Genomic DNA, 71,610 nt, shown 5'->3' with positions numbered 1-71,610 from the left:
ATGACTTCGTGGTGACATTTCGGCTAAAATCTTGGAGTAAAAGCTCCTCTTCACGGGTAAGTTTCTTTCCCACGGCCATTGTCGACGTTGCAAGGAAGATCGTATGTTTCCGGTGATGATCGTTTGTTTCCGTCGGGTTTTCAGTAGCGTCGCCTATCGGGGAAACGACCGGTTTGCGCTAAGATTTTCTCGGAGCGCCCCTATTCTCATCTCAAATTCAAATCTAATTAATTCTCATTACATTAGAAATGTCACGCAATGTTCTAAAGTTGTTAAATGACAATGAATACAGCTGCAAAACTAATGAAAGGAGGAAGAATAATTATAGAATCATCAGAAATCTGATGACAGCCGTGAGTCAGGAATATTTAATCGATTCCAAGTGCAATAACTCAGTCTAAATGAGTGCCCGGGCAATTCAATTTAATTTTATTTATCTGTAGTACAAAGTCTAGTAATGTATTCGTGTAAGCTGAGTCGATGATGCACAATTTATTGCAAGATGCAAGATTTTCAGAAATAATGATTTTTATTTGCACTTTAATCAGCACAAAACTTAAAAACATTAGTTTTAGAAATTTTCAGTTTTAATTCATGATTCCAGAAAGATGCCAAATTCATCAAAATCCACGAAAAGCATTGCAGCCGGAAACTGACATATGAGGGGTTAAGTATAGAATAATATTTTCAGAATGTTTTAAGGTGACTGCATCATCGGGCAACCTTAATTATGACAGCCTGGTGGATATCAGTATAATCTAAATCTGTTTCTTGTAACTGTTTCTATGTTATATTATCCATTAGTTTGTATCACTTCTGATTACTTGATAAGTCTCTTAATTTACTTATTTCATAATTCCTGTTGTAACTTATATTACAGTCTAATTCAAAATGTAGTTTTCTCATTTGAGTTTTTTTTTCATTGCAGTAATGGTCGACTATATTATAACCAAGATTGCTCATGTTATACGCTGTAAGCAAGTTTTAAGTGGGCTTGAATTTATTCTTAAAGACTCAAGATTGATCCATTTTCAATAAGCTAACCTGCATTTGAATTATTAGGAGCTTTTTTACTAGATGAATATTTAACGGGACTTTCGTAATATTTTTTTGTTATATAGGAATCAGAATGAAGCTCGATTATTATACGAACGTCCAATGTGTGATGTTAAAGAAAAAGTTATCGAAAGCCTTATATGTGAAGTAAATATGGTAAGCAAAACATCGAGAATTGAAAAAAAAACCTGCTTTAAAATTGGAAAAATTTTAGAGTAAAAGTTCAAGCATGGGGAATGGACATCCTGAGGTTATCTAATTAATTGATTTGGATGATCAGTTCGTTTTACTATAGGTGGTAGTTTTATCTTTTCAAATTAGGAAAATCCACACGAATTAAGAGACACCAGAAGATCGTCTAGACCTTGCCAATACGCTTTAAAAGCTAACAATCGACTTGTAAGATATGACGTAGACAGTGGTTTACTATTAGAATCGGTATTCCTGGCTCCTTTATCCAGATGTAAATTTTTGTACGTGTTTCTTACTAACAATGGCAAAACCTGCATTGAAATGATTATAATAATAATGTAATATTATTTGATAATTACGTTTTAGACATATAGCTTGGGCTAAGGAAGGCTATCAACTGGAATTACGCTCAAAACAATCTAATCAATACCAGCAACGAGAGGTACAGTTACTTGATATTTGTATGTCTGTAGAAAAAGTGGACTCGAGTGGTCTTAAATCTAAGATTTGTTTCCAAGCTAGGTCCTATATTTGATAAAACATTTTTGTCCTGATTATATATTTTCACTGAATAAAATTATTATTCTTTCAGTCTGGTGTAGCAGGGAATGTTGTACAAACAATCGCTATATTGTCTGTTTATCCGTTAGAATTTGTGGCTATGATGGAAATCACCAAAGAGGCAAGCATAGACCTTAAACGAAGAAAGAACTAGTATTCTGTTTTACTCTGCTTAAAGATTAGATGTTGAATAATGGCAGTAGACTGTCTCAGGGTGGCCACTTTTATTTGACTCACTTTTCCCCTGACTACCCGTATTCCCTGACATGTACGTTGTTTTCCCAGACTCGATCTGCTAAGAATCCAATCAATTAACACAGTCAAATAGGTAAGACATAGACTGAAACTGTTTGATTTAACGCGCGATCTAGCTGTCTCCCTGACTTTTCCCTGATTTTTAGAGTGAATTTTTCCAGGAAAGTGGCCACTCTGTGTCTAACTCAGTAAAGTCAGAGTACACAGTATTTATCATTTGAGGTTTAATGATTTCTCGTTTTATTTCAGGTGTTTGGTCCGACTGTAACTGATGTTATAGTTAGTGTTGGTTTATTGATTACCATGCATCACGGCGGAGTTGTTCGTTTTCATAGTTTCGAAAGATTGATGTCCGAGGTCAGTGGAGCTGACTTTGGTTTAGATGGTGCGTAGTACAACGAAATTCAATCTAAATTTTATTTGATTACAGAATTTACTTTTCAGGGCGAAGCTGGGAGAGTACGTTGAGGGCCATGGTATCGTAGGTGATACGTCTTGCGGATTACCGATTAATCTGAAACTTACAGGTGAGCAGTCTTTACAAATACTGATTTTACAGTAGATCTTCCCTGCTCTATACTGATTACGGTTTGCCTTGGTGGATGTCTTTATTCTAATAACGATTACAGCTTGAAAAGCATTTGATTGACATTCTTACTTATTGTTTAGGCTAATTTGCGAGATTTGACAGGAAGGTCACTTACCTGGAAATCAGGGTAAAGTCAGGCAATTTTGCGAAGAATCAGAGAAAAGTCGGGAAAATTTGTTGAGAGTTCTATCTAGATCACGCATACAATCAAACAATTTCCATCATGTCTGACGTATTTAAAAGTGTTAATTGATTGGATTCTTGACAGGGAAAACAATATTCTACAAATTTCTTTGCAGAGCGTCCTCCAATACTATTAGAAGTAAAGTGTGCTCTTCACAATGTCCAGTTTGGTGGCATTCCCTGGCATTATATTATTACTCCACATGGAAAGGAAGGCATACATCACGTGCATGCACTGGAAAATGGTTACCTGGTATAGACCCTGTCCGAATTTCTATTTCGTTGATCGAAAACTGAAGATTATTAGTTCGAAAGTATTATCTCTCTTCTTATTGTAGGCTCATGGAGGTGTATTAGATATGGATGACGTGTCCATTGAGCCAGAATCAGCTACGTTTCACTTGGATGGATCTGAAAAAATTCTGCATCTCGGACCTAAACAAGTCAGGTAGGTACAACATCATAAAACTGATATTGCCTTAAGGCATGTTGTACTGAATTTGAATGCTGAATTTTTGTTTGGAGGGTGTTGAAAATTGGTGATAAGAATCCAGTGACTGGTCAGCATCAAATCAAGGAATATTGCACTCTGAAACCTACGATTCTAGCTCAATCTGAAAGTGCTCCACCCTCTATTACTGTATGTATACAAACTGCTGATATAATCTAAAGTTTCTTATTTTCATGAATTATGAATTCTGTCTTACCCATATTGTAGGTGACATCATCTGGAAGATGTATTAAAAGAAGATTTCAACCAGATCAATTTAATGAAACCACTAATGAGGTATGTGCTCTTGCAATATCAATACCTTATTCACTCTTAAGTCCAGTTGTATTCTATAATGATTAACAACATTGATTGCAGGTTTATATAAACAGTATAGATTATGAGCCTTGTTTAGAAGTGATATCGCTGATATACGTGGACCGAACTGAAGAAACAGGCACTAAAGGCAGAATAGACATGTTCGACAATATGACTGGACAGTTTCTAAAAACAGTTCAACTACAACATCCATGGAAAGAGGTACAACTGCACATCCTCTCTTTCAGGGTCTCTACAACTCCTTGATTCCTAAAAAAAATCCTTCATAACAAAAAAATGTTTTAAAGGTGCTTGAAATCCTTTCATTTGAACAAATTCCAAAAACTCCTTCAATTTTGAGAAATAGGCAATTAGAAATTTTTGTCTAATTTGTAGTTGGACAGTAAACTACGCCTAAATGGGTCAGGAGCGGGATATTTTTAACCTAATTAGGCAGTAACCAAATAGTAGTTTATAGGATAAAAATTTGCTTACAAAACCACGGAATGATAATGGATTTAGAGATAAACAGTTCCGATGATTCAAGCTCTTGTATCCAGGAATGATTGATCTGTAGGAACTGTCTGTTTTGTCCAATCAGTTCAGAGTTCACATTTGAGTAAAAAGTTCTATTGTGTCACGCTCGACTGGCAGTGTAGAGTTGCATCCAAATTTTCCAGGCTTTTAGAATTTATTTCTTTCATTGCAGCTTTACGGGCATACAGTACTGATAGATATGGATACAATAATCGATATAGTGAAAGGACCGATGTCGAAATTTAGTTGTTATGTGTATAGACTCGATCGTAGATTGGATACCACTGGTGCTGTTAAAAAAACTACCAAGAAGAAAAAGAGAAGTAAATGAACAAACTTTACGTCTGTACACAAGTAATTGTATATAGGACGAGAAAACTTTGCTAAATTTCAAACAAAATTGTGACCACAATATCAGCATCTATGCAGAGGGTTAGTTATCGCAATTATGTCCATGATTAATGAAAATATGAAATTTTATACTGCATTGCATTTTTCTTGCGTAATTTTTTCTTCCAAAGGATTTCAGCAAACTACATCAGTAGCCAGGTAGTTCTCTCCTCCAAGAGGAAATGTCAAATTATTGAAAGAAACTTTTGTGTAAATATTATGAAATACATTTATTCTAAAAAAAATGGAATGAATTTTGATGAACATGAATTATTAAACATAAGATTTTAAAACACCAACTTTATGAATATGTACAATATATATCTAATAACATAACAAATGTTTAAATAACAATTTATTGAACAAGTCATTGAACAATTTGAAAAAAAAACAACAAATATTTACATTATTCACAAATAGAACAAATTTCAATGATATGTACAAGTGAATGAATGAATGTTTATCTAAACTCAGTAAATAGGCAAAACTACAATATACATGTATTTACAGAATCCAGGAAAGGAAACCTATGAAATAATAGTGGATATGTACAATGTCAAACCCCACAATGTAAAAAGAAAACAAAAAGTTTTAAAATCAATGAAAATTCGTCGAGAACCCTGAATTATCATTTTTTTATTAAAAACTGAAAATTGTGAGTTCTTAATGAATTTGTCAATGTTTTAAAATTGTTTGGTTGTTTATCATTGTGGTTTGATCCATAGTAAATTTCTACCTCTTCAACCTACACTACTGTAGTGAAGTACACCGTTTAAGTATTGCTCTTTATCAAGAGCTTCCCTTTGCACAACAAACTTCACTTCATACCTAACAAATATAAATCTTAATTGAATAACTAAAATAGAGTGAATTCTATTACGTCTAGAATTAATAAAACAAAAGCAATGTTTTAACAACCGGTAAGTATTGCATTGCGCAAACTTATCTAATCTTTTATTGCACAAATTTAACTTTTCTTAACAAGAGCTTAAAGCCTAGGTCAGGCCGACTTACGAACCAATCAGATTGTCGTAAGAACAGCAGTAGTACACACATGGCCGCTGATTGGTCGACTACAACTCGATCAGCACTATCGATCATGTGGCCGAACAAAATACTCGCCATTGATTGGCTGCGACATCAGTCATAAGAAATAGAACTTGTTCTATCCTTATGATTCAGCTGTGATCAATCCATTGCAGTTGTTACTCATTTCAGGTTCCCGATTAAAAAATCGCAAACCTGACTGCTTTACGATGTGATAATCCGATTGGATCTTGGTCGACCTGAATTAGGCTGTTGTAGAAAACAAACTCGACATTAACAATTAGAATGATTAAATTTAAGTCATTAACAGATTCAGAAGAAACAACATCAACAATTGAATACAGTTGTGTATCTGATTACACATTCATATTGCACTATCCCGACTTAATTAAACATCAGTTTAATCAAACAACCATGGATTTCCATGAATTAACAACGTGAATTTCGTCACTAACAATTTAAAGAAACACTAACAATTTAATACGTTTGTGTATTATTATTATTACTACACGCGTTTATATTGCACTATCCCGACAATTAACTCAAACTCTCATCAACTCAAACAACCATGGACGTCACAAATGAGAATATCCATAACATATTATCCTATACATACTTAACCAAGAATCACCTAACACATACAAACACATTAAATCCCATTTACACACAAAAATCACTTGCAACACAACCAAACACACATTTTATCAATCATGTTATTGCACATGTAATTTCCAATTCAAACTCATTCGATATATTGCACAAGTTCTAGCATTAAAAACGCCCGGCCTGCTTTCAACAAGTTGAAACCTCAACTCGTTTCTTTAACTAACAACAACAATAAATGAGCGGTAATCATTAACAAATTTAAATACACTAAACAATAAGAAAACATTGTGTGACGTCGAAATCCAACATCTCTAGACAATTCATGTACACACTTTCTGTGTATGAGATGAACTAGAATTAACAAAACCAGGGTGACCACTTATCCAGTACTTGGAAATCAGGGGAAAGTCAAGGAGTTTTCTTTTCTTTAAAAAGGTCAGGGAATAGTCGAGGAATTTTGTTCAATAAGGGCTGAAAAGTCAGGGAAATGTGTTGAGATTGCTGGATTGCGTGTAAAATCAAGCAGTTTTCATCTATGTTTTACATATTTTACTGAGTTAATTGATTGGATTCTTAGCAGATCCATTCAGGGTAAACACGCATGTTAGGGAGTAGTTGGGGAAAAGCAAATCAAGTAAAAGTGGCCACCCTGGAAACAATCACTAATAAGTTGAAAACAGTTCATGATAATTTGACTCGTTCAAATTAATCGGAAATGAATTTTGGAGTCGAAATAAAGCCGTCTGCTCAACATTTCTACTCTTCGCCGATCTCAAACGGATCTGACTCATTACCATCTGTTATTTGAGCGTGTTTTATTGATAACTGAGACGCTATCTCGTTCAACTCATCGTCCATACAATCATCATCGTATCGAACATCATTCGACGAGCGACGTTTCTGCTGCTGAGCGCACGGAATAACGAACGCGGAATCCGTCGTCTCGTTCTCGTCGACGTTTATTTCGAAGTTCGAAGTCGATTCGGCCTGACTGAAATTCTCCGAAACGTCTCGATTATTATTATTATTATTATTCTGATCGCTGGACGGTCGTCCGATGTCGGATTGTTGCGTATCTAACTCCATAGTAAATACCGATGTATCTGCGAGATACGAGTCTCGGTGTCTCCCTGATTGTGAACTGTTTGCACTGTCCTGCTGTTTTACTGATGATTGTGAACTGTTTGCAGCGTCCTGCTGTTTTACTGATGATTGTGAACTGTTTGCACTGTCCTGCTGTTTTACTGATGATTGTGAACTGTTTGCACTGTCCTGCTGTTTTACTGCTGATTGTGAACTGTTCGCGTCGTTCTGCTGCGATTTATCGACGGAACTTTCATCGACGATCAACTTTCGTTTGACTTTCGAATCCGCGCTCGTAACGTCGAAAAAGTTTCGAATGTCGCAATCGGATGATTTACGTTTCTTCGGTTTGGTATTTTCCTTGTTGTTATCTTTGCTATCGGGAGTAACCGTATCTAGTTTAAAGTTCGGCGCGAGAAACTTCGATTTACTGGATTTCATTTGCCTCGGTTTCACCGCTGATTTTTGTGAATTTTCAGATGTTTCTTCAGGAAGATTGTCTTTGCAAACTGGTTCAGATATTTTTGCGAGCACCGGTGACTTTAGAACCTGCACTGGCGAATCATTCTTAGTCGAAACTTTTTTCCATTTCGGCATTTTAGGAACTGCGAAGGTCGGTTTTTTAACATTGCTAATTTCTACTTTGGTCTTCTTTTTCGGTCTTTTACCCTCGTCCGAATCAATTTTACGCGATGAATTCACTTTACTTCGACGTTTCGTTTTTAGTTTGATTCGATCGCGGCGCTCGGATAAACTCTGTCCGGTGTATTTCTTCTCTGGTTGTTGCCCGCCCTCTTCATCATCAGTCGATGCTCCCGCGTCATCTGATGGCGATCGACTCGTTTTCGATTGCTTTTTTCGTTTTTTCTGCTTTTTAGGAGATTCGCTCATTTCGAAATCTTCATCGCCGTCGCCTGAAAATAAAACTGTAATATATTTTCTACAAATCTATTTGGTCCAGAATAATTTATCTATAGAATTATCTAGCTAAATTCATCTACCCTGGTATGCAAGAAACATGGTTCCCACAGTTATATGAATTCAAAATTCCCAAGTATTTCATGGGAGATTTTTCAATTTTCCCAAATGGAAATGAACAGACATATCATGCTACAGTCAACATTTTACTGGTGACTGGCTGATAAAGGTGATTTTCAAGGGAAATCGCTGAAGAAAGTCGCCCTTGGCAAATGCAATCCATGAAATGTAACGAATTTCCCAAATATTTCCCTGATTTGAGGAAAATTTCTCAAATATTTCCAAACCGGGAATTATTATTTCCAAATTCCCAAGTTTTTCCCAGTTTCCCTGTTCTGCGGGAAATTATTGAGGAACTATCCATAAAAGAATCAGTCTTTCACGGTCATTGCAGTCTTGATCACAATAGTGACATCATCCGACAAAGGATTCCCTCCAATGATCGAGAAGGCAATGACCGTCGAAAGACTTTAATCTAAGTCTCTAATACATGTATATCCAGAGTAAATTCGGTAAAATGATTTTACTATATAATACAGTTTTCCAGCAACAACCTACCGCCGCTTTCCTCAGTCGAGCTATCACGATTATCAAGCAACTCTTCTTCCATCGTGTCCAGAATCTCAACTGTTTGCGACAAAAATTTCTCGGCGTCGGTTAAAATTCGAGTAACATCGCTTTTCTTCTCGGGTAACCGGACGTTGCCTCTATCCGTGATTTCCTCCGTCCCCCAGTGACCTTTGTATCTGTTTGCGAATCCGTATTTCTTAAGGCGTTCCTGTGTGAGAGAAATCGATAATTTAAATCTAATCAGTTTTGATTTTGAGTTTAAAAACAGTTAGGAAATTTCAAAAAAATGTTTTTGAGATGTTCTTATAGCAAATCAAAGAGTAAAGGACATCACTAACCATTATTGTCATTTCTATGGCGTTTTTAGCATTTCTGATGGCGTTATCCAAGTCCTTCTTGTATTTTCCGCGATTATATCTCACCTATAAAACAGCAAAACTAAACGTTTTTACCTGACTTTTTGTAACTTTGAAATAAACTACTTAACTAAAGATTTACGTATCAAACAAATAAATAAGAGTGACAATCATCCCTATTTTAAGATCAAGAAATTTTATTGAAAAAGTACTGTGAGGTTAGTACTCACAGCAGCAGTTGTTTCTGGGGACATGTCGTTGAAACTTTTAAGTCTATGTTCTCTGACCCAAGTACGAGAAACTTTATCGTCGAAATACACAACGTGATAGTAATTCTACAAGTGAAGATTACATAATCATGTTTTAAGAACGTCAATATTACAGAATTTGACAGGGTGCCGCCATTTTCTGCCCATTTACAAATCCTGCAAGTTTTCCATTACACAAAATTCCCAGAGTGAATCAGAGAAATATTTAGGCTTAATATGTTACAATTTAGTCATTTTTCATTGAATCATGTAGTTATAAAGAAACACTAGTCAAAATTTTTGGTAAGATTTGTGAAAATTCGAGATTTTTCAGTCAGACCCCGTTATTTTGCCAGGTCGGTGGTTAAGTCACCCTGTGGAAGGTATATTCCTACTAGTACTGTATTGATGATGAGGGTATTTAAGAAGTGATCTTACCGGAACATAACTTTCATCGTCGCTCGGTACTTCAAAATATGTGTCAATATTCGGATCTATTTCGACCATTCCGGGCCACCTAACATACAAAACAAATAAATTCAACAGAAATTCCATCAATCTCGTCTCAGAGCATTTTATTCGTAGTTTGACGTCTTATTTTTCAATACAGGATGAGGGCATTGGCGACGGAACCCTCACTGTATGTGAAAACCAGATCCACTATGAACGGTTGGAAAATTGCTATAAAACAACCCTGCTTACCAAGGATATCCGTCCATCTTCGCCCAAACGATTGAACCTTCGGTGTATTTGTTATAAACGAAGTTGTCTCCGTCGTCGTCTTCGTGCCATTCCTGTTCGGGTCGTTTACACAAATTATAACGTTTATCTTCGTTCATATTACACGTCCATTTCTCCGGCACGCTCGTCGGGTCGTGAACGTCTTTCAAGTGACGCCATTTCATGCAGTCGACGTTTCCGCATTGAACCCACGTTCCTTATTGGAAATAAAGAGAAATCAGACTTCATTTATCAATTCATCGATACCCCTTGCTTGTCAGGGTTTGATTGTCTCCTGCTGAAGACAACACAAACCCAAGATCTGCAAGATTGGTCTATTGCATTGCCCAAGAGTTCTTGAGCGGCCAGTTTGCTTCTAAGCGGCCAGTTTGCTTCTAAGCGGCCATTAGTCTAACGTATTAAGCCAATCAAATGCCTTGTTTTTTACCGGCAGATTCGCTTTACATCTGATTGGCTAGATACATAGACTAGTGGCGACTCAAGAACTCTTGACCAATGAAGTTAATGCGAACAGGGTTTGTGTTGGCCATGAGCTTTGACGGGAGGCAATCAAACCCTGGCAAGTGAGGATGGTGCAATGACCATCATTAGTCATTACTCACTGTTCCTGTCTATCTTAGCTAAAAATGGTAACTGAGTATCAAGTAAGGATTGTATTGCATACCGTTCATTTCAATCTTTCTTTCTAACATTTTTTTTTTCATCGATATCTTTTTGTTTTTCGGCGGAGGTTTCGATTTTCCATCACCGACCGATGAAGATCCATTCCTGGAAAATGGTCGGAATTCTGAAAAAGAAATCTCCATTCCTTTAATATACAAGGAGGAAATGCTCATTGCGTTTGAAAAAAAATTTTTTTTTACCCGTCAGTCTTTTCATTTTTTTTTCTCGTTCCATGTCTCCAGAACCTCCTGATGATAATTTAGATCCGGAATCTCTATTTTTGTTTAAACTCAAAGCGACGTGTTTGGTAACAGTAGATTTCTGAAGTCTCTTCTGTTTAGCCGATGAATTCTTTCTGCTGCTGTCGCTACAATCATCGAATTCCTCTTTATTCACTTCTGACCCTTCATCACAACTACCAATCATATAATAAAAACTCAAATAAACACTCTTATCTCTGTTCTCAGTGATAAACATGAACATTTACCAAATAATTCTTTAATAAGTTTACCAAGCTGAATGCAAGTGCATTTGTTGTTTCTCTGATCCACCCTTTGGATTCCCTTTGGCTGGAAGGGACCGACAGCCGAAACATAATGGTTTCAATAGGATATCAAATCCCACAATTGCTGAAAGACTAAAAAGTCTATTTAAGATACTAGAATTATTTTGGGTGGTTACTACCACCCTTCTTCAATCTATTAGTCCAAAATGAAGACAGAATTTTATTTCTAAAACAAAATTCTGTCTCCATTTTAGACTGAAGAAGGAACCCCCCGAAAAATATTTCTACAAGTATTTAAAAACTTTTTAGTCTTTCAAAAATTATTGGATTTTTCATTGATTATTTCATCACGGATGTTGCGATCTTATCGATTCATTTTGGTCTCTATCATAAATTTTCTGCGTGTTAAATTTTGTTAATTGACGATACTCTTTCGAAATTAATGACCGAGATACCGAGTAATTTTACTCACCAAATCTGTGAATTATCTTTTTGTGATACACCGTATATTTTGCTCCTACCGAAAACTGGACTATGCATCTTGGAATCAGTTTCAACGTCACATTCTTCGTCGCTGTTCTTGTCACCTTTTAAATTCGTTTGACTCCCTCCGATTCGATCATTTTCAGCATTTTCTTCGACTAGTTTTTCGACTGCAAGAATATGCAAAAGTTTGTGTTTGAAATTTCAACAAATACGGACATTTAGCATATAGATACTAGCGTCTAGAGATGCCAGAATAATTAGAAAAGTTTTTAGTTAGTTTAGGAGTCTGTGCAATAGCGTAACAATGTTACTACTCAGCGGCAACATCAGTGATGCGTTAAATCTGAACAGTTTGAGCGAGTGAAAATCCTGATGAAAATTAAATAAGAAAGGTTTTTAAGAAATTACCATCGGCATCTTCCAACCCGTCGAAGTCGTCCGTACTAAGAATCGTTGGTTTTACAGAAGTTAGTTGTTCGACGATTAATGGTTCATCAAAGTCAAGCTGCTGCTCGGTGATTTTTCTGGGTGCAGTTGAAAATGTATCCTCAACTTCTTCACCATACGTAGAAACATCTCCGATTCGATCTAGGGTTACATTCAACAGTTATGACAACAACAGTTTAGAGAACTTATTCAATTATAAAAAAATTTCTCTTTTCATAAGTTTTAATTTTTTCCTATGGGCTCTGCTGTTGTATGCCTAAACTGCTTGCAAGAATAGATATGCCCTTTGTGTCAGACAGAAATATTGTTGAAATGCCAGAGAATCTTGACAGGCTCAGTGCCTTCTAAATTGACCTCAATTTTTTGTGAAAGGCTGACAGGCCCAAAAGTTCTAGTGCCTGTCATGGGACGGGAGTCAACAAAATTATTTTGGCGCCTGATATGAGAATCATATGATGAATTTAATCAGAAATACCCGTATGATTTTCCAGCCATTTGTCAACATTTTGAACAGCAGACGCAAACAACTCCTCCATATCAATACTAGATTGATTAATCTTCTGCTTAGTCGAAATTAATGATGACTTTTCTTTGGTTGTCTTTTTTTCTTTCTTCTTTGTTACTGCTTTGATGTTCTTGGTTTGTTTTGTCTAAGAAAATGTATTACAGAAAGGATGTATACATTTTTGCCAAAAGGGTCCTTCTCCAAAATTGCCCCACATTTCGTATGGCCCTGGGGGGTTTGGGTCTTCTCATCTGAGGGCTGAAATATGTGATTATTGGCTCTAGGGAAAGAAAAATTATCATAAATGGGCTATTAAAATTAACCATTTCTTTGAGTATAACTTACTGCAGGCAAGACATCATTAAACACGTCATCTGTGCTCAAATCTTTGATCACATCATTTAGGATTGCGCCCAGATGCTCCGATGATATATCGTCTTTTGGATTGTTTGCCACTGGAGGCTGGATCACTGTTGGTGATGGCTTCTGCTGCTGGCTAGCTGCTGCATTTAAAAGCCACTTTTTAATTCAACTATTAAAAACACCCTGCCTTTAGTTCTGTTCCAGTGGCATCAAGTACATTATTATACAAAAAGAAAGATCAAAAGAACAGTTGATTTGATTCAAGCAAAATTTTTTTGTTTCAAATGCCAGAACTAAATGACTATTTTCAAGTTCACAAAAATGAACCAAAAACTTACTGAAAGATGGTGCTTTGAATTTCTTCGACATTTTTTCAAAATGTGGTTATCATCAGATTTTTTATAAGAGCCAAAAACGTCAACAATCGATGACTGCACAAGTCTAAAAAATAACAGGCGTAAAATGTTTAATAAGGCCGAGAAAAAACTTTAATTTATTTAAGCCTGAATAATGTTGGTTATATTCTCTTACATTTTGGAGACAAATTAAAGGTGAGATAATAAAGTCTAATCGAGATGAACGCGGATTCTGTTCCCTGTTGCAGTCGCATCAAACGGCGGCAAACACTAGGCCAAACTGACACGCGATCGACGCGCGCGCGCGCTTCACTCAACCGACGCGCCGCACGGTGGAACAGAGTGTGATGGTGTGACAATTTTTAAATTTCGCGCCTTGTGAATATGTCTTCCACTGATTCTTCTCTTTAGACCTATTTCGTTTCATAGGCAAATCAGATCATTTAGATCTTCATTTTAAGTTTTGTTTTTTTGGTTGTTGTTGTAGAAATTGTAATGCTACCTAAACGAAGATAAATGTGGACTAATTAATTCAGTTCAACCAAAAAAGTGAGACATCGGATTTGTTTGTATTGGGGGCATGTGGAAAATATAAGTTCTTGTTTGCTGATAACTGTTTGACAACACCCGATGATAATCAAAACACACAGCGATGATAGGAGAACTTATTCATTTGAAATACAATGTTTCAAGATTTTAATAAAAAGCCTCACTATTGAAAGTTTCTCTATTTCTTCGATATTAGTTTTTGAGACGATCCCTCAGAATGAAAGGTTCTAGCGCAAACCACCATCATTGCCCATAATGCAACGCGCCGCGCTTGCGCACATCCAGCGCCCAGTGCTCTGAATTGTGAAATCTGGAGAAAGAACGGGAAGAAAACTCGCCCCTCGACTGACATCCAGAGAGGTTCATTCGACATTTCATCGACCTAGGACTAGAATATCTTCACATATATTCATCCACGGGACGAATACCGAACGACGCGTCTGATTTAAGGAGAAATCTGGCCCGAACAGCGACTGTGTAGGGCTGTTTTGGAGCGAGCGAATAAATTATGCAAATGAAGCGGAAGCGCTGTCCAGGTGGCGCTGAACTGACCGGAACCACGTGTGAGTCTGCAGAATCAAAACATTGAAACGTTGTTGATGCATGATTGACGTTCATTCGACGTTGGATGGTTAGTAGAAGCGGCATGAATTAGCCCTACCTAATCTTGGACCCATTTCAGTTGGGTTTGTTGTTGTTTTATCTGTGAGATATTGAATCCGAAAAACTAGTTAGTGGTCAATTAACTTAACAAAATTTTTTGTTGTAAATTTATTGTGTGACTTTTTTGTGATCATTCAAATTTTGAAAATAACGAATAGTTTGAAGTATGAGCGTTGTGGATGTGAAGACGCCGCCACAGTTTTCTCATGCCGGTGAATTTCCACACTACGTCGGAGCCGCCGCGACCCCGGCTGAGAATCTGATGGCCGTATCGACGTCGGCGTCGTCCAAAGATGGAAAGCACGCCGAATTTAAACAACGGTTCGACAACAATCGAGATAGATTCGAAAAGGGAGGCGGAAACCCGCGCGGACGAAAAAGGTTTAATTCGGTGTTCGGCGGCGCGCAGAGAGGAGGCTTCGGGCGACGGCGCAGTCGACACAACAGCGAGAAAATCGTTCTTCCGACGAAGTTTTTGCTCGGCGGCAACATCAGCGATCCGTTGAATCTGAATAGTTTAACGAGCGAAGATCCGAATGAAAAAACTCCGGTGTCGTCTCCGCTGCCGACGCCGATGCATCGGCGCGAACAGGAAATCGACGTCATTATTCCGCCGAATATCACCGATCCGTTGAATTTGAATTCGGGCGAAGATCTCGACTTCGCGTCGCCAAAGACTCACAAGCGAAAACGCAATAAACATAAACGCCGTAGCGCTGACGGTTGCATTGCGACCGTCGCGAGTTTACCGACGGAGAATCCGGCGTTGAAGATCGATACGGAATCGTCGGACGTTACGCGCCCGATTTCGATAGACATCAATTCGGAAAAAGCGTCTGAAAAGATTACGAAACCGGCCGCGGCGCACAAATCGAAAGTCGACGATAAAATCGTCTCTCCGGTCATACCGCAAATATCTCCGAAAAGTCGTAAACGAAAACGTCAAACTAGCGACAGCCGCCCGGAACCGAGCGCGAATTTATCGATCAGTCTGTTGAAAGACGGTAACGACGCGTCATCGGCGACGAAGAACGCGGTCGTCGCGGACGAAATCGTTTCACCGGTCGAATGTACGAGTAAATTCAAACGGCAGCAGAGCGTCATTAATACGGCCGCCGGGGGAAAACCGTCGCAGAAACAACGCGCGAACGCGCCGAAAAAGAAATTCATCTACGGCAATTACAATCGATATTACGGCTATCGTAATCCGAACATGGACGAAGATTACCGGTTGAAGTGTTTGAAGAAGGAATGGATTACCGGTAAAGACGTTCTCGATATCGGGTGCAATGTCGGACACGTTACGTTGGCGATCGCGCGTCAGTTCACGCCGCGTAAAATCGTCGGTTTAGACATCGATCCGAATCTGATCGCGGCGGCGCGGAAAAATATCCGCCATTATCTGTCGTCGGAATTGGCTGGTAAAGGTAAATTCCCAGACGCGATGTCGTCGACGTACGGGCCGATCGTTTCGAAGAAGTTGCCGGAAAGCGATGTAGATAAAAAGCTGTTGAATAACATTCGATTTGCGCAGGTAAGAAATAAACTGAACAAAATGTATCTGTATTCATTGGAAAAAAATAAATGTGGGCCCCGGAAACAGGGTGGCCGCTGTCAGACCTGGATTGAAAAACTCAGAAAAAAAGAAAGAAAAGATTCAGAAGAATCTAGAAAATGATCAGGCATTTCACAAATTTTGCAAAAATAGGAAACTCAAGTAATTTGTATATGCTATTGACCACACATTTCTTTATCAATACGTGATTCAGTGAATGAAATGTAACATTTTAAGCCTAGATATTTCTCACATTTTAAGTCTAGAAATTTCTCATATATTCATGCTTGGAATTCTATGAGATCACATGGAAAAAATCAGGGAAAACTGGGGATTTTTTATTGGGCGTAAAGTGGCCACCCTGTGAAAACAAGAACCTTGAAGAAATCGAACGAATAAGGGTAGGACTTTGAAAAGTTGATTCTAAAAAAGAACAGTTCAACTGTATTTTTCACCCTTATAATCGACATTGAACTTGTTTCAGAAGTTGTATCGGAACATCTTAGTTATGGAAATGAGGATGCTTTAAATGACTTGCCCGTGGAGTTATCGTCTTATCTCTGAAACCAGTGGGGGACGATCTGTATCATTTCCAAGTCTGCATCTCATTTTCGTAGCGATTCTTCTTTTTCCTGATAAGGTAGGCCTACATAATGTTTGAAATGCAGGCCACATCCTTCTGTTGTCCGACGTGTTGTTATATGTATGTACTGTTGCGCTACGTATGCGGGTTAAAATGTTGTTTCTTCGGCGATAAACTATTGAAAATTACCAACGATTAATCAAACCGTTCATCGGCTATCATTTCTAGGCAAACTATGTGCCGGAATCGGATGAGCTCTTAGAATTGGTAAAAGAAGAATACGATGTGATACTTGCGTTCAGTTTGACCAAGTGGATGCACCTACATAACGGCGACGCCGGTTTAAAACGTGCCTTCAAACGAATGTTCAAACAACTTCGGCCCGGCGGTATTCTCTTATTGGAGCCTCAATCGTGGTCTTCATACAAAAAGAAGAAGAATTTAACTGTAAGTAATTAATATAATTATTTTCGAATCGTCGAGAGATTTTTTAGAAGAAATGAAGTCGGACTGATGAATCTTCTTTCTTTTTTTTTAGGAGAGTATATCGAAAGTTTTCAAGAGTATAAGCTTTTATCCGGATCAGTTTTCAAAGTATTTGCTGTCTACCGAGGTTGGGTTCTCAACCTGTCAGGTGCTCGATGTGCCATTCAATAAATCAAAAGGTACGTATATTGTGATTGTGAAATAGTCCCAAACGTTTATTGAGCTTTGAATCGACTATATCATTTATATAAGTCGAAAATAGTGCATTTAATAATGTTCATGTGTTCATGCAGGTTAAGATAAGTTATTTTTTTCTTTGAGTGAGTGATTCATAGTTCTCGCAATCCCAATTCATATCTCTATTTATACATATATTATTATAGGAACAGGGCGATTTTTTTGTCCTTGGTTTTCTTTGTTGATTTAAGTTTTCAAGCAGTAATTTTGGATTGAATGGCCGAAATATATATTGGTATTGGTAATTGGCCTATTGAATTACAGGAAAGTGTCTTATAGGCGCAGGAGGATTCATTAAAATTTTGCCAATTTCGTGTGCATTTAGAATGTAAGACAAAGCGATCATCTATTCTATTCCCTTGGAACTTGAGACAAGTTTGATTCAGATTTTAGCGAGTACTCCCGAATAATCCCTCGAAGTCTGCCTTTGCATTATTGATGTTTTCTTCTGCTTGGCTCCGCGATAAAACACAAACCCGTTCGTATGCTGGTATTTTTGTGCGCATTCTGTTAAAAGCTAGTAAAATATATTTGTATCGTGTTACAGGATTCCGAAGACCGTTGCAGATGTACAGGAAGCTTGCTAAAGAACCGAGTGCCGCATCCGATGTCGAACACGAACCGGTGTCAGTTCCTGAACCCATGCAAGAAAATCCGACAACCACAGAATTAAGTGCCAACTGCGACAATAGAAGAGGGTGTAGTACAAGTAATGAAAGTACTGTAGATAATATGAATGTCGAGACAAGTGAAGTGAGCGTTTCGAAATGTTCAGGAAATGGAACACCGGTCGTCAGTGAACCGTTAACTGATAATACGCATTGCGGTGATTCGGACGTTTTGCGCGAAACATCGACTGACATGAATGTCGATATCGAAGACGCTGATAACGACGCAAAAGCATTAGTGACAGATACGACGAAATCGGTGTAAAAATTCACAATCGTGGCGTTTAAAAATGAAATTACCATCATCTCCGTGGTGCTAATCATCGGACTGTGTCCATAGACACATCGACTATTGTTGTATTCAGATGACCATACATCTTATTAATTACATTCAATCATACCGCGCTCATACGTTACACCATCACTTATTCTTGTAATACAATAATGATATAATGGCAGCTACTTGTGTGTGCTTTTTTGCGGATTCCTCACTTTTATTGTCTTCAGGTTTGACCCATGTATGTAGCGGCAATTGGCTTAGAAAGTCGAGATGTCCCAATTCTTGCAAATGAAGGTAGTTAGCTTTTAAAAACAGTTGGCATTCCATTCGGTTATATCTCTAACGCGTAGGGATCATCCATTTATTGTACAATAGTAATATAAAAAATCTGTTCACGTATTTTTGGAAATATGCACAAGAGAAGGAAAAATTCTTGGAAATGTTGCGTCATGTATGTAATAAATGGATGACTCCAGAGTTGAATAATAACTTATCCTGTGTCAGTTCAGAATGCATGTGCTTTTTAAGGAATGCTCATCACATCTGCAGCTTAAGTAATCCCATCTGCAAGTCATTATCAAGTACAGTCTTAACTCGTTCCTGGAAGTTAAATATTGATTTTTATCCTCATGTCAGATCAGAACTCGTACCTATATGTGCTTTTTAAGGAATCTATGGCTTGTCTCATATCTGCAAGTCATTATTAAGTGCAGTCAAATTCTTGGTATCATTATCGGTGCCTTTCGATTTGTTGACTACCAAATGATTACTTACCATTTAGTTAAATTGAAATGGAATATTGGAACTTGAGTCAAATTGGAACTAAGAATTGTGATGACTTCATCGAGTTGACTGTAATTTAAAAAGGCATGAGATTGTTATATACTAATTGATGGTTGAAATGAGCCTTCCTCTTAGATATGTATGTTAAATTGTGCAACCCAGATTAGAATGCTTTATGAGTCCCTACTTTCAAAACAGGTACATTTTCTATTCACTTGTTCCGTAATTTTCCTGGCATTGTTGATGAATAGGTCAGTGCGTTTGTTTATAACTACAGTGGAACCTCGTTACAACGAACTTCTTGAGGCCTGAAAATATGTTCGTTATATCCAGTTTGAAAGTGATTGAAATTTTGCTATTGGGAACAAAATTCTAGGTTTGCAATAACTGATAAATCAATGAATACAAGGGCGTTAAAACGAGGTTCCCCCTGTTAAGTTAACCAGAAAACTATCCAGTAGTTTGAATTCAGTCTATTTCATAGTCTTTCAGGTTGAATTAAGCGTAATCAATCAAAACTATCAATTTTTTTGACTTAACACTGGACATAAAAAGTGTTACTGCCCGATTACCTCAAAACATTCAGAAATCCCATTTTTGAAAAATGGTAATTAGATTAGATTGATTCCTAAAAGTATTTGTTATATGCGGCTCATGTATATATGTTGATAAGTATTTAAGTGTAATGCATTTTAAAATGCGCATTTATGAAATTATCTATATTGAAGATGTATATGTAATTTGTTGCAAGTATTATCGCTTTGTTATTATGGAGCATTTTCTGTTTTCTGGGTTGCAGATTATTTTCTTATGAAAAACCATCATTGGCAGTGGAATAGAATAAAGAAACAATTATATAGTTTCAACTAATTGACATTTCTTCCTGTTATGAAATTTTTGTCGGACTACAAAAAAATGAGTTCAGCCTAGTAGAATGGTATAATGAGATCGTCTGGTATTCGCGTGATATGTCGAAACTTTTAACAAGTTATCAAGGCCCCACCTGATCCATGAACAAAGAGGCATGGTCTTATTGATTAAATTAAGACCAAAATAAAGTGATACCTAGTTTCTCATTTCGTGGGTCACCTGTGTAAACGGCAATAAAATTTGTGATCAGATCATTTCTGTAGCTGCCGGGTCTGTTATGGTTAGCTTGATCATGATTTAAAAAAGGGTAGATAGGCGGGTGGGCGGGTCAACTTTTAAGCCCAGTAGAAATGGGAAAAGTAGGACCAAACCTCTCCCTGATCATGAATGACGGCGAAACACGTGGATTGACAATTCTCGGAGCCATCCCATGCCCGCGCCGGCAAACTTCCTGGAAATATTATGCTAATGAGTTAACGTGACGATAAATGAATTGAGTTTGACCAATCAGCGGTGACATTGATGACGTAGTCGGGGATGATAATAAACATGGAAGCGCTGTGCTAGTTTGACATTTCCTGAAAACACAGCTGCTAAAATGTGGATTTATGCATCAAAAACAAGGTATATCGTACAGTAATTCAGTTCATTCATAGCTCTATGCACGTATTTCACTTGTTAGAATGTAGTTCATCCTTATATATGTTTTCGAGACTCGGTAAAACTAGAAACACAAGAAGTAAATGTCTTTTTGGTGAAAAGTAGTCTGTTCATTTTCCTCTTTCTGTCTTATATAGGCCTACGTCACTCACTCATTCATATCGTTATCGTATGTGATAGTGGTGTAATATCCTCGTGATTTTGAAATGCTAGAGGCTAGGATTTTTACATCATTACTGAAAAACATAAAACATTTGAGACAAGACTCAAGCAGAAAGAAACAGTCTGGAGCCAAGAAGGCCAAAAAGGGCCAGGGGGTGAGCCTGGCTTAGACTGTAATTTGTAGATGTACCCAGCCAGAGCCAGGTCCCATCCATTTTCAGCCCTATAATTCCCCAAGGCAAAATAGGGCGTGCAAATGTGTGGTTCCATTCCAAACCCCAAATATTCATCCCGACACAGTCACATACACAGTCTAGTTTCAAACCTCAACTTAGGCCTACCCCGCAGTAGGTTTAGTGATTTGTGAGCGGTGGTTGTTGTGGTGACATCAGACATGTCAAGGTATAAGTTTAATCGAAGGATATTTTGCCGACTCAGCTTAAGGCCTATCCTATTAATGTTTTCATGCGGATAATTCATTGCGATTGGCTACTTCAGTTGGCTAATTCCACACATGCAGACTCGATTGATGATTCGAGGAAAGCGAACAAAATTCAGTATTTGAACCCAGGCTGGCGTATTGCTAGTGCAGCATCTTCTCATTAGACCACGGAACCTTGTTGTTTTACGTTTATCATAGAACTCGATGCGTTTTTAATAACGTTGTTTTGCAGCGTCGGCATCGTGTCCACTTACATTAATTTACCACTAAATTTGACTATAAGAGTGAAATTAGAAATTTTAGAGTGAGAACAAAAACTAATAAACAAAGATTTTCTCCTAAAGATTTTTTGCTAGTAAAAATACGTTAGATTTATAGTAGTATGTGAATCGCAGATCTGAAGCATGCTCATTCAGTTTTGTGAAATGCTGAATATGTTCTTTTTGTTAGTTGAATGAATGAATAGTGAATCCTGGCGACGATTTTCAATCTTGTAGATACACCTAGGTTGTTTGGAAATTGGAAAAAGAGGTTTTTTCTTTAGCTGAAATATTCATTCAGTTTTTATGCACACGGTTTGAACGTATCAAGTTTTATGGAAAAAATAGTTTGAACTCATACAAAAAACTGTTATTCGAAAATTGGAAAAGATGCTTTTCCATTAGCTGTAATATTCATTCAGTTTTTATGCACACCGTTTGAACGTAGGGCTATCAAGTTTTTTATTTTAATGAAAAAAGGTGGTGTTTGAATTCACACAAAAAACAATTATTATCATTCGAGTGGGAGTTAAACATGAATAAACTGAAAATCAAATTTTCCCCGATGTCAAATCAGCCATTGTTCAAACATTCAACGTTTGATTCGATGCGATCGCCGCAGCCACCGCGATACGAACGACTACGATAACCATCCCTCGAGTCGCGACAAACGATCAATATCGACGGAAGGCAGTGACGTCGTTAGTCGACGAAACGCGGCATAATTTATTCCCGATAGTACACGAAGCACGTCTGAATCGCGCTCGACTCGTCGCCGCCGCTGTTGTCATCGTCGATCACGAGTAGAAAAAAAAAACAAAGCCGGAACGCTGAAAAAATCTCGAGTGGTCTAGACTTTACGATAGATAGCTTTATCGAATTATATATTTATTTTTTACGGAGTGATACAAACTGGAATTAATCTCTCGCTGATCCGGCGTACGCGCGTACAGTTGTTTCGCCTCGGTCTGACTTTTTTAATTTATGGAATTTTCTTCTATCTTTCTTCTTCTCCGTATATTTGAAAGTACATCAGCGTCGACGGGTTTGTGCTGCTGAGTTGAAACAAACAGACGCATACAGCATTTAACAGTACCGGGATTATCATATGATATTTTGGGTATTATTTTCCAAATTTTAAATATGAAGTATTTGGATAATTGTGGATTACGATTCGATCTGCTTCGAGAGAGGTAAAGGAGTTGTTTTATCTTATTTTCAAGAATTTGTTTTGAAATTTAGGCTTAGTATGTAATGTTTAGATAGGTTCATGCAGCCTTATTTAACGGACTTTATCTCCCCTTATTGTTGACTCCTGTTATTGTCTTTGTTGATGGAAGAAAATTCTTATTCAAGATGTCTGACTGCAGTGGACATAGTGGTGATAGAAATAGTAATCATACTGAAAACAGTCAGGGTCCCGCCAACTCCTTGTTTCCTTCTAAATGAAAAATGCTTTTTAAGGTGCTTGAACCTTGCTTGCTCCTTTAACTTGAGCAAAATGCCCAAAACTCCTTTAAAACTCCTTCAATTTTGAGGGAGGCAATTAGAAATCTTTGTCTATTTTGTAGTTGTATAGTAGACTATGCCTAAATCTATACAGTTGGGACCAAGATTTTTGTTACCGAATTAGAAGCTGAGTTTTGGTAGTGTATAGGATGAAAATTTGCAACCACCAAATTTTAATGGTTTAATGGTTTAACAAGATAAACAGTACCGATTTAGGAGGACTCTACAGTAATTGGGATATGAAAGTGATGCAGAGGCTCCTTATATCCAGGAATGGTTGGTAGGGACCCTGACAGTATTCTCTTCTTCAACGAATTAAACAATACGTCACATTATTTATTTCAGGTGATAGACTACCAACACGATAACTTTGTTTATTGAAAAATACTGACAATCAAGGTAAGAATACTACTATATTCAGTTAATATAACATATGTCACTTGGCTTCGATTATCACCTGGCGCAGGTTGTAGAGTACTTTTTTCTCGAACTGTCACGGAATTCGATCTATTAGTCTATGAAACAGTTGTGTAACTGTTACTGGTAGCACGGATGTATGTAATATAAAAGATTGTGTTTACCGAAATTACCTAGTGCACATCTGTATTGTATATATATATAGGCGTAATCATATATGAAATATGTATAGGCTACATTGATAAATGCAACGCAGGGAATCAAAGTAATTGCACAATGAAATATTCATGAACTAATGGAGAATGTGATAGAGATATTTGTGATTTCCTCCGATGATAAAGTTTGAATTCTTAGTTCTCTGGCTTCGGTGACACCCTTATTTCCGTACTGACCGTGTACTTCCATACTGACCGCGTACGTCTGTCCGCATATGTCTGTATGTGTGTCTGTCTATCTGTCTTTCAGCTACTTAGCTGTGTTAATATTGGGTTGATCTTGATGAAACTTGGGTACAATATTAGTATCAGGGGTCTAGTTCTGAATTGCTAAGAATGCACCCAACGTGCCACCTAGTGGCAGAACCAGAATCTATGAACAGGGTTGAAATTTGAAAAGTTTTCTTGACAAAATTTAACTATTGGCCCTAGGTACAACATATACAAAATTCTATGGATAATAATGTATGGTAATTTCGGAGTTCAATCCTGAGCCCGAGAACCGTTGTTGCCTATGGCTTGTCTGTTTATTTTTCAATCGAAATTTGATTTTTCAGCTACGACCATGTCTTCGGTAAAGGTTGCCGTAAGGGTTCGACCCTTCAACAATCGTGAAATGGCTCGGGAATGCGAAGGAATAATCAGCATGTCAGGAGGAAAAACTACAAGTAAGAATCAATTTTGTCATATTTGTAGTTATCCGAAATAATTTCAAGATATTTGAAAATGTGTCATAGGTTTCGTGACTGCCCTCAGGGTGGCTACTGACCTGGAAAACCTGGGAAACTTAGGGAATCAGAAAAATCTCGGGGATTGTGACAAATTAGACCAATAACCTGAAAAACTCAGTTGACGACCGCGTGTTTCATTATCAGTACGTGATTCAATGAAAAATGAGTGAATTGAAACATTTTTAACCTAGAAATTTCTCTGATTTACTCGGGGAATTTTGTGTAATTACATGGAAAACTCGGGGGATTTGAAAGTCGTATGCGATTTCCATCGGGGCAGATCTAGATTGAAAAACACCTACTCCGATAAGCCTTCATGCAAGTCGTCTGTCAGGTAATTTGTATTTCTTATAAGACCGTAGAAATGACAGATTACTAAGAACTACAGTTTTACTAAGGTTATATACTCTAAATAAGGAAGTCTGCTGACTGTGCTGAATAACAGGATCACAGATGCCTCATAGGATCGTGACGCGCATACTGAAATGTCATCAATGATTTATGTGTTGTGCTGTCTCTAGTCTCTTTCGTATGGGGAAGGATACAAAATAATAGTGGCTGATTCGGGCTGCACCGATATTTTTTTACGAAGAAAAATCTGAAAACAAATATTATAGTCGAGAAAACAAATATTTCGGGTGAGAAAGAAATTTATTTTTGTTTTCTTGCCAAAAATATTTGTTTTCTCACATTGGTTTTGGTGGGCGGTTGTTTATATTTTCGTTTTCTCGCCATCAAATTTGTTTTCGCGTTTTTGGCCCAAATCAGCCACAATGAAACAATAATTACCGTTATGGCGCTTTGAAAAGCTGAACGTAATAGGGATATAAATAGATATGCCATTGGAGACTGAATTATGAGCACAGTATTACGTTACATCTTGTAGGATGATTGCTGACCATGTCACCATACATGATCGGCAAATAACCACCTACGCTATGTCTCTAATACGTAATAGCAACAATCCTTTATTCTGTAAGAGAAGTCTTTTTTTACACTAAACCAATGACTGAGCTAAACGTGAAACTATTAACAGCATCACAGACACCGACTGCGATCATGATGCGCGTACTAAGATTGTCATGAATGATTAATGCGTCGTGGTCTCTTGTTTTTCGGACAGGAAAATATAGAAAATGATTACCATTATGACATAAACTTAACAGTATCAGAGGCACTTTGAAAAGCTGAACTTGTAGGCATATAAATAGATATCATTGGAGAATGAGCAGTATTATGATACCTCTTGCAGGATGCTGTAAATGATCAGCAAACAAACACCTACGTACTACGCTATCTAATTAATGTGTAGTGACAATCCTGCAGAGGAAGTTTTGTTTTTGACTAAGCCAATGACAGAAAAGCATGAATATTTAGACCGTGGCCTCGTCTCTCATCGTGTGTGGAAGCAGATGGGCGATCTATTTGTGTCGTGTTATCCATCGTTCGTTAGGTTTGGTCAACGACGGGGGAGACTTTAATCCGTTAATGTGTGAACTCGTCTGAACCTACTCGTAGTTAATGACGAATACATGTCCGAACCACGCAATCTGTATCGACTAATCTCTCCTCGCTTCATCCAATAAATGATCGATGTATTGTGCGTAGATTTTCTAGGAATATTGAAATTGTCATTGAAGTTATGATGAATGAACCTACTACGTACGCCTTGTAGACGCCTAGAGCAATGACGTCAGGGTCCAGTTCCACAGTTTGGAGTTAAAATTTGACTCTGAGTTAACTCATTGAAAATGAACTAATTTTAACTCGGAGTTAACTCTAACTCACATCTGTGGAACTGGATCCTGGTCTTTAGTCTTAAACATTATGACTGCTCCTTTCGGTTGTCTTAAGTCTTAAAGCTGACTTTGGAACTAGCCCAATTTTTTCATAGAACAAATTTGCTCAATCCAACTAAAACTCAATGAAAATATACTTCATATCACCAAATTTGTTTTAAGGCAATGCTTTTCATTGGTCCCAACAGTGGCATTATAAAGGTCTTTTACAGTAACTTAATTACTAAAGAAAAGTAAAATGTTTATTTGGTGTATGGGCGACTACTTCATGTATTACAAGTCTTCACAATCGATCTTATTTCGCTTAGGAAGAAAATGTTTCCCGATTCGACGCTTCAAATGTGATTAAAAGTGATTTTTAGTGTATGTTTCAATGAGCTCAGTGTCAGTCTCGTAATTAAGATCTCGCGAGTATCGATTTTGATGTGAAAGTATTTCGCGTAGATTGATGACGATTACATGTTTGGTCTCGGCAAACTATGTGTTTTTCCTACTAGCCGCCGTTTCATGCTTTTCATAGCGATCAGTCTCCAGCTCGGTTACCATGGTGACATGACCTCCGCATCATTTTCCGCGATTGCCTGCGTCGATGATTTTCAATCGGATGATGATGAAGACGACGATGATCGGCTTCAGTGCTCGGTGAACGATGCTTCAATCTCGGCTCATTTCAGCGTAACCCGATCCTGTCTCTCTGGTCAACCAGGGAGGCATCAACTAACTGTCGGTCAAGATCATATTCAAAATGATACATGCATTTTCAATGTGTTCAGAAATGTTGAACAGATTCTGTCAATGCTCAGTTGCGTCGTTCACTATTTTAGGACTATAGTTCCGACTAACTGTCAATCGGTTTCAGTTTCATGAAACCAATACGATCAAAGTTCACCCACGTTGCTTCAATCACACGGAGAAGATTTGGCCTGGGCCAAATGGGCACGGGTCAGGCCCGAGTCAAATTTGCACGCGGTGATCCATTTATTGTCTTTACGTATTACGAATAATCCATTTATATCTTTAAAGAGGTTTAGACTTGTTGAAGAGCGAGCTTGAGGATATTTTTGCATCACTTTAGGCTACCTCTAGATGGACTTGTAACTATGGCAACAGCGGCTGTTGCAGCGATCTTACCATCGTCGTTTGAGTAGTATGCGTCGACGACGTGGTTCGCCGATAGAATACCAATCAGCTATTGTCTGTATGTGTATATGTACCCGGTTAAATCAGCGGAATCACATTTTCTAGCCTTAAAACGCGAAGCCATTTAACGTTAATGTAATCCCTTTAAGGTTTCATGTTTTAGATGCGCCACTAAGTGCATAGTTAGACACAGATATACCTTTCATTTGATCGACTGAGGAAACTGTTTTTCAGTCGAGGGACCTTGTTCCATGATTATGGATAAATATTTGTCCTCGAAGTCAAACAGCTCCGGTGATAATTGAGATAATTTAATCAAAGTGGCCAGTGACACAGTAATGGTTTAGATTTAAGACCACTCTAATTTTGGTTCTATACCTTATCTCACAACTTAAGACTGTTCTAACCTCACTTTGGTTCTATAACCGATCAATTAGGCCTAATACTGTTCTTAACTCATTTGGGTTCTATAACCATTGTAAAAACTAACAACTGTTCAATGCTCTTTTTGGTTCTATAACCAATCAAACAACTATAAGATTAGTCTTAATATCTACGACCACTTTTGGGCTTAAGTCGTGACTAAAGCCCAATAACGTAGTGTGAACTCGCTCTATGTGTTATCTGTAAGCTGTCGGATTCTATTTCCTTTAGATTTCAAATTTGTCTCCTCTTCGATCATTTTTTATCTCACGCACGTGTCTGACACCCTCTTCTACGTATTTAATCAACAAAGTACAACATTTCATATTCGAAGACACCTCCATGAATGCGAAAACAAAACACCTTCATATCATCAGACATCTGATCTTTTAGACATGTTCAAGAAATTAAATGCCAGAATTCTTTCGAATATTGAAATAAACGCAAAAAATTCAAGTCTACAACTTCTCAACTATGATGTTTGGCCTCTGAAGTCACATTCGGTTTTTTTACTGGAAAATCATTTCGTATCTCGGATGGAAATTTTCATATCATTTGCATGAATTATCATCGTTTTCGTCGTGGAAATTTGTTTCATCGCGTTCCTTAATGCAACTAGTCATAAACATGAGGCTGATTTATTTAATCAAAAGTGTAAAATGGCGTCACGTTTGAACTCTGACTAGAGATCGACGTTAGGTGTCAAGTCATTTTGAATATTTTAATAAATGAATTTAGAACTGGCTTTAAAAAACTTTTAAATCTGTGCGTTATCATCTTTCTCCAGCAGGGATTCAAACTTGATGGCATCGAGACCGGGTGCGCAGCTTAGATGATGTCATTATATTAGCCAATCAGAAATCTTGTTTTATTTTAGCCCTGGTTTTTCCATTTATAGTTTATCCGTGGAATTTGCCTTGGTTATACGAAAGGGTAATCTGATTGGTGCCGCAAGTTTTCAGGCGCATGTACCCGCGCACGCGGTCTAGTGTGGCAGGGTTTTGTGCCGTGGCTGAGTGAAGCGATGCCATCGGGTTCGAATCCCGCCGAGGGAGGATGATACTTATACGATGAGGGTTTTTACCACATCATCTATTCTCCATGTTTGAGTGTGGTGATTCTACTAAAACTGATATCAATCAGTCAACTGATATCTGTGCATTGATACCGGTTCTGATAGTAATTTGCTGTATTCATGGTTTTTTATGGAGGCAGATGACACAATAGCAGGTAACACGTAGCTATTACGATCAAGTATAATCAAAAGTGCTCGTGTACTAAGTACATATTTGCTTCACTCGTCGCATTAAGCGTGTGAAATTCAACTGAAAGTATTTTTGAAATCATCGCATTCCAGTGTCATTTGATGTGTTATTGGTTTCTATGGTAACGACTCCGTCGGGCAGAAAAATGTCGATGTTTCGTACGTTAGTGAACCGAACGAGATTCTATAACTAAAACTCACCGGGTCGGAATTATCAGACAAGACTCGAGCGACGGCGCGCGTGAAATTGATGACTTCGTACGAGCCTGATTTCACACTGAGCCTACAGCGTTTGTGAAAGAAGAAAAAGTGGTTCGAATTCATTTCTTCATTGACGAGGAACTTGTTTATAGCAGTCGAGATTGTCATAAGCGCTGCGATCAATTGGCCCAATTTGGCCCAAGGCAAGCTGACCGGGATCAGACCCGAGTCAAATTTGGCCCATGCTCTAGTAAACCACTTACTCAAAACTAAAACATACTTAAACAAAGCGAAGTGAGTCACTTCTGGAACCGGTTGCAATTCACATGTAATAATCTAACCTGTGCTTGAATTTGACTCGGGCCTGGTCCGACGTTTTTGGTCAAGCTGAACTTGGCCCGCACCAAACGGGCACGGACCCACTTGGCATCCATGGTGCATGTGTCGCAATCCTCGAATGCGAGTCTCTTCATTAAAACCAATCCTTAGTTCACATATTGACTCTGTCAAAAGATCCGATGAAGCAATTGCGACTCGGTTGCGTAGATTTATCGGTTATTTTCTAGGGTTGTGGACGAGGAATTTCAGATGATGTTATTAGATAAAATCAATCTTACCCGTGATATTTGTTGATTAGATTGTCTCCGTAGAGACTGAGAATATCTGATAATTTGTCATTAGTTATCTCGTTGTCCTGTCGAGGAACCATTCGCGATTCTATTTCACACTGGGATGCTAAGGTCTGTGTACGTGCAGTCAACTCTGTGTCTATGTCGAATACATCAGAACTAGCTTCGAGATACATGTTGTGGGAACGCAGGGTTATCACTGACCTGAAAAACCCGGTAAACTCAAGGAATCTGAAAAATCTTGGAAAATTCAGGAATTTGTAAATTCACTGAAAGTGGGCAACCCGTCTGGGTATCGCCGTCTGGAAGGATATGCCGTAAAAGCATTCTACAAAAAGTTATCAAAACTGTTAGAAGCTTTTGTTCATCGTGATGATCTACTTGCCCTTATGAGAACGTACTTGTCCTGGGCAATCGGACAATTGCTTAGATCGAACCCTGTTTTGTCCCGGTTCAAATTTGTTCCCGCAAAGACTTGATTGCAATATGCAGCCTAACTAACCATTATAATGGATATCATGTCTATTTTCCTGCCCGGAAATGATGGTGGCGAGTCTGTCTGAGTCAATAAGTTATTAATGACTAATTAGAATGCAACATTCGGACTGGTTGCAATCGTGGGTGAAACTCATTCCCATCTCTACTGGGTCCTCCACTTTTACTAAACGAAATTCTAACGACGAACTCTCATTATCATCGATATGACTCAATTCTGGTTTCAGCTTTGTGAAACTGCCCTCGATGGCCAGAATATTACCCTATTCCAATCCAAAAACCCTTTGGTGGGTATATATTCGTATTTCCATCTGTAATAAGCCTGAGTGTCGTGTCAGACGATCTGGTGTTAGTGATGCGAGTTACCCCGGTGACTGTCAGACATCGTGATGAAGTATTCACAGAAATGATCGTTCCACTCATTAATCTTACTTAATCGGAATTACTCACAACATTTGTCTACACATTCACCCACGACTCTTCCATACCACCCAGGCATATACCACCCAGGCATATACCACGCGGGCATGTACCACGCGGGCATATACCACGCAGGCATATACTATGCGGGCATATATACCACCCGGGCATATATACCACCCGGGCATATAACACCCGGGCATATACCACCCGGACATATAACACCCGGGCATATACCACCCGGGCATATACCACCCGGACATATACCACCCGGGTATATATGTTATGGTTATAAAACTGTCAATAAGCCAATGAATTTCGGTATAGTTTTGATCATTACATCTACTTCGTTTCTTTTCAGCGATCACAAATCCGAAAGCCGGACCTAAAGACGCCCAAAGAAATCACAGCTTCAATTTCGATCATTCGTACATGTCTCAAACTGACGTAAGTATTAGTTATTCAGACCACGTTCAATGATCCCACTTGGCTCGATATTCCGCGATGTCGTCATCCGTAGATTCGACAGATTCTACCCGGAATTCTGACTCATCGCTGGTCAGATATTCTGATTATTCCGCTTGACCCGACCTACCATTTGCATTGATACCAATTTTACTAAAACGGGGTCCCTACGACTCCTTGATTCCTAAAAAACTCCTTCTAAATAGAAAATACTTTTGAAGGTGCTCGAAACTCCTTTGATTTGAGCAAAATGACCAACCTTTTAAACTCCTGAATTTTGGGAAATAGGTATTTGACAATGTCTGTAATTGTACATTAGACTACACCTGCATAAACAGATACAGCTGGGATCTAGATTTCTCTGGAGTTAAAACATCGAAAATGAACTACCTTTTACTCAGAGTTAACTCTAACACACAACTATGGAACCGGGCCCTGAATTTTGAGAAATACCGGTCGGTATTTGACAATGTCTGTAGTTGTACATCGTAGTTGTTTATGCAACACCTGCATAAACAGATACAGTTGGGATCTAGATTTCTTTTACCCAATTAGGCAGTAACCAAATTAGAAACCACGTTTAGAAGTGTAAAGGATAATAACTCCTTAGAAAACCACTGAATTACGATAGTTTACAGAGATGATACTGAAACAGTACTGATTTCGGAGTCTACAGTAATTGGGATATGAAAGTGATGCAGAAACTTCCTCGAAGATTGAAAATGTTCTCCTTTAAAACTCATTAGGCCTATATCCATGAATAACTGATCTATAGGGAGCCTGTAAACTATCAAATATATAAGTGAAGGATTGGACTAGTGACTAGGAGAGGAGTTGTCGTTGTTTTGTACCAATTATTAAGGGTTTTCATACGTGTTTAACGGCAATCAGCGCTTCAAGCTATAAACAGAGACCTGATTCAAATCATAATCTCGAAGTCAATTAGCAATTGTGTATTGTGATAATCCATACGGATAAGAGTTACCGGGATACGATACGTATTTGACCAGAATCACGAACTGTACTCAATAACACTTGCTCCGTTAATTACGTAGATGGACTTTATTGATCGATGAACCCGCTGAACGGCGTCGTCACTACGCGTTCTATCCCGGTTTCCGAGCAAATTGCTATTAGCGACGCGTTATGTAACATCGATGATGATATTGAAATGCAGTTTTTTTTAAGCCAGTAAAAACCGTTACAATAATGTTTATACATTGATACCTACTTCGCGTTATTTAAGGGGGTTCTGTGCGAGTCGATTTCGTCATCCATATTAGCGTTTAAAAGCAACAATTGCAATTATGAATTTTGGCGTTCATTTTGTAATTAAATATATTACTTCATAATTTTTATATCATTTTTAAGAAATGAATTTTGATAATCATTTTTTGAGAGGATGTGCACTATGTAATCAATATATCGGGACTAGACTGGTTGTCAGTCAATTCAATTCAATTATCAATATATTCAAATCCAAAATAACTGATATCAAGCTTTATTATCATACGATATATATTTCAAGGCGTCTATAAACTTTCAAGTTAGTTTCTTGTTTCGTCTGTTCGGTAGGAGCTCCCGGGTGTGTCGGGGGTAATAGGAATTGATTTGACGCAATCGAGAATCGGACATCGATCCTGTTCTGTATAATCTTCTAGGAGGATTACTATACGATGTATTATGATACGGATATCAGTTCTGTTGTGGATATTGAAGTCAGATTATGCTGCCCTTTGAGATGAAGTCTAATTACATGGTTACATTTCACTATCGTTTGATATCGATGTACGCGCGTCGTGGAAGAGCCAACGTGTGGAAAATTGTCCTTTGAAACCACCCACATTATGCCAGGCCTGTTTCATAATCTCTTATATATTCGAATTGCTACTTGATACGGAATGTAAGGTCTTTTGTCTTATATTGCGATGAGTCCAGGGGCCGACTTCCCAGGGATTGACTTTTAACTTTCATATCATCCTTCGTATGAGTCTAGACTTCTGTGTGTATGTACTTCTAGATTTAGGATTCACGACGAGTCACGAGACAATTTTCATTTTGATCTTAATGGCCTTGTATCTGTTGAATATCAATTGATTTGCGGCCGGCTTTTTCGAGTCAGGCTACTGAGAAACTGTCAGGGGTAAATATAACCAATAGATCTGATGTTGACACATGATGTTGGAGTCAATATCGAACTAACAAGCCTAGAAAGGTTTTGGCTTTGCCTATTGACAATATTGACTAACTAAGACGCCACTCGCTAAGACATTTTTTTTTTCAATTCCCTTATGAATCGATACCAACACTTAGAGTGTCAATACTAAACCAAATGAACTGCTCGTTGCGGTTGCCTGGACATGTTTGTCATACGGAACCTACTTAGATCATTGAGTAATCACCAATGTTGATAACCAGCTCTACCTGTACTAGTCGATATGATACAGAATCCCTGCAGGAATCAGCCGTCGCCTGCCTGTAAAACTTGATTAGCCGCTAGACTCGAGATGAAACAAATATCGATGGGCAACGAAGAATTAGATGGAGGAATAAAAAAAGATTCCCCAGGGTAGCTACTTCAACGGCGGGGACAGTGTTTAATTACCTTCGTCAAGAGTTTCACTTACTGCGAAGAACGGAAATGCGGCTTATGAGAAAAAGCCTACGAGGAATGAAATAGGTAGAATGCAGTATATAGGTTTGAGGGGTCGACTCTCGATGTATTTCATGTCATCGATGATGCGACTGTATCAAAAGCATAATCTTTAATTAAATATAACAGCGTTTATCGACCTGTACTAGCATTATAAATAGAGCTAATCATCAGTATCTACGAGAATCAACCAGCCAAAAGCGGCCTTCCGACTACAAAACTTTTTTGACAATTTTGTGGAATGTCAGGTTTCCTACAGTTCGTTAGATTCCCTTGATATAAGGATTTGAGGGGGGAAGTTCAGCGTTTTAGGGTATTTTACCCGTAGAATTTTGATTTTCTGCGGCCGTTTTCATAGACTTGTATTACCTTTAACCCGTGGTCTATAAAACTGGCCCCTGAATTTAAGAGGTAAAATTCCCTAAAATCCTGAGATTCTCTCTCAAATGCCTATAAACTGCTTATAATATTCTGAAAAATGCCATCGTCAACACAATTTTTTCGAACATGTGAATGCAATCCTTTGCTTATGCTATATAAGCCGCCACAGTCAAATGTGAACAAACGGTGAATTCTGATTCCTTCATCGGTGGTTTGATATGTGATACGCATTGATATATATGTAACACAAGAAACGAAGGCTCATTTAATATTTAACCGATAGTTGTTGTTGGATACGCTGTCAATTAGAATCACTGTGTTGCTGTTGCTGCTGATGCTGATGGTGCTGCTGATGCTGATGCTGTGCTCACTGAATTTATCGGCTGACAATATTGTCCCTCTCTAATGACTCTCTATCTCGCCTCTTTTCCAACATCTCTAATCAAACATTTGATTACTTCCTTGTATTGAAAATTTATCGCGTTTTCATTTTTTCTATAAAGAGCACGGTGGATATTTTTACAGCAATTCCTTTCGCTGAATGAAGAAATTCCTCATTTTCAGCTTTGCATATAGTGCAATATTAATACTTATTAGTATTATCATTAACAGTTAATCAAATTTGCGCTGTCCTCCACCCGTTGTATTAAATGCCGATATAGGATACTGCGACGTAATACTACATATTACAGATAATCATTAAATATTTTTCTTTCAAAGGGCATTAATGTCCTTAGTGATCATATATCCCTCATCCCCTATCATCAATTTACTATTTCTATCGTGTATCATGTAAATTTATATTATTATTCTGATTACTATTATTATATTTTCAGTTGTTATGCCTACATGTAATCTAATTTCTACTTTATCCATGACTGAAGTCACTTTAGCCATTCTGTTTCATTTCTCCTCTTAACCCTTTCAGTGCGTCTACACCCTAGTGTAGTGTATAAATGGGTGATGGATTTAGCTAATACATCGCATCAGGGTGTATTGATGTCATTAATGCATAGTTTTTATCTCCATTGAAAGATGACAGCACCTGTCAAACATAGTGAAATTCAAGTAACTAATGATACACCACACCCTGGTGCAGACACTAAAGCCCTGGGTGGAATTGTGGAAAATATTCAAATTATCTCCAGCACTTTCTGGTATTATTTAATCAGTGCTGAAAGGGTGAAAAATGGTTGAGACCCCTCATTATTTCCAGTTTATTATTTTATTCCAGATTATTTCACGAAAAAGTTTAATTCAGATTTTGGTGTAAATGTTATTGGTTACTTCATGTTTTCAATGAGGACAACAATTCAAATTTAACCATTTTTGGCTTGCACTTTTTCGTGAAACTGGGCCCAGGGCTACACTTTTCCGTTATGAATGAACCGTGAGTAATATCATTATGGTTTTTCTGTATATTTCAGTCGAGCGATCCGGAATTCGTATCGCAGAGACAGGTCTATGAGGATATTGGTTTGGAAATGTTGGAACACGCGTTCGAGGGTTACAACGTTTGTATATTCGCTTACGGTCAAACGGGCGCCGGTAAGAGCTACACGATGATGGGCAAAAACGAACCGTCGCAAAAAGGAATCATTCCGCAGGTAACAAAAGAAGGCAGCTGATTCAACCGCAGTTTCTATCGATTCGTTATGAATCTCGGCTTTCGATGTGGAGATTATTGATTCAGAGTTGTACCTCTCTGGTCTATTTCCTGTTTCGTTCCCGGCTGGTGTGTCGAGTTTGTAATGGACACCAAATCGAAACAAATCAGACGGAATCTACCAATCCATTAAACGACAAATCTCTACTTTAAGATCAATTTTAAGAAAAAATGAATAAATAGAAAAATATATATATATATATAAAGGAGGATATGAGGAAACTATTGTTCTTTATACTATAGAAGGAATTTGAAAATTCTATTTTCAGTTGTGCGAAGATTTATTCAACAGAATGCATGAAAACTCTGGAGCAGATATCAGTTATTCTGTGGAGGTAAAGTAATAATTACTACTCATTAATATCATTAAGCCAAGATGCTTTAATGAGCAAAACCCACAGTTGATGATGTAACAGTTTGTTCTGACAGGAAAATGTTTTCATCATTTTCATTTCTCTGATGATGGAGTTAAGTTAAAACTTCAAAACTGTCGAAATGAATTGTTAATCCATCAACTGTGGATTTTGCTCATTAACTGGGAAATACTGAGATCAATATCAGTGACTACCAGTCATACTTTTCCTCGTTTAATGCTCGGCGTATTATGAATTACAGGTGAGCTATATGGAAATATATTGCGAAAGAGTGCGAGATCTGCTCAATCCGAAAAGTAAAGGGAACCTCCGAGTTCGTGAACACCCGCTGCTCGGGCCGTACGTCGAGGACTTGTCAAAATTAGCTGTGACTTCATTTAACGATATTAATGATCTCATAGACGCTGGAAACAAAGCAAGGTTCGTTTAAAATGAATTATTTTATATGAGTGATGCTGAGTAATTTATGAACTGTGCTACGAGGGATCCTTGTTTATACAATGGATGCATTTTTGGTTCTCGGGCTTCTGTTACATGACACTAATCTTTTTGATATGTGGAGATCCCAGTGTTACGCAAATAGGACAATCTGTATAACCAGCACCGGCCAGTGGGCTAGTTCTGGTTAGCACGCTGCGTTCCCGGTGAGAGTGCGTATAACCAGCACTGGCCAGTGGGCTAGTTCTGGTTAGCACGCTGCGTTCCAGGTAAGAGTGCGTATAACCAGCGCCTGCCAGTGGGCTAGTTCTGGTTAGCACGCTGCATTCCCGGTAAGAGTGCGTATAACCAGCACTGGCCAGTGGGCTAGTTCTGGTTAGCACGCTGCGTTCCAGGTAAGAGTGCGTAAAACCAGCGCCTGCCAGTGGGCTAGTTCTGGTTAGCACGCTGCGTGCCCGGTGAGAGTTGTATAACCAGCGCCTGCCAGTGGGCTAGTTCTGGTAAGCAGGCTTCGATCCCCGGTTAAAGTGCGTGTAATTTTACTGTCACTTCTCTCAATCGTTACACCAGCACATTTATCTCTTTGATGCTCAGTTCTTCTCGGAGAATTATCATTTCCTTTTTTTCCCGTAGGACGGTCGCGGCGACGAACATGAATGAAACGAGCAGCAGATCTCACGCAGTTTTTACGATCGTATTCACACAGAAAAAACACGACCAACAAACAAATCTATGCGGAGAAAAAGTAAGTTCAAATGAAAAGAGAGAGAGTTGTTTTTGAAGTCATAACTGCCTTCCATCAGGAATGCATCAGCACGGTGGCTTCTGATCTGGAAAACCTGGAAAAATATCGGAAAAAAATCTGGGAAAACTCAGGGAATTTGATAAATTTTACCAAAAAATTGGAAATCTCTCGAAATTTGGATAATGTTATTGACCATTTCTTTATCAATACGTGATTCAATGAAAAATGAATGAATTGTTACATTTTAAACCTAGAAATTTCTGAGATCAATTCATTTTGAGTATATTGTGTAATCGCATCAAAATCAGGGAAATGTCTGGGGATTTGTAAATGGGTGGAAAAGTGGCCTCCCTGATAATTAATATCGCAACTTCATAGTATCAATTGAGCATTCTTTTAATCAAAATCTTCATCTTCAATTTATTCGCAATTTCTTCGTTTAATTTCTAGGTTAGTAAAATCAGTTTAGTGGATTTAGCCGGTAGTGAACGAGCTGATTCGACCGGTGCTACCGGAGCGCGGTTAAAAGAAGGTGCTAACATTAACAAATCGTTGACGACGCTGGGAAAAGTTATATCCGCATTGGCTGAAGTGGTAAGCGATGAAAAACATTCTTCTATTCCACCAGACCCTCGAACTGCTGCTTAACACGTTCACTGAGCATACCCTGATGATACAGTGCTGCCTACAATCTATAATGTAGTTAGCTATGGAGCTATTAACAAAGCCGTGATCACATGAGTGTGTTTGGCCTCGGTAAAATTTGGCCTGGAACAACTGTTCACACGGGGGCCAAATGGGCCCATGCCTGTTTAGTTTGGCCCGACCGAAAACGTCGGACCACGACTGAGCCAAATTTTAGCACGGGTCAAGTCATTGCGTGTGAATTGCTTAAGGTTCTGAAAGTGATTCACTTGGCTTTGTTTAAGCATTGTTTAGTACTGAGTGCGTGGTTTACGCGCGCTCTAATTAGGCACAGGCCAAATTCGAGTGCGGACTGATCTGTGCCAATTTGGCCCGGCCAATCGCGGCTGTAGTCAACCATTGTTCAAAATTGACTAATGAGTTCACATTGCCAGCCAGTCAGGAAGTGTGTCATTCTAATTGCCACAGTGCAAATATCAAACAGTGAATATGAAGGATCAGTGAGATAATTCGTAGTGGCAATGATGGCAAAACCCAGCTGCAAAAACCTGTTAAATACATTCAACAATACGCACTGAGTTTGATAACAAAGCTTTTAGAAAATTGGCATTCGTATCAGCGTTTAACTCAAACTTCAAACTAAAACTTCAGAGAAATGTGGAAATCTGAATCAAACATCGATATTGATCGGTCAATGTTTACAATACACACATACCTGGCGCTGAGGTAGTAATGAAATAGCTGTCAGTAAACAATTTATCCCTAATCGCTTATAATCTTAGAGCTTTAATTCTAAGCATCCGCTGAAGGAAACGTTGTACATTTAAATGATTGATTATGAAGATTGGTTTTGGCACACAACGCTGATTGATTACGACATCCGATGGATAAAACTTAAATGGATTGGACTTGAATCTTTGATTGAATTATTTAACATATCATTATTAGCTTATTTCCATCATGCGTATATATAATGTAACACTTTTACCTCAATGGAACGATGTAATTAGAATAGATTCGCTTGTTTTTGCTGTCGTATGCGTTTTTTCTAGAGATATTTTACAGCTCATTTCATTCGTGTAAAATCCTCCTTTCTTCTTACTACATATCGCTGGCTTTCTGACGAACGGTTGAATATGGTTTTAATATACCACCACCATCATCATCATCAAACTCGCTGTCTTAAAGTTCCATTTATGCCAATTTGGTATGGATCAAACTGCTAATTATCTAATAACTGACTGAGGCTAATCAATTGTTGAATATACTGTTTTTCCCGTCAAATACCATATATGGGCATACATATCATTTAAATCATTGCACGGTGAACCATCTCAGATCGTATTTCTGGACCCCAGTTGAATATGGCGACCTGTCTTTTCAGTTCCAAAATATTGGTAACTATGAAGTCATTTTTGGTATTTGTTTGTTTAATAAGCTGATACCTTAATCAGCTGACTATGACTTAATATTTGAGATAAATGAATCTGATTTCAGAAACAAGAGCGACAAAGACATTCAAAATTTCAAATTGATTTTTCTCAGTTTCAACGCGAGTGTATATCGGACGGTTCGCCAGAAAGCCAGTGATATAATACAGTTAATAGGCCTACATATCTCGTACGTTCTAAAGTATTAACAATCTAGTAATCTGCAATTTTTGCTTGATCTCTATTATTCAATTTCCGGCTCGATTTAAAGACTTCGGCAGACGTTAGGACAGTAAGTGATTTCTGGTGAATTATTGGAAGTGAATTGAATATATCTGTGAAAAAATATTTGTGTGCCGTAGTGCCAGGATACAACAGCCGTGTTGATGCCCCTGATTATGAACTCCAGTGGTCCGGCCTTGCCATGTATCGATATTAAATTATTCATCGTTTGCCAGAAACTGCGCTCTGAATATAATGTTCAGTTACCGCGATATATATTTCAAAATTGACATCAAGCATGCTCTTATAATGCATGCTTTATATATGTATGGTTGTTGGTATTATGTATTCAGTTTCAAAAATAGAGAGTCCGCAGTGATGAGTAAGGACTGTTCGACCAGTTCGACCGACCCGCTGCTCAATTTAAATTGTTTCATTCTAAGGTTGCATCTTGACCCCAGAATTGGGGATTTAAACCCGGGCCCGGTTCCACAGTTGTGAGTTAAAATCAGTTCATGAGTTAACCCATAAAGTAAAATCTAACTTAGAATCGTGGAACCCTATCTCTGCGTACTTACTGTAGGCCGGAATTATTTTCGTACCAAACAGAAATCGAATTTTACAAATACGTTTGAAACAATTGTATATATAAGTTTCATTGAATGTACAATGATTACGCCGTGTAGTTATAAAACCGATATCATTTATCAGTTGTGTGCATTGTTGTGATGTTTCTTTCGTTGATATTGAAAACGTTGATATTATCTCATATAGCAGCACGTATTTCCAACGTATCAATTGTATTTATGTTATATTTCGAGTATAAATTCCCGCTTTGAGAGGCATTATTAACTACCTTGATAACGATGTTCTCCTCCCAAACAAGGTTTTAGAGGAGCGGCCACCCATTTCATCTTTACATCCACCCCGCTGAAAACCCACTTATTAAATATCTGCTACCCCTACCAGAGTGGATGTCAATATTCTATCAATGTAAATCATTGATTTGAAATGAGTTAATGTGAAAAGATTTCACCAACATGAAGCTTGATTTTCTGTATGTTTTTGGGGGGTTGAAAGCCTTGCTTCTTCAGCAGCTACGATGTCATGATGCAGCCCCTTTAAAATCCCAGCATATGGAGAACATTTAATGATCCTCGTCAAGTTGAAACAGCCTTTAGTGGAGTTAGTATCGCGAGGTTAGAAGAATTCAAGTAAATGACTGTTGAAGGGACTGTGAAAGTCGACTCGAATCAGTCGGTCTGATATAGATCGCATGATCGGTTTTATCACGGGTGATTCATTGGCGTTTACGTCATACGCAATACGCTCATTTCTGATCGGGAATTTTTTGCCATCACCTGTTGCCATGGCGATGTCGATTTACGCAAGACGATATCATTTCGTTGTGCGTGCATCTGAACAAACCCGCCGATGATTGGGTCGGGAAGAATGGTCAGCAAAACGTCGTGCTGGCTATTTTCAGGTACCGGCAGTCACTCACTCGATGATCTATCGATACGGAGTCTATTGAAATATCTGATATGGATTCCTGCCTCTTTTGATACAAATATCTTAGAAAAAAGTGCATTTTTCCGCTGAAAGTTTGTGGTCATTTACTCCGAAGTTCAGAAGAGAAAACAATGTATGAAATACTCCTTAAAGGCTGGTTCTCTTAAAAATGCAGAGGAAATTTTAGGATTGACATAAATGTCAAAGCAATCATCTGTATTAGGGGAATGAAGGGAAGAGTTTTCCAGCGATAAAGAACATAGAATAGACATGAATGATACCCTTTTGTTTTATAAATAGAGTAGATATTTGAGCATGTGTCGTGTTGTTTTTCCTGTTATTTTCTGTTTCGAAAATTGGAACGAAATTGGCTAATTCGATTCCCCTTGATGTAACAGACACACGTCTCATGTGGCCAAATGGAAAAATCTTCAAACCTTCTTTGGTTATTCGAATTGTGTCGTAATTGATTTTAACAATGCCTGACACTCTAGCCCGAGTGCACAGGTATATGCGCAGCTTTGTACATGTCATTATTAGCAAAACAGAAATCCCATTCGATTTGGGCCATTCATAATTTTTCTGTGAAATGTGCCTCAGTGATTTTACATCACGGGATCTGATTGGTGCTGCAAGTTTTATTTAGGCAAACCTGCGCATGCACCTGCGCATCCCGTCTAGTGTGGCAGGGGTTCAATCCCACCCGATTCGCGATTTCGTTACCAGTTTTCCAGATAGAAAATCATATATCTACGTCCATTATCATTTTAGTGTAGTATCAGTTGATTCCATGTTTCCGAGTTTATTCTTAATCGATTCTGATTTGAACGATTTCGTATTTTTCGTTGCAGACGAATCATAAACGCCGACGGAAGACCGATTTTATTCCGTACCGAGATTCCGTGCTCACGTGGCTCCTGCGCGAAAACTTGGGTAAAGATCTCCTTCTCTGAGAAAGTAACACTTGTGACTAGTGCAGGTGACGTTTCATTAGTGTTTCCGATGTAGAAGAAGTATTGATGATTTTTTTTTTTCGTTTCGTTTCAAGGCGGAAATTCGAAGACGGCGATGATCGCGGCGTTGAGTCCGGCCGATATCAATTACGATGAAACGCTCAGCACTTTAAGGTCATTTACGAGATTCGAGATTTCTCGAGATAGAAATTATTCGCGATCAGAACATTTTTTTTAATGTTGATGTTAATTATTTTACAGATACGCGGATCGCGCGAAACAGATCATGTGTAAAGCCGTCGTTAATGAAGATCCTAACGCTCGCTTGATCCGCGAGTTGAAAGAGGAGGTTATGCGATTACGCGAAATTCTAAAAGCCGAGGGAATTGAAGTCGGAGAAGGTAAGCGCACGTCGTAATTAAAAAAAAACGAAAGTAACGAACGTCGATTTTTCGCTCGTGATGAAAAGGTTACCGCATCGCTTATATTCGCCTAGTCAAGCAAGCAGAATGATGAATGCTCTACTAAGCTTGCTCATGCTTTTTGCCAAAAGCCGTATTGCCAGAAAAATTTGGTTTTAATTTTGCTTGAAGCCGGGATTTAGATTTAGAACTACTTGTCGGATAAAGAAAATTTTTTTTCAAGAAGGGTAGTGGCCTCCTCTGCTTCCAGGCGTTCAGGTATTTTTGGGCTGAAAATATTAATAGATTATCATTTGAATGCTAGATTATATATAAAAGACAAGCTGGCTGATGCTTTCATGTATCTATATGTTTTTGGTTCGTACTTTTCCTACTATAGATGGTTCATTGATTGCTAAAGATGGTTCAGGTAAAGTAAAAAATATGAATATTGTACCGTAGAATTTAGATTTTACTTTGCCCTCATTTTTACAAGCCGATCCTAAACTTATCTGTATTACGATAACGTATTTCTCCTTTTCACATATTTCAGTTTTTTACTTTACGTCAACACATTTCTTCATTTAGCAATAGAATGTTAAAGCTTATCTTTCTATGATTTATTTCACTCGTCAGTATGATATGGACATCCGCCCCCTGGCAGGGATTCGAACCTGATGGCATCAAGACTTGCCACAGTAGAAGACTTGCCACCTGCCACACTAGACCTAGTGCGCAGCTTAGACGATGTCATTCTTAGCCAATCAGCAATCCGATTCTATTTTAGCCTGGGTTTTCTGGTTAAAGTTCATCTTTGAAATTTGTCTCCGATTGGTGCCGCAAGTTTTTGCGTACCTGGTCTAGTGTGGCAGGGTTTTGTGCCATATTTGACTCCAGTGATGCCATCAGGTTCGAATCCCTGCCAAGAGAAAATGTAATATGCATCACGAAAATCTTTTTTTGTTGTTTATAAAAACATGATCTTCGAGTACTTGGTTGCAATTTCATCGCATTTTTACCGAAATTTCTCAACTCTTGATAATGTATATTCATGAAATACATATATTTAGGTGTTGCCGGGGTTCCCGATCCGAAGACGGTTGCGATGCAGCGTCATCAGTCGGTCACGATCGACGGCGGGGAAGACGCGATCGAACGTTTGAAAATGTCGGAAAAACTCATATCGGAACTGAACGAAACCTGGGAAGAAAAACTGAAGAAAACTGAAGTTATTCGTCAAGAAAGGTATAGGCTTAAAATCGAAACATTCCATAAATATTATCAATCTTAGGATCCCCGCTACTGTTTCAGCTTAAAATTGGTGATACAATATTCATTTACTCTGAATGAGAGTCAACTAGCAGATTATATTTGACTGATTTTATTTATTCTAAAATAGAGAAATAGTTTTGGCTGAGATGGGTGTAGCATTGAGGGAAGATGGCGGTACACTTGGCGTATTTTCTCCTAAACAGGTAATAGATAAATAGCCTCCACATTAAGTTTAATACATTTTCACCTGAATCGATGCGTTTTAATGTGAACTTCTCACTTCATCGTAGACTCCTCATTTGGTGAATTTGAACGAGGATCCTTTGATGTCTGAATGTTTAATATACTACCTGAAAGAAGGCGACACGTGCGTAGGCACAGCCGATGATTCGGCTATCAAGCTTAGCGGTGGCAAAATTCTCAACAATCATTGTAAATTCATCAACAAAGATGGTACGTAGGCAAATTTAAATCTTTAATATCACTAAACCGATTAAAACTCTTAAAATTGATACAAAAGAGAATCCCCATAGTGATAACGAAAAACAATATTAAGTCCAAAAATGGGAAACAACTTCTAGCTCAAAAAAACATTTTCGGACTTTATATTTTTCGGGATTCTTTTTATCATCATCACAACACGGATCTTTTTAGTGGCGACTCTTAATATTATTGCACTTATTCAGGTGAAGTGATGTTGAATCCTAACGAAGGTGCTATGGTTTACGTCAATGGGCGGGCCGTTACCGAGTCAATCGCGTTGCGCAGCGGATCGCGAGTCATAATCGGCAAACACCACGTTTTCCGTTTTAACCATCCGGAACAAGCTCGCCGTGAGAAGAAATCGCCGGTCGATACCCCTAGTAGTAAGTCGTGATCTTCATGGTCTTTCAATCAACAAAGCATTGTAGATGTTTAGGCATGTTGGTGCTATTGTATTACATAAACAGGGTGCAGCCACTTACCTGGTTAACAGGGAAAAGTCAGGGACTTTTCTTAACTTAAAAGTAGTTAGGGAATAGTCAGGGAATTTTGTAAAAAAGCTAAAAATCTAGAGATTACGCGTATAATCAAACAGTTTCTGTGTATTTCATACGTTCATTTGACTTAGTAAAATGATCAGAGCAGATCATGTCTGGGGGAAAACAATGTGCATGACAGGGATAAGTCAAGGGAAAAAAGTCAATTCAAAGTGGCCACCCTGATAAATGGTGCTGTTACATCTCTATTACAAAAAGAGAAGAAAGGTAAAGGCTTTTTCATTAAACGATGATTCGTTTTGTGCTGTACAGGTAGTGAACCGGTCGACTGGACGTTTGCTCAGCTCGAGTTGCTGGAAAAAGAAGGCATCGATCTGAGAACGGAAATGGAACAACGTCTCATACGACTGGAAGATCAATATCGTAAGGAGAAAGAGGAAGCGGATATGATGTTTGAACTTCAAAGACAAGTGAGTAATAAAAACAACCGTTAAATGATCGACTCTTCGACTTCAGTAGAAATACGCACGTATACATAATCCATTCCTGTGCCATAGCATTATTGAACTACGTAATCCATTCCTGAGCCAGTAACATAGCATTACTGAGCTATGTCATTCACCACTGAACACGTGTGCGGCACTTATATATCAGAAAATTTGAGAATCAGAAAATCTGAGTCAAAAAGGGGCTGATCAGGGTCTTATTAGAGCCCATTTTCGATATTTTCAATATTTTCTTTGCAAAGAGTCGGCCCTTGCTTATTTAGATTTGACAGATTAGAATATGGCCCTTTATAATATAGGAATATGAAACGAAAATCCACTCACTACAAGAAGAAGTTAACCGACACAGCATGTTGAGCAGTTATATGACAGATGAACTAAATGAACTTGATGATGATCCATTTGGTATGTAGATATCTTAACCAGGTTGATCGAATCTTGGAGTAATCAGTCTGATTACTCTAAGATCGAATATTTAGGTGTTAAATATTTTAGGTTATTCCTTAAAAGAAGTTGATGATTTGTTTCAGGTGAATGTACATGGAATGAGAGGGAGCGACAGTTGGCAGAATGGGCATTTAGAAAGTGGAAGTACCACCAGTTCACATCCCTTAGGGTTCGTATAAATCGAAGAAATGTGTTCGTGATGACCAGTGAAACACCATAAAATCTATAATTTGTATCGGCCAATTATAGCGTTCCAATTTGTGGAAAATGGATAGGGTCTTAAAAGCATTTTCATTATGATTTTCAAAATCTTATTTCTGCTTCGTTAAAACCCTTTCAGTGCTGACTAATTATTACCAAAAAGTGCTGAAAATGATTTGAGATAAACAGCCCACCCCAGTAGTGTTGAATAGCAGGCATACCCTTGTAGTGTATCTACACCGCGGTGCAGCGTATCATTAGTTGCTAATATATCACTATATCACTATGTGTAACAGATGCTGTCATCTTTCAACAGAAATTAATTACTAATAGCCGCAATGCGATGTAATAGCAAAGTTCATTACTGATATATACACCATACTGCGGTGTAAATGCACTGAAAGGGTAATGTTGTAATAGTCCTTGACCATTTTAAAGTTCAATAAATTGATAAGGTGGTCAGCTAGGCTTTCACTCCTGAGAATGAATTTACTGAAAAATGATGAACCTATAATGATTGTTTATTTGTTTGATTATAGGATGATCTGTGGGGTAATGCCATTTTCCTGAAAGAAGCAAATGCGATCAGCGTTGAACTGAAGAAAAAAGTACAGTTCCAGTTTGTATTACTGACCGATACGATATATTCACCGCTGCCCCCGGAACTCGTACCGACGGACGACCGCGACGATTCTCGACCGTTCCCTAAAACTATCGTCGTAGTCGAAGTACAAGATCTGAAGAACGGCGCCACGCATTACTGGAGTCTGGAGAAATTACAGTGAGTTTCAGTTCATCATAATACATTTTTTCACTTGGCTGTTGTGTGCGATGTGACGACGAATTTTCACTTGCTCATGTATTTTCTTTTTTGAACAGTAAAGCTGTTTGTAGAATAACCACGCTCAAACGTGGAGAATAGACGATATAATAAAAGCCCTCTATGTTCAGATTTCAAAGCATAATCCAAGAATTTATTCAATCAAAAATCTAAAATGTCTCAACATTCTCTCGTTACGGTGACGATTTTAAATTTTTGATTTGATAAATACTTTGTTTTCAAACTAAAAAATCCGTACATCAGTGGGTTTTCATTATATCAGTTAAGCTGTTATTCCAACAGTCTGATAAATGATTCTTTAGATTATTAGCAAATTTCTATGACAGCTGATGACCACGTATGGGCAAAGTATGGACTCACGGATGATGAAGCCCATGTTTCTTCCATTACGAACTACATTTTGTTGTTATCTCAAATAATCTTCCCTTCGTAGAGGATAGAAATTATTATCATGATATTCACCTGTTTTCTGTTTTTGCTTAAAAGAAATTCACGTATATCAATATATCTATCAGTTAATATACGCATATATTATGATTATCACCACATATCTTATATATAATATTTATATATATATATATATATATATATATATATGTATATAAATATTTATGAAGAAAACCCACCCTCTTTTCCAGGACTGATTCTATCAAAATTATGCTGTACTTAATCATCAATAAAGCGCCGATCAAAATTTATTTTAGTTTTATTCTCGACTGCACACGGTTCGATTTTCTGCTCTCTATTTTGACCGGTTTTGTTTCTTATTTTTCTATCATCTAGAAGAATATTATACTTGGAGTATTGAATATTGAGGCTGCATGAGTTCCAATACTTTGCCCTTCAAACGAAGATTTCGCATCTCGAATGTTGCCGACAGTTGGAAATGATTTCGCCGATTCATGTTTCGCTTTTAATATGTAAAACGGTGTTTATTCAGTGTATTCAAAGCCATACATCCTCCTCGAGTAATTTTTAATTTCTACAAATCAATAGAACAACTTTATCAATTCAATGTGTTTATACGTACATATACCAGTACTCTTGACCTATATGTAAATGTTACTAATATGGCGAATAATTCATTTACGATAAATTGATTTTCTATATATATATATATTGATTATTATTGAAGTCTTATTAATTTCATAACTGATATCTGTTCTATTACAAAAGCTGATTTCTTTTAAACATTTCAAATATATACCGGATATATAAGACTATGCTCTATACTTTCAAGAAAATGAGCCCATTATTACCGCATCATCGGTCTCTTCTTACGGTTGACGTTATTTTTGTCTCTCTTGTTTTTTCTCCACCTCGCACACACTCAGACAACGATTGGAACTCATGCGGCGGATTTATAACGAAGACCTGTCTCCCCAGACTCCGGAACAGGCGCAAGATAATTTCTTTCAGTGTTTGGCTTCGTGTAGTAATCCGAATGTGTTTAACTTCTATAATTTGATACCGTCAAGGTGTGTGCCCGTAGTCGTGTCAGTATCATTTTTATATATTTCTCGAAATTCGAAAAGGCAGGTTGCGCAGCTCGACACGCGCTGTACAACCTGCCTTAAACTTCTCGCAAAATCACCGGAAAAATTCATGCATGTTCAGAGCACTAGTGCTTATCAAGCAGATTCTAGAAGTTTAGGCGTGGTCGCAGAAATCTGAATCATTAGATACTTCTTTCTCGAATTTAATTCAGAATCAGTTAAATTCAATCGGGCAAGAAACTCTTAATTTAGAAAATATCGACGTAAATGTGGCTGTTGTATTTTCAATACCGGTAATTGGAATAGAGTTGCATTATGCAACTGCTTATTTTATCGTAAGAATCTGCTTGGGGCGCACATCTGATTCATTGCGTTCTGAATATATTCACGAAAACGTTGAATATCAGAACAAATATATTAAAATGGCTCCATTTATTACTATTCCTAGATGTGCGTTATCTAGAAGTGTGAACTCTTCAGACCGCGTGGCTGTGTTGAAACTGTTTGTATTTTTGTTGATAGCGTTGTATATTTTTCGTCCCTAAAATGCTCTACTTTATTGATTCTGTTTTGTTTGATATCTCGATGTATGAGGAGCTGACGAATGTAATATCTGAATCCAGCTATCTTTAGTAACTGTAAAAAATTCTTTAGATCCATCTATTCGTCAAAAATAATTTTTTTGTTTGTGAAATATGTGAAATTTGAAAAACCTACTTAAAAGTCTCCTCTGCATGGCTTCACATGGACCCAGTTTATGCGAAGATCTTGATGTGCCACAAAGAGTTGCAGACTGTGTTACTAAAGTTTGTTTTCATTTGTTATTTATGTTGTTGTCGTTACTTATTACAGACAACGTCTAGAACTGATGCGTGAAATGTACCACAATGAAGCCGAACTGTCGCCTACGTCTCCTGAGCCCGATATTGACAGCATGACCGGTGGCGACCCCTTTTATGACCGGTTCCCCTGGTTCAGATTGGTTGGCAGGTGAGTGCGCGCGTGGTGCGGCTTTCTCTGAAAAAACTATTTAGATAATACTTAATTGTGAAGGATCTTGATTTTATTTATTTATCGTATCAATTCATACAAAAAAAGGTAGAAAGATAGGTAAAGGTTTAAAGAACGCAAGGAAATAAAATTCAAAGAAAAAACATGAATACCTTAAGTTACAAATAAATCAAAAACAGTGAAACCAAACAAAACTAAATAACAGCATACAATCGAATCGTATCATAATTTCGCCAAAAAGATCTTTACTTTTGAATTTCAATATTTTGTAAGAAAATATTTGTTTATCATTGAATCTGAACTTGTTGTGATGAAATGGTGGTTGTCTTTTGTAGAGCGTTTGTGTACTTGAGCAATTTGTTTTATCCTGTACAGTTAGTGCACAGGGTAACGATAGTTAGTGAAAAGGGTGATGTTAAAGGCTATTTACGAGTGTCCGTACAAGTTGTCACAGGTAAGACTGATAGAAATATGATAAAAACATAAGATAATGCGTTGATATCGTAAGCTAGATTAATAAGGAAAAAAATTACTTTTGTTTACAGAAAATGAGGAGACTCCACCAGGAGTGCGGCAGTCCGGTAACGCAAAGATCTGTTTCAATGACGACGATTATTTCAATAAGGTAAGAATTAAATATTTACATTAAAGCTTTATTTTAGAATACATCGAGTAATTGATGAAATCAATCCGAATGTATGTTGAGTAGTTATAGATAGTGGCACTTAATGCATGTAAACAGTTTGTTGTCCCGTTTGATGCTGTTGCAGGTGTCAACATACCCAGCTATTCAATATCATTTCCAGAAATCCGGATTCAAGGGAATCAAATACAGCGCGAATCAATCGGACGTCGGATCGCAAGAGGAGTTACGAATCGTCGAAGGACAACACGTTGAACCTGGACAGGTTGAAGAAGTGCCGTGCAGTGAAGGTAAGAATATTTACTAGAAGATGTATACAGCAGGGTCCAGTTCTAGTTGTGATGTGTTGCAGTGTTACGGGGTGAATTCATTGAAAATGAACTAATTCAGGGTGGCCACTAACCTGGCAATCAGGGAAAAGCCAGGAAATTTTCTTTTCTCTTAGAAAAGTTAGGTAATAGTCAGGGAATTTTGTATAAAAGTTAAAATTCAGGGAAAAGTCATGGAAATTTGTTGAGATTGCTTGATCGCACATTAAATCAAACAATTTCCGTCTATGTCTTACGTATTTGACATTGGATTTGATGGGATTCTTAGCTGATCAAGTCAGGGAAAACAACAAGCATGTCAGGCAAAAGTCCAGGAAAGCAAGTCTAATAGTGGCCACCCTGTAACTTAAAATCAAACTGTTAGATCTGTAGAACCAGTCCTTTATGTTTTAATAGGCATTGATGTAGCCTTATTCATTCACTGCTGTGGTACAAGTAAAATTTTAAGAACAAGAAAAAGTCAGTAAAAACCTGCAATATAAGAACAATCTTTGTAGGCCTTTACATTAGGAACATTGAGGAACATTTGACCAGGATCATAATATTGCATCGAGGGCATTTAAATCTTAATCGTCTGACTCCCCGGAATTGTATATGTGTAAATAAGCTGTATCTATAGACCCGGATAATGCATGTCATAAAAATCGAACAAGTTAGCGTCATAGACGGTTTATTGGTTCTTAATCTGATTTGTGGTTTAGCTAACAATGCGCATGAATAGCTATCGCTGGCCTCACGCCAAGCTCATTATAAACCACCAGTGTATGCGAGTACTAACAGATGGCACCACAGCTCGATGAATAACCGTCGTTATGATAATGTATACTAAACTCCGCACTCAAATTCACTGTTAATCGCTTATTTAAAGAACCGCATAACGTATAAATAGAAAAGTAATGCCACAAAATTTAGGAAATATTTCTCTTCATTTTATTAGTATCTTTAGATATTGCCGATAATTTACTTTATCATTTTAACACGTAATGTTAAAAAAGTCACCGATGAGAATGGGTTGAACTATGGGTATATAGGGGAGTCCCATGCCTTCTTCGAATTAAGATCATACTTTTAGGGATCATTTCTATAGTATGTATCGCTAGGACGTCACGCAAATGTGATTCCGACCTCAACACCACGAGGATGAGACATAGCCCCCTCTTCTGAGCGCGAAGCAGGTCAGGGCTGCTACCTTCGGGTAGCTCGGCCCTGGTCATTGATGAACGTTCCTCTCTCCCCTTTGTGGTGAGTTGGAGGAAGAGGTGGCATTCAGAGTGGTGCTTTTAATCTAAAGTAAAATAGAAATATTCCCCAATATCCTCTTATACCCTTTCAAAAATTCTCAATGTGCCAATTTAGGTGCTTTGTGTATATTGATCATAGCTAAACATTCAGTCTAATAATCCGAGATCATAGTGATTACACTTATATCAATATTATTTGGGGGCTTGATAGGAACTTGATGTGTTCAATCTTAGGCATTTGGGGGATATTAATTTTACACTTGAATATTTGGTATTTGGGTATTTAATTTGATGCGTTGTTGCGCGCTGGTTGTCTGTAAAACTGTCTTTGATTCCATTTTTTTCTATATCTTGCTTTCATTCCTATCAATGCCTTGTTGTAATTTATGTTGTAGGCGTCATTCCGGATAATAAGCAGATTGAGAAAGAAGCCGAGTATGATAAACTTTGTGATACTGATTTCACCGATTTACCCGACCATCTAAAAATCGGACAACAATTAACATTCCGCGTGACCGTTTTACAAGCGTCAGGAATCTCTCCAGAATATGCTGATATCTTCTGCCAATTCAAGTACGTGTGAACTTGTCGATATTCCAATCGGTGTTTCATCTCTATTTTCGGTGACTCTAAATTAGTTGTTCTTACCAGTATTGATCGAACGAATGATTATCGTTTCAGCTTTTTACATCGACACGATGAAGCATTTTCTACAGAACCGCTGAAAAACATGGGAAAAGGCTCGCCTCTTGGTTTCTACCATGTTCAAAATGTAAGATCAATCGTTGAATTCTTAGACTGTAACTGAATTTTCGTCGTATAGGCCTACTATACTTATTCGAATATTGTTTTCAATTCATTCTAGTTCACAGTCACAGTAACGAAGGCATTTATCGACTATATCAAAATTCAACCGATTGTATTCGAGGTGTTCGGACACTATCAACAACATCCATTACATGAACAAGCGAAGGAAACTCAAATGAAGTAAATATTTAGAGTCTATTGCAGGATTGGTGGCAATATTCGTTAGAAATGTTTGAATAAATATGGATTTTTTTTTTCACAGGACAAGACCCCCACCGCGACGACAATTCCCGACCACGTTACCGATATCACCACCAGTTCCTTCACCGAAAATAGGGATTCTTACTCCGCCAAGGTAAAGGGGAAATGTTTTTGAAACTCCTTGAAGGTCCTTGAAACTCCAAAAACCTAAAATGTTCAAAACTGCTTTAAAATTCCTTCGCTTTTGAGAAATAGGCAATTAGAAATTTTTGTCTAGTTTGTAGTTGTGCAGTAGACTATGCCTAAGTCGGTTAAGTGGTGACCAGGATTTTTTTAAACCAAATTAGGTGGTTACCGAATTAGAAATCGAGTTTAGTTCGTGTATAGGATATTTATTTGCTTACGGAACCACCGAATGAATATTTTACCGAGATAATCAGTACCGATTCAGGAGGAGTCTACTGTAATTGGGATATGAAAGTGATGGTTCCTTGAAATTATCTCCTTGAAAACTCCTTATATCTAGTAATGACTGATCTGTAGAAACCCTGAAATATTTCAGTTACATTTTTTGCATTCTCTTTCTTTTAGTACGAGTCATATTCATGCAAAATATGATTTGCTCGTGTGGTTTGAGATTTGTGAATTGGCGCCGAACGGCGAGTATCTACCGGCGGTAGTGGATCACAGCGAGGAAATGCCGTGCACCGGCACGTACATGTTACATCAGGGAATACAGCGACGTATCGCGATCATGATCGTACACGAGAACGGACCCGATCTTCTGTGGCGCGACGTTAAAGAGTTGGTCGTCGGTCGCATACGTAATACGCCGGATTACCGAGAAACGGACAGCGAGAATTCCGTGCTGTCTTTGAGCCTGCTTCCAGCTCATTATATGACCCAGAAAGACGACGATAGGTAGAAACCTTTTAGCGGGTGGCCACTGCGCTGGAAAACCTAGAAAACTCAGGGAATCAGAAAATCTAGAAAAATCAGGAAAACTCAAGGAATTTGACAAATTTTACAGAAAAAACCTGGAAAACCCCAGGCATTTCATTATCAATACATGATTCATGAAAAATGAATAAATTGTAACATTTTAAACCTAGAAATTCCTCTGATTTACTCAGAGAATTTTGTGTTATAACATGGAAAAATCAAGGAATACTCGGGGAATTTGTAAATTGGCGGAAAGTGGCTGCCCTGTTTTAGAAGAACACCTTGGGGAAATTTTGTTTACACATATCTTGTCTGTTTTAGGATATTTTTCCGATTTGAAGCTGCGTGGGACAGTTCGCTACACAATTCTCCTCTACTCAACATGTGTACGCCATATGGTGAAAAAGTTTACATGACATTATCTGCTTATCTTGATGTAAGTATCTTTTATGTAGTGGTGCTTAATTGATATCTTTCCTTGCATGGATTAGCACCCGATGACGATGACATTGCCACGGGAAGAAATCCTGCGCTGTTTGGGGCAGCTGAATTAAGGTATTTTGACATCATGCGTATTTTGAAAATTGTTTCTCTACATTTTTAGGTGGACAACTGTGCTCAACCAGCTTGTATAACTAAAGACCTCTGTATGATCATCTATTCTCGAGATACGAAAATCTCAGCTCCGAGGTAATAATCATGAAACTTCTCTCAGAAAGCTCCCGACCAGTCCTGAATTTCCTGAATATCATCAATACCCAATTGTAGTTCATCAGCACAATTATCAATCATTATCGTTAAAAAATAAACCTCAATTTTCTTGTTGATAAGCTTTAACCCTTTCAGTGCTGACTAATTAATACCTAAGGCACTTAGGTAATAATAAGGCACTGGAGATAATTTGAAAATTGAAAAAAATTCCTTATGCATTACACGATTATGTAAGAAGATTTTACGATATGGACCATCAAAACATGTTAGGATTCACACTATTAAGAATTAATTTTCAGTGATCATTACAAATCAATCATTTCATGTCTCTTCATGAAAAGCTCCGTATCCCGTTGTCAGGACTGGTCACTATAGTGGCATGGTGTCAGCTTTATCCATATACAACATTACATTCTCAGCTACCCCGTAGTTATCAGTCAATTCTGCGACTATTTTCCGATCAAACTTCAGGCCGTCGGGTTTCGAAAAAAACGGGGAACACAGTATATTTTAAGATCAAATACTAGGTTGTACAGATTACGATTCAGTTGGTGGCAACCCCAAAAATTTTCGGGTTCTTACAAATAGCTGCTATTCTACGATGAAATTGTCAATGATCTACGTAATCTGCGCAACCTGCCTTAAAACTCGGTTAACGAAAACTCTCTTTAAAAAAAGTTATTTCGGCATTGCTATTACAGTGTAGCAGAGCTGAGAATGTGAGTACTCATCTACATAAATCATATATTACAATTATACATCATTTTTGTGTCTTTTCTTTATCTCGATGTTTTCTAGATCCTTTCACGTACTTTTCTTAGATCCTTTCACAATCTGTTATTGTTTCATTCAATCGCGTGCTAGTCGTGATTTAAGTCTCAATCAGAATAAGTTCATCTTTTAGGCTGGTCGTTCAACTCAATATTGAGTCAAATTAAGCTCGTGAAACTGAGTCCATGATTTTGAATATTTCGAGTAAAAGACTTCTGATTTTTATTATGTAATCTCCTGTTTCATTACATTTTAATTCAGTCATCCATCTTGCGTAAAATGTTGAAATCTTTTTGAAATGAGCATCTAGCAATCGATGTGTTATGTGCAATTTATTTTTGCTGTGAATTCATCCATAAATGCAGAATTGGGATAACAGATAAAAAGAGAACTCGCATAGAGAACTCGTTTCTTTTTATTTGATCTGACATCGAAATTTTAATGGTACTTTAGTGTGCGTTATTGAGAGTTGATAAGAGTTGTACTTAAGAGTCTTTCGCATTCAACCTCAATGTTCAATGTTATTACTTCACTGCATTTATGGAATCATCGTTAAATTTAGAGTTATTATTTTCACACTTTTTAACCGATAGTAGAAATAGATGTTGTACAGAGATATGAGAACCCGATGATGCGATGTTGTCGTGATGTTGTTTCTATGTATATTAACACGAGTCTTTTCGGTCACTCAGGTCTCGTTTTAGGTCGTTGCGCAGTCTATTCGGAAGCGGCTCGAAACGAGAGAACAACCGCGTCACCGGCGTTTATGAACTCGCGTTGAAGAAGTGCGCCGATGCAGGTAGTCCAGGTGTGTGTTATTTGTTTTCGTCTCTGCTTGCTTCATCGGCTGAAGGCTTCCGGGTGACGCTTTACATTGGCATGGATGTGGCCTCTGAAATCAGAATATCGAAAGTCGAATTCAGAATATTTTCATCAATTCATGATCTCCGCTACCTTGCCTGAAATTGATTAATTGCTTTTACAGTAGAATCCGCTTAATTCAAATTATTTGGGACCAAGAAAAATTATCTGGTTTACGGGAAATCTGGATTATAACTCATTTTCTTATATATTGATGAACAAATGGACTGCAAATAATGTCCAGATTAAGCGGGTTTAACTGTATTACTGGGTGTTTAGATCATAGAATGTTTTGATATGTGAGCGTTCTTGAAACCTTCAGCTCCTTCATAAAATGGGAATGTGGTCCACAAACTATAGACTCTTGTTAAGTATTCATCAGGACCCTGATTACACACAGTTGCTTGTTAAGTTCGACTTCGAATTACTTACTATGATTTGGCGTGAATACAAATTTTGTCATGTGACTGTGGAATTGTGGTATGGGTCTGATATTTCACAATCAGAGTCTAAAGTTTCTTTGCAAGAGAACTGCTACAATCGGTGGATGTTTTAAAAAAAGCATGTGAACCACATTTATCTGCACTTCAATCAATCATAGCTAAAAACATGTTTGAATCTTGTTGTCTGTTTCATTTTATTTGACTTATCGAAACAAAATGCTATAGAATTTATTTTCTATGATTGAGACAGTAATGAATACAGTAATATTCTAAACATAACTCATATTGTTCATATTCATTAGTCTGTTGTGCTAGGCCTCATTAGCCAGATTGATTGTGGTTAACCCTTATAGCGCCAACTAATTAATACCAAAAAGCGCTGGAGATGATTTGATGATTTGAAAATTTCTAAGAATTCCACCCCAGTGCCTTGAATAACAGGCATACCGCTAAAGTGCGTCTGCACCACAGTGCGGTGTATTGTTAGTTACTAATATTACACTGTTTGACAGGTGCTGCCATTTTCAATAAGATATAAACTAATTAATAATTACATGAAAACATTGCAGTGCGGTAAACTGGCAAAATCCATCACCAATTCATACACTGCACTGCGGTGTAGACGCACTCTTAGGGTTAACCTAATGGCCATGGTGCTGAATTTAATATTTTTTGTTGTCCTTTAATCGAAAACTCTAGCAATTTCTAATTAGAGATTTCACTAATCAATGACTTAACACATCAGTGTGAATATATACCCGGTATTCGTTATCATTGATTTTTTTATTTTTGAAAAATTCAGATTAGGTAATCATAACTAGAAACTGAAAAATGTTCTCTCTGTTTTTTGTTGCCTTCTTGCTTTGAGTTGATTTAAACGACGCAATCCTTGATATGATTTACAGCAGCGCAACACTTAACTCATCCTTCGCTCTCATCCAAACTCAAGATCCCCGCTTCTCAGACATGTCCGAATATCTCGGCACTCCAATGCTACAAGAAAGTAGCTTGGACGAATCGGTCGTACGATAATTTGGCCGTGCACCAGGGTGAGTGAACATTAATTGCACCATTTGACCAAACGAAATATATGTACAGTAAACCTTGCGCAAGTCAGATCAGCAAAAGTCAGATAATCGCTTATATCGGATGACTATTGATTTTTCCTTCTCTTTTTCAAAGGAATTTATATTCAAAAGTCTGATTTTGTAAGTCGTAGTACTTTTTTTGGCCCCAAAATAAAAAGATCTGTTTAAATCAATCACTGAAAGTTGGAGGGCTATTTTCGTCCCGTTGCAGCTTGATTTCTTCCCCGTTCCGACCCTTGTCCTTGGCTTGAAATTTACGATACATGTTAACAGTCATTATTTTAGTTTTGCTTAATGTATTTAGAATAGAAAAATAAACCCGAAATATTTCAAATCATTTCTTGTAAGTTTTCGGAAAAAGGCTGGAAATCCGACTTATTCAAAGTCGGAGGATTTTTCTTGGTCCCAAAAGATCAGACTTACTCAAGGTTTACTGTATGTCAGATATATTAGTCGATAATTAGATAAGAACATACAATATACTGTGGAATACTGGGCACCCTCTACTACTTCTTTACCCAGTCCACAAGTTAACCGACCAGACAAGGCAGGTAGATAGGGGTGAAGGAAATTTTAACGCTACAAATGAATTTAGTCGTTATTAGTAATTTAGGCCCCTCTCAAGTAATACTTATCACGCATTATCTGAAGTTTTTATCCCACAGTTTTTGGTAGACACTATTTAGGGACACTGACGTAATAAGCGTGGATATATGATGACTGGTATATGACGCGTCAGTGAAGCTTTAGTTTCATTTGTAAATTGCCGCGTTATCCCCTAGGAATTTACACATAGAATACATTTGTAGTTTGCACCAAATAGCTTTCAATTTGATGAAATGCGTAGCTTTTAAGCCAATTCCTTTGGGATATTAAAATATTACCTCGTATGATATCTACATTCCTCAGTATATTGTATCGAAATTCAATTTCTACTCTTCCTTTTTTGGCCTTTATTTTCATTTCGGCTTAAAAATCTTGTTTGATATTTTGTGCTGCGCAATCAATTACAAAAACTGTTTTCCATTGGAAATGTTGTTTTTTAGATGTTTTTTTATCGCTTTGCTTGTTGATTTCATTATGTATACTTAAGAATATGAAATATAAATTTCGGCAACAACTTAGCATTTTCCAATACAGGGTGTCACTTTAGAGGTATATTTCACATCATCACTTTCACTATTTCTTCTAATTGTATGATTAACACACTTCTTACTAATATTCATTCTAATCTATTCTTATCGTCTATCGTCCTTTTATCATATACATATACTCATATTTATATCTTGATGATGTATTTAACCAAATTTTTTGAGGCTGTCGATTCAAATATTTCTCTTAATCAGAAAATATATGCGATATATACCGTGCTGAGAAACTCGTGAATATCTATCGGTGTTCGCGTTACTTGATTTCGGTTTCGTCATGTTTTTGTCTTTCAGGAGTTCAGAGGAGACAACGGCGAGTGCTGGATACTTCATCTCAGTACGTACGCGGAGAGGAGAACCTACAGGGCTGGAGACCACGCGGCGATAGCCTCATACTAGATCATCAGTGGGAACTGGAGAAACTAACGAGGCTTGAATTGGTGAGTTTTGTGAATTTAGAAGTTCGATGTATGTGTGAATATCTATAAATTAGGGTACGAGTATATTTGTAACCACATCGAGGTAACAAAATTACAAATCTTTTCATTCAGGTCGAGAAAGCTCGCCACATTCTCTTACTGCGCGAGAAATTATTTGAACAAAACAAGACGGCCGAGTTGAGGAAACTGGATAAGGAAGCGAGCAGTCTTTTCGCGCGGGTTAGGTGGCTGAAGAAAGCCGACAACGAAGACAAGGACGGAAACGAGAAAGAGAAGAATTCGTTCGTAATTCCGAAAACGGAAAGTTCGACGAGTTTAGACAGCGAATGCGACCGTGAACGAATGATTACATCTCGATGCGTGAAACTGATTCTACACGGTAGACAACCTCCCGTTCCACCAAAGGTTAGACTGAAAACGTATAAACATTCGCCTGAATTGTTTACCTAGTTGTCTTTCTGTGCATCCTCGCTTGCCAGGGTTTGATTGCCTCCCACTGAAGCCCACGCCAACACAATCATTGGCCACAGTTCCTACACCACCACAGGCCGCGACCTGTCCGCCTAAGAAATCTCGGGCGGTGTTATAGACTAATGAAGGAACTGCAGTCAGGGTTTATGTTGACGCGAGCTTCGGTGGGAGGCTATCAAAGCGACGATGCTTTCTGTGCAGATGCATAATTAACGATTTATACACAGGTTCCAAATCCTGAGCTGGATACTCCTATAATGTCAGATGAAAGTGATGTCGCTGACAGTGCATCAGACAAAATGAGTACAAGTCTTTACAGTAACACGTCAGAACCATTATTCAGGTAAGGGGATTTGGGGTTAGTTGTACAAGGTTTACGGAGGATATGTTCGTTAAACTGTCATATTTCTATACAGCCACCACTCCCCCCACCATAAGATGCATAGGTTACATTGCTCAATCTTGTTTTTGGAATTTAGGAAATTGAAATATTGACGTTTTTTGTATTTCTAGACCTGTCTCGCCTACGCCTGAACTTGCCAAGAAATCCACATCTAACGACAGTTTGAGCACGACCGCTTCGGACAAACGAGCATCGATATCGAGCCTGCGTATTACTGTCGAGGAACGCGATGAATCGGAGCCACTGTACGTGGCGGATGTCGAGGAAATCCGTGTGAGCCCGGTCGTATCGAGGCGTGGCTTCTTAAATTTCCTGAATGAAAAAGATAATACCTGGGTGAAGAAATACGTGGTAAGAATCCTGAAATAAGTATATTTCCGGGGCCTGTAGCGTTAATACAGTATTCATAGCTAATTCATTATCTCTTGAATTCAAATGTGATTTGGTTGTTAATTTTTAGGCTGTACGGCGTCCGTATGTGTATATTTACTACGGAGAGAAGGATCCCGCCGAACGAGGTCTCATTAATCTGGCGTCTGCTCACGTCGAGTTCAACGAAGAGCAGCAAGTTATCAAAGTAAGTAAAACAGATTTCAAGCAGATCTGGGATGAGATTCATGTGAAAAATATGAAAACGAGAACATTTTTTGAAAAGTAATTTTTGAAAATTTTGGAAACTATATGAAATTCTTGTTATCAGAAAATTCTTGTATTGCAGCTGGGCTACAGTGTGTAATGGACAAAACAAGCCATATAGTTTTTGTTGTCTAACTAAGCAATTCTTCTATATAAGAAAATGGCAATAATGTGGAAAAAATGCAAAAATTTGCATCTCATCCCAGATCTTGGCAGATGAATATATTTTTTCGGGAAATGAATATAAGAATGTTCATCGATGAATTCAATCGATTGAATTTGATGAATTTGTTTTCAGAGTCACAATACATTCTCGATCGTCACGAAACATCGCGTATTCCTTGTACAAGCCCCTGAAGACAAGGATGTTCACGATTGGCTGTACGCGATCAACCCCTTACTCGCCGGACAGATACGCTCGAAGTTGGCGCGACGAAAGCAAGCTGTCGATATCTAACTACAAAACCGCGTATTCACTCTAGATATATAAATATATATATATATATATATATATATATATTTAACATCGTACTAGAACGTTGTACATATATTGTACATGTACTGTGTTAATATTGTGGCTTTTGAACGCTTAGTTTCCGTGTGACGCAGAAAAAAGCTATGAAGAGTTGAATTATGGTTCACGTGCGGTCGTCATCCACAGGTCCCGGTAATGTACAGTGAAATATTCGGTGAAGATATCGTGAATAGAATAGATTCGCCGTTCTAACTAGTCATTTATTGCCCGACTCGTGTCTCTCATAATATTGATGACATTACGACGTGTATTAATGGCTCCTGAATCAAATTATCAGTACTTCAATATAATCAACAAACGTTCAATGCAAATTATCCAGAGCTGAATCAAATGAAAAAAATTGATGTTAGCGCTTGGAGTAGAATAACTCTAGTAACTAAAATCATGCTGTAGTTAGTGTCGTTTTAGTATATAAGTGTTTGCAGCGCATTTGCAGTGTCACTGATGATGATGTCTACGATATTCGGATATTCAATTCTATTTCGAGGGCTGTAAATAATCTAGATATTGTAGTGTTGATGTTATTTACGATCAATATCGATGCTTTAATTCCCATCAATCATTCGTTTTGGGTGTAAATGTTGTCGATCAAATACCAGAGTATAAACTACAAATATTGTTAGATATTAGCGAAAAATTTGGGACCGCGATTTCGGAAGTAATTCGAACGATTCGTTCGGGCACCCTTTCGTTCTCTTCGTATTTCTTATCACTGAAAGAAGTTTTTCGACTCGAAGGTGTTAAGGGTCCCCCTCTGAATCGGGTAATGGCGTAGAGAAACTAATCTTCGGAAAATCGATCCGAAGATTAGCAAGAAAGAGATTATATAAAGTATAACATGTGATAGATTATATAACTTATATCTCTCTGTGTACGATGATTTGTGATAGTGCTACACTCGATTGTAGCTGGCAGAGTCTGAAAATATTCGCATTTTTTTCATGTTGCCCGTATTGGTAACTGATATTATATCCTACCGACTTGTTATTTCTCAGTTGTTACGTATGAATTATTCAGATTTTGCTAGTCTCGCTTCATGTTTTATGTAATGTATTTTTTTATGAAAATGCGTTTTTCTGCGATGTGTTTTCGTGAGTTGGCCAGGGTAAAATGTTTATTACAGCTCTTTTCTCTTTTTGAGTGAACTGCTTGCTTGTGGCTTACGACGCTTTTACGTCTGAAATAGGCTTTGTCCGAAGAGAGGTTAAAGCCTTTCAACCAATTTCAAAGCCATTACATTAACAGCACTGCCTTATCTTTGAAGCTTGAAGAAATTATTGATTCTATTGAGCGATTCCTGTGAGAGCAAGATCATACTTTCCATTTTAGCTTGACATTCCGTTTTGTTCACATTTAAATGAGTTTTTTATCTAATTTATTTTTTAACACGGAGGAAAATTTAGTTTGCATAATATCCATGACTCGATCACTGTATGAACAGTTTTAACGCTAATCAAAAGTCATAGAAATCTTGAATCACAAGATCGTTGTGGTTGGGGTTGATTAAGATTTAGCTATATAGCTTGATACAAAAATTCAAGACTAGTCTTTATGAATTTTTGCTTGATATGATTGATTAATAGTGTATCTGATAGAAAGAAGTGCTACAGAATTATTTGAGTGATTATGGAAATTCCTTTAGATGTATCAAAATATTCCAAATGGATTTTTGGATGTATGCACTGGAGGATATGGGGAATCATCCTGATATACACTGTGAAACTCATTTACTAATACCAGATATTGGAATAAGGATGTATTTTCCTGCTATGATGAATGAAATGCAGAAATAAGATTATCTATTCGAATACCGGTAATATTCTTCAATGAGAAAATATCTCGAATATATTCATTTTGCGATAATTTTACACATCTAGTCAAGCGATTTATTTGTATTTTATGAACGAAAAGTTTTTTTATGCACCAGATAGCTTACATACGTTTTTAGCTCTTTAAATGCTACATATGTTTCTTAAGGCATAATGATGATTTTATTTTTTTTTTTTGTACGTTATATTTAGGTGTGAAAATATTAGTATTAGCAATTATTTACTCGTGAAAAACCCTCCTAATAAACTAAGCTTTAGTATGATTCACTAATTGGCATTTAATAAGTAGTCTATTTCGCTGTCTTCATGGGGGGAGGGATTATCTACAATGAGTGCATGTATGAATTTGAATAGATTTTCAACAAATATTTGGTTACTCATCAAGACAAGAAAAATGATGTACATATTAGTTAAGCTTAGTTGCTTGTGAAAACACATTAGTCTTAATTCTGTATGAAATATATCAAATTGAGAGTTGATTTATGTAAAAAACGCCCTGATTTTCAAGCCGATGACAGTTGAACCTTGTTAATACAATTCTGTTAAAGACTTCCAGCACATCCCAGCTAACATATTTATATCCAAATTTGGGTAATACAAAACTCATGTATTACAACCACTTCATATTTACCAACAAGATTCGTATTAATGAGGTTTCACTCTACAATGTTATTAGAAACGTGTTTGAAATATGTCAAGAGTAAAACAATTACCAGGTACGTTTCTTTGTGGTTTGGCAAATGAAGCCGCTTTTGAAAATCGCTGTACTTGTAATTTAGTAAATGTTTACTGTGATCCGAAGACTATCTGCAATGAACGATTTAAAGTTTCTTTTAGTCGGACAGTCTACTCAAATCCCACCTTTAAATCTGATCTAATATATGCATATATACATAGTAACAGTCATGTATAGATAGGATGACCCACCTTAAACCTTGTTTACCTCAATATTGATTCATATTATATGTAAAAATAGATAGTTAACCAATGTTATTATTATTATCATTGCATGATGAAATACAGTGTTGAGAACACACATGGTATAAATGTATATTGTATGTATTCAATCATAGTAAAATCATCTCCCGCTGCAAGAAATGCTTTCACGTGCTAGAGATTTTTGAAAATTCAGCGAAAAAGTTCCTTTAGAAATACACAGAGAGGCCAAACCTGTAACGTGCTCATTTACGTGTGTGTTAGCATTTCATGCAGTTGGATATGGCAATTTATTTTTGTTGGTAAATATTTGAAAAGTCTCAAAATGACTTAAGATAATAACGATATAATACGATACATGATGTGAATTTTGCTGGTTGTTGTCAGTAAATGGAACATTGTGTCTGCTTCACGAATGTAAATATTGCCAAAAACTAGAGATGGGGAATGACGGATGATGATGATACAAGAAAAGCATTATTAATTATAGAGCACTGGCGATTTTGTTGAAGATACACAAATTGTTGATAATTACAGTAAAAAGAATGTGCAGCCTAAAATAAAGAACGAAAATCAAAACTGCTGATTTCTTGTTACTTTTCTGCAGTCACAAAGGAGAGGAAATCTACACCGAGCTCCTCCATATATCCAGTCAGGTATGCAGACTCTTAAGCGGTGAACGTGTGAACTAGAATGATTACCAAATATTCCGTCTACGGCATGTGAGTGAACTTGTTTCTCACTCGCATGCCGCAGAAGGAATATTCAGCCCTCATGTTAGTTCACATATACACCACTAATGATGAATATAGAGACGACACTGTATGGTCAAGATCCGACAACCAGAATTCTGTTATTCTTGAAGCACCTTTTAATCACTTTTTATCTTTGTCCTTCCTTGTATCCTTTACATGGATAGATAATCAGCTCTCTCTTTCTCAAACTACCGAACAATCATGTAGACAACTATCCATATACTGTACAACAAAACTCGGTGTTTATCAAAAATTTGAAAATATCTACAATTTTATTCGTAAATTCTATCTACAATTGAGCACCAAATTAATCAATACATTTCAAATCACAATTTAACTAATACCCACAAGAAGTGTTAACAACATTTTCAAGCAGCTACATGAATTTTCATCAACTGAAGAAGTATGTGGACTCTAAAACCTTCTTTAAATCAAACGAACCTACAAAAAACAATAGGTAATGCCTTCATAATACATATACAATGATAAATGAAGAAATCCCACACTTCGAATTTAAAATTATACGATTAAATTTATTCTTACGAAACCACAACGTTTCGGCTGTTGACTAACAGCCATCATCAGGTGGAACGGTTTCATTCCCCCTGATGATGGCTGTTAGTCAACAGCCGAAACGTGGTTTCGTAAGAATAAATTAAATCGTATTATTTTAAATTCGAAGTGTGGGATTTCTTCTTTTATCTATAGTTTACACGGAGTATAGTGTTTATTCGACAACTAATATACAATGATGTCTTCTCCACAATGTTAGTGAGATCATACGAACCTTTAGAAGGCACTTTGTTCAACGCCGAGTTTAAAAGCTTCATCGTGAAATCCAATTCTGAATTATCGTTTAGCAGTTCACTAAAAACAACGACAAAAGTTATCAATCAACACGAATCATATCAAGAATTCCTGACAATTTCTTCAATGAAAAGTTACCTCGCATTATATCCGAACTTATCGACCAAGTATTGCGACAAATCCTCCAATATAGGCTGGCTGTGTAACGCCACAAACTGCTCTCTACAGATCTGTTAACATAAGAAACATATCTAATGCGCGAACTCTTACCAAAAAACGTACACTCGACTGGTGCCATTTGAGAAAGCTACTTACTCTATTCATTCTATCAATATCACAGGCATGAGTCCAGTAACAATCGTGCACAGATACGTACGTTATACCCTCGCTAAAACGAGTTAAAACAACATGCAGAATAGCGGATACTGATGTTTAATTCAACGCTAGAATTGCTGAAACTTTGCACATAATTACCGTAAACATGAAAGAGCCGTCAACATCATATGAGTGGAATCTAACGAATGGATGAAATTCGGAGGGAATGCATTCTTCTGTTTGACAGCGTTCGGTTTCCTATGAAAATTGAATCGGATCTGTAACTACTGGAAGAGCAGAATTTTCTAGAAGATTTTCATTCAATTACTTACTCGAGCATATTGAACTGGTTTGTGGACACTAGTCCGTACAAACGCGACTTGCTCTGTTTATAGTACGGTTGTATAACCGGTAGTCCAAGTGGAGTCACCCATTCCACCGGCTTATTGCCGATCTTTGAAATCAACTGAGCCGACAAAACAAACCAATCCTAAAATCAAATCCATATGAGATATAGATATCTGATTTCATATCATATCGGCTTCGCTTGAAACATGAAATGAATATCAAAATTCAAAATATTATCATCATCGTCATTATTGATCTGACGATGCTGATAATGGAAGATCTGAAGCTACCTGAATTTCTTTCGTAGCCGAAAACATAGACTGTAAACAATAGAAAGTCTTTTCGGTCAAATATTGCGATGCCTGCCAAACGTGTTCTTTCGGAAACTCGGGAATATCCTTCAGTTGACGTAGAATCTGATACTTCGCGCCGTAACGAGTTACGCCGTATACGGTAGTCATTACAGTCTGTTTTATAACCTATTCTCAAAAAAGAAACGATCCAGTAGATGATATTGTGTTTATGAGCAGAGGCATTGAAGACGTCTAAAAGGTAGGGGATAGCGGTCATGGCTGATAATGTTCTTCTTTCATCTTAAAATGTCTGATGTGTTTCAGATTTAGGTTCCGGTTCATTCAAACAATCTTCCAAGCAGCCCGAACCAATGTTCTTTTTCACCCAAGAAACCAGAGCAGTGTTTTTCATTTCATACTGCACCTAGCAGTGGGTTTTATAGGCATACCTTTCGTTTGACGAATCCATCAAGAATTTTTGCAATCTCCACTCCATTATTCATATCTTTGAATCGCTCTTGTTCAACCTGAATTAAAACATGATAAATTTCATCGATTAATTTGATTTTGGTTTATGTGACCGGTGTTTCTAACAGCTTTTCTTCTAACGCCACAGCTGTCTGGGGGAGGGGTGGGTGCATTCTATCAATCATCGAAACAATCAACAGCCTGTGGGAACAGTCAAAATCAATAATTGCATTCCTTTCACAGAGTTTGCCTGAAAGGTGACCGACAACAAACTAACACTAACAAGACTCAAACTGCATACAGAGACATGAAGGTGGCAGCACCGGACAGGATATTTGAATATTAGTCGAATTAACATATTGACGCTAAGATTTCATATAATGATCAATCTTTAATAATCCAGATAATCGATCACATACCAATTCAGCTACATCGCTGTAAACATCTGACGGCCGCTCAAACGGATAAAGATTGACAGATTCAGCTCCGCCCTGATCCCGCCCTAATGCCGCATAGTGTTGAAGACCATTACAAGAACCATCCTGTAAAATAGCATGAATCATTGCTCTGTGAAATCGAATAAGTTAATTATATAACGGGATATCCAGACACAACGTTTCAGCATGTTGATACCATGTCATTTTCTAGTTACCATGTCATTTTTCTAGTGAAATGAGACGATCTGGTATTTGTATAAGAGCAATGAGTGAAAATCCGTTACTGGCATGAATTGAGTCAATTTGGTTACCTCCATATCTACTCGGTTCACTTGATATAATAATATAGTGTCAACGTATCGAAGCGTTGAATCTTTACATTTCAAGTACTTCGCACAAGCAAAATTTAATCAAATGAATGTTACCTGATGTACTGGAAAATGACAGATATATTTAGTGTGATCTGGTGATCTGACGGCTTTGGCAATCTCCATACAACACGCTAACGTCTGCCACGGTTCGTCGGATTCTTGCCACCATTTAGTCTACGATTATAAAACACAAAAACATTAACTATGAAAACAGATCGCTAGTTTTGATACATTTCAGAATGAAACTTACATTTATCGGGTTGTCAGCGGATGCGAGTATCTCCGACATAATTTCGTTAGCATAAGCCAATCTCTCCTTATTGGAACATCTACGGAATATATAAATGGTTCACATGGTTTAGAATCTCGAAATTCAAAATTCTCATGAACTACCGTCACAAGCAAATACAAACTCATACCTTTTCTTCAAACCCGTCAAATTGATGAGATGTATCTTCAACCAATCTAATCCTTTCTCGCCCATCGGTTTCCCTTTAGCGAACAGCAACATACTACGCACGACATCACTTCCTGTAATGTGTGAACATGCACCGAGATGAGATATCGGGAATGGAAAACATGCCACAGAAACATGCAATATTTGTGTCGTGATGCTACCCTCACACACACGCAGCACACCCAGTCTACTGTGTAACAGGTTTGCATCCAGACCTCTTAAGGCTGAGACAAGCACTTTAATTGATAGTAAAAGTACGGTACACTTTCTAAGCATTTTTGTAGGCAGAAGTGAGACTTTTCTAATCATTTCAGACAGCGGCCCTCTTCCTAATCCACAATACGAATCCACAAAAATAATTTGGAATACCATAAGCCAAAGTAAGTTCTTCATAAGCACTTTTTGAAATTTTTGTGAAAAGGGCCTTACTCATTTTTTTTTCATAAGTAAGCACTTTCAAGCACTTTGGAGACCCTGGGATCATAAATGAGTTACGAAGTAAATACGGTACGACAAAATGATCATATTTCAAGATGGTTACGTACCGAGATGATTGAAGTGTGGTGGAGTTGGGTACACTCTTCCTCGAAAATCCATATTGTGCGGAAACCAGAATACATTATCCCTGAACTATGTGAAAAAACACAGAATATGGAAAACCCTCAAAACCTGCATGAAAATGTCGAAACAAATGCAAAAATACGCTTATTCTAGAAACTCACGTGATTTGCAATCGACAATCTATACAACTCATTACACCATAAACTATACATCTCTTGTCTAGTCTGTTTCAATTGCATTCGTTCTTTCATTGCTTTTGACTTTTCTTCGGGGCTCATCTCGCTGAAATGATTCATCGACATTGTATTCGAAATACCCGTACGTTTATATATATATATATATCTGATAGGTTTATACATACGCGGTGATGATCGGAGGTGAAGGACATTCCGATGGAGGTCGAGCTATGTCAAGGTCTTTACTGCCCTTGTTATTGAAAACGTTTATGATTATATCCAACACCTGAAATGAAAGAAATGAAATGTTCATGCTGAACCAGATCAAATCTATCAGGGTAGCCACTTGCCACCCATTTACAAATTCTTGGTTTTCCCAGATTTTTCCATGTGATTACACAAAATTCAGAGTACATGTTAATCAGAAATTTCTAGTTTTAAAATAATTTATTCATTTTTCATTGAATCACGTATTGATGTAGTCAATAGCATTATCAGAATTCCCTGAGTTTTCCCAGTTTTCAAGGTCAGTGGCCATCCTGATCTATAACCCATACTAACTCACCGGTTGATTGATAACCCAAGCGCATGCCGAGAGGGTGTTCAGTGCATCGAATACGGCGTATAGCTGTGAGGCCGGGGTCGCGTTCAGAACTTCTCTCTGTTGTTGAGCTTGATCGGGCAGACGTATAATCTTAGCTAGAAATACATCGAATGAAACATAATGCAAAAATCGAACCCATAACCGGGCCCCTACGGTTCTGTCATGCCTGGATATAAGGAGTTTTCAAGGAGAAAATCAAATTTAAAAGAAGTGCATCACTTTCATATCATCACTCTTCCTAAATCGGTACTATTTATCTCAGTAAACCGGTAATTCGATTTGGTATGTAAGCAATAATTATCCTTTACACTACTAAACTCTAATTTCTAATTCCGAAACAGCCTGATTGGGTAAAGAAAAAATCCTGGTCCAAAATCTATTGATTTAGGCGTAATAATACAGTAAAAGTACAAAAATTTCTAATTGCCTTTTTCTCAAAATAGAAGGAGTTTTAAAAGAATTTTGGCCATTTTGCTCAGATCAAAGGAGTTTCAAGCACCTTTGAAAGTTTTGTCAGTTAAAAAAGAATTCTTAATATATTTGAAGATATTTTAATCATTATTTCGCTAGATGATTATTGAATTCGGAGATTTCGGATAAAACTTACTCGACGCCAGCATATTTCCACCGTAATGAACGGAAGCCCAAGGCACAGGCGGTATCAACATCGGTACCTCGCTTAATTCAAACATCAGTTCTTTATTGCCGGCACCCTTAAAAAGCTTCACTATCGAAGGATGAGGCTGGAATAAATGGGAAAATAATCAGTTTCTCTCCGACGCAAATAAATAAATGGAATACTCATCGATTTAAAAACTTGAATATCGTACCTTGAGCTCTTGTTTTTGATGTAACCCGTGGCTTCTATAGATCGTATAAAAGGCTGGAATAAGTTGACTGAAAATGGAAAGGAAATGAGGAACGATTATTAAACCACTGTTGGCACAGAACTTTTTTAACTGGCCATCATTGTGTACTAGGGCATTTCACATGCAAGCATGTTGTTTTATAACCAGTTTTCATATTCCCCAATGTTTATTTAGCTCTCGCTGCATAAAGTCTAATCTGCTTAAATCAAATGCCAAGCTTCGTACAACATTGCCCCGTATTTCCAAAAAAAAAGAACCACTGTTAATGGTTGTTTTATTATAGCTGCATGAAAAATTCATCAACCTCAGCTTTCATGAAATTATATTTCAGTTCCACGCAAAAGCAACACAATGTATCGAGCTATATTTGTTTGGATTTTTTGCTTCCAAAACGTAGGAAGTAACATCGCGAATAACTGCGACGAAAACAATAAAATCAACGTCAATATAGGTAAGAACCTAATGTGCGTATCAAAATACATGTGAATTAGAAAAAGAAAAAATTCTTTGAAAATGTTCGCTCGACAAAATGGTTTCTTCCTCATTTACACACAAAGCCGCAGTCAACGTTCGAAGTCACCACGAGGACTTGTGGAAACGGCTGCCCGAGAAGCTGGATCGCTTGTTGAAAGTCAACAAGAACGGCTACAGTAAACTATGGCCGATAGCAGGAACTGGAAGCGCAAATTGTTTTCATGATTTCACAGTCGAAACTGTCACAGTCGGGATAGAAAATATGAATATAGTGACGCATACAGGTTAGTCTTACGACTTCGAAAATCTAAGTCCGATAGCTTTAATAAGATAAAAACCCATTATCTACAGATTAAAAGAATTTAAAAACTTTTAATTGAAAGAATTTATTTATTCAATCTATTATTTAAGATATATAGAATACACAACGTTTCGATCTCACCCTAGAGATCGTCACACCTGACGATGACGTTTGAGTGTGGTTATCGTTCTGATAGCTTTATTTACTTAGTTTTATAGAATTTAAGTGATCAGGGGCGGATCTAGGGTCTGATTCACAGATGGGTTGCGTGCACCTAGCCAGTAACCTGTCTGTGGTTTAGTTTCACGATCGGATATTTTCACAAAGGGCTAAT

The 71,610-nt window shown here is 37.6% G+C and overlaps 5 protein-coding genes and 1 non-coding gene across 6 annotated transcripts in view; 4 read left to right on the top strand and 2 right to left on the bottom strand.

The window, feature by feature from the left end:
- LOC141914515 (translocon-associated protein subunit gamma-like) overlaps positions 1–106 on the bottom strand; it is a 2,295-nt gene extending 2,189 nt beyond the window's left edge. Inside the window, exon 1 of the mRNA XM_074805738.1 lies at positions 1–106. This exon is cut by the window's left edge and continues 48 nt beyond it. Coding sequence (XP_074661839.1) covers positions 1–79 — 79 coding nt within the window. The 5' untranslated portion in view covers positions 80–106.
- Positions 107–230: 124 nt separating this feature from the next.
- LOC141914517 (DDB1- and CUL4-associated factor 17-like) lies at positions 231–4,634 on the top strand. Its single transcript, XM_074805740.1, has 15 exons — positions 231–353; positions 605–666; positions 929–973; positions 1,122–1,212; positions 1,378–1,529; positions 1,615–1,690; positions 1,841–1,930; positions 2,314–2,421; positions 2,495–2,591; positions 2,953–3,089; positions 3,175–3,284; positions 3,362–3,476; positions 3,555–3,623; positions 3,705–3,866; positions 4,354–4,634. Exons 1-15 carry the CDS (start codon positions 249–251, stop codon positions 4,510–4,512), a joined length of 1,578 nt encoding a protein of 525 aa, XP_074661841.1. The 5' UTR covers positions 231–248; the 3' UTR covers positions 4,513–4,634.
- A 9,732-nt stretch (positions 4,635–14,366) lies between these two features.
- On the top strand, positions 14,367–20,170 carry LOC141914516 (7SK snRNA methylphosphate capping enzyme-like). The gene is made up of 4 exons (XM_074805739.1): positions 14,367–16,271; positions 17,104–17,322; positions 17,414–17,540; positions 18,146–20,170. The coding sequence occupies exons 1-4, from the start codon at positions 14,904–14,906 to the stop codon at positions 18,529–18,531; spliced, it is 2,100 nt and encodes a 699-aa protein (XP_074661840.1). The 5' UTR covers positions 14,367–14,903; the 3' UTR covers positions 18,532–20,170.
- Positions 20,171–20,754: 584 nt separating this feature from the next.
- Positions 20,755–61,203, top strand: LOC141914523 (kinesin-like protein unc-104). Its single transcript, XM_074805746.1, has 40 exons — positions 20,755–20,823; positions 23,578–23,631; positions 24,422–24,532; positions 31,328–31,413; positions 35,893–36,072; positions 36,401–36,466; positions 36,747–36,925; positions 37,577–37,688; positions 38,139–38,282; positions 42,349–42,430; positions 42,546–42,624; positions 42,712–42,851; positions 43,922–44,096; positions 44,251–44,326; positions 44,414–44,576; positions 44,810–44,989; positions 45,416–45,573; positions 45,909–46,014; positions 46,140–46,225; positions 46,797–47,038; positions 48,433–48,576; positions 49,447–49,584; positions 49,941–50,059; positions 50,151–50,230; positions 50,376–50,538; positions 52,226–52,391; positions 52,500–52,590; positions 52,684–52,805; positions 52,888–52,980; positions 53,174–53,176; positions 53,418–53,747; positions 54,090–54,204; positions 54,373–54,458; positions 55,955–56,058; positions 59,085–59,230; positions 59,342–59,635; positions 59,929–60,044; positions 60,215–60,455; positions 60,565–60,681; positions 61,039–61,203. Exons 3-40 carry the CDS (start codon positions 24,430–24,432, stop codon positions 61,195–61,197), a joined length of 5,184 nt encoding a protein of 1,727 aa, XP_074661847.1. The 5' UTR covers positions 20,755–20,823; positions 23,578–23,631; positions 24,422–24,429; the 3' UTR covers positions 61,198–61,203.
- On the top strand, positions 51,634–51,853 carry LOC141914524 (small nucleolar RNA U3). The gene has a single exon (XR_012620845.1). It is a non-coding gene; the product is annotated as a small nucleolar RNA U3 (small nucleolar RNA).
- Positions 61,204–65,079: 3,876 nt separating the features above from the next.
- LOC141914512 (DNA-directed RNA polymerase, mitochondrial-like) lies at positions 65,080–70,525 on the bottom strand. Its single transcript, XM_074805734.1, has 18 exons — positions 70,463–70,525; positions 70,240–70,375; positions 69,594–69,727; positions 69,214–69,314; positions 69,014–69,134; positions 68,837–68,921; positions 68,254–68,365; positions 68,085–68,163; positions 67,889–68,008; positions 67,446–67,568; positions 67,008–67,085; positions 66,556–66,744; positions 66,250–66,407; positions 66,077–66,175; positions 65,918–65,990; positions 65,741–65,832; positions 65,583–65,662; positions 65,080–65,236 (listed from the first exon to the last, which is right to left on the bottom strand). The coding sequence occupies exons 2-18, from the start codon at positions 70,322–70,324 to the stop codon at positions 65,187–65,189; spliced, it is 1,779 nt and encodes a 592-aa protein (XP_074661835.1). The 5' UTR covers positions 70,325–70,375; positions 70,463–70,525; the 3' UTR covers positions 65,080–65,186.
- Positions 70,526–71,610: the final 1,085 nt, after the last annotated feature.

The sequence above is a fragment of the Tubulanus polymorphus genome, unplaced genomic scaffold (genome assembly GCF_964204645.1).
Source record: "Tubulanus polymorphus unplaced genomic scaffold, tnTubPoly1.2 scaffold_37, whole genome shotgun sequence".
Classification (NCBI taxonomy): Eukaryota; Metazoa; Nemertea; class Palaeonemertea; order Tubulaniformes; family Tubulanidae; genus Tubulanus; species Tubulanus polymorphus.
Note: the sequence above shows the minus strand (reverse complement) of the source record. Positions and strands in the feature narration are given on the sequence as shown.

What these genes read in the sequence shown, in the direction of transcription:
- LOC141914517 (XM_074805740.1), top strand. Translation starts at nt 249, where the DNA reads ATGTCACGCAATGTTCTAAAGTTGTTAAATGACAATGAATACAGCTGC. An exon ending in ATCAATACCAGCAACGAGAG is followed by an intron (nt 1,691 to 1,840) that starts GTACAGTTACTT and finishes TTATTCTTTCAG; the next exon opens with TCTGGTGTAGCAGGGAATGT. An exon ending in TACAACATCCATGGAAAGAG is followed by an intron (nt 3,867 to 4,353) that starts GTACAACTGCAC and finishes CTTTCATTGCAG; the next exon opens with CTTTACGGGCATACAGTACT.
- LOC141914516 (XM_074805739.1), top strand. Translation starts at nt 14,904, where the DNA reads ATGAGCGTTGTGGATGTGAAGACGCCGCCACAGTTTTCTCATGCCGGT. An exon ending in ATAACATTCGATTTGCGCAG is followed by an intron (nt 16,272 to 17,103) that starts GTAAGAAATAAA and finishes TATCATTTCTAG; the next exon opens with GCAAACTATGTGCCGGAATC. An exon ending in GCCATTCAATAAATCAAAAG is followed by an intron (nt 17,541 to 18,145) that starts GTACGTATATTG and finishes ATCGTGTTACAG; the next exon opens with GATTCCGAAGACCGTTGCAG.
- LOC141914523 (XM_074805746.1), top strand. Translation starts at nt 24,430, where the DNA reads ATGTCTTCGGTAAAGGTTGCCGTAAGGGTTCGACCCTTCAACAATCGT. An exon ending in GCCGGTCGATACCCCTAGTA is followed by an intron (nt 44,990 to 45,415) that starts GTAAGTCGTGAT and finishes TGTGCTGTACAG; the next exon opens with GTAGTGAACCGGTCGACTGG. An exon ending in ACCCAGAAAGACGACGATAG is followed by an intron (nt 53,748 to 54,089) that starts GTAGAAACCTTT and finishes TGTCTGTTTTAG; the next exon opens with GATATTTTTCCGATTTGAAG.
- LOC141914512 (XM_074805734.1), bottom strand. Translation starts at nt 70,324, where the DNA reads ATGTTTGAATTAAGCGAGGTACCGATGTTGATACCGCCTGTGCCTTGG. An exon ending in TGGAAATATGCTGGCGTCGA is followed by an intron (nt 69,728 to 70,239) that starts GTAAGTTTTATC and finishes ATGTATTTCTAG; the next exon opens with CTAAGATTATACGTCTGCCC. An exon ending in GATTGTCGATTGCAAATCAC is followed by an intron (nt 68,922 to 69,013) that starts GTGAGTTTCTAG and finishes TTTTTCACATAG; the next exon opens with TTCAGGGATAATGTATTCTG.